Genomic DNA, 72,089 nt, shown 5'->3' on the forward strand with positions numbered 1-72,089 from the left:
CTGAGATACTAGCAAAAATCAGAGAAAGAAAGGATTTTGCAGGAGTAACAAATTGCTTGAAAGCTAACAACCTCACTAAAGCAGATTTCAGAGACATTAGGTGTAGGCTTGATCTGTGTGCAAACCTTGACTCAGCACATATGCAAAGAGGCTCCAAAAATAGATTGTACTTTCCCAATTCACATGTGCTGCATGTGCCTTATTTCTGTGCTGTGCCTTCCAAAAATAGCATTCACATACAATTGGTTGCTCTAAATCTGTGAGTATTTAGCTGCATGCTTTTTCAACACTGGCATCAAAGCACTAGTCTCCACCGCCTTTTCTTAGAGAGATTATTTCACGGGCAACCCCCCTCCTATTCACAAAAATATGGCCCATGTTCCCTCCCATGTACAATTTCATAATATCCCTGTGGCAACTGCACAAACCACTCATATGGAGAAGTGACACTAGGAATAGGCTGAAATTTAGTTTTAGCTTCTTTCCATGCTCTCTAGCAGCTGGAAGAAAAGAGACAACACCTTTCCTAGTAGCTAAGGAATTCCCCCCAAAACACCAGCAAGAGCTCTGTAGAGCAGCAGGCCAGAAACTCCAGTTTCACAAGCAGATTATTTGCACGCAGTTTCAAGCAAAGAGCTTGGACAGAAATTAAATGAAGGGTTTCTTTTCCGGTCTTCAGGAGAGCAAATGAGTTTGGGGGCTATGAACAGATGCCTGCCGAAAAGAAACTGGGAACTGTGACTGAACAGGCAGAGTGCTAGTCTTGTCACAGAGGTCATTTCTTTATAGAATAAGCAATAACTGGGAAACAATGGCTACGCCAATACAGTCTATTACGGATGGATCTAGACCAGCCTTCAATGCTGGGACATCTGCATGGTCCAGCCAGAGACTGTAAAACCCCGGAGCATTATAGATGACTAGAAGCCACACAGGTGTAGACACACACTTCAAACTATATCTCTGATATACACCAGCTACACTACAAGCACAAGAATAGTACATCAAAAGGGGACAGGTCTTATGTAGCAACATTGCAAATCCATCCTTAAGATTCCTCGTGCTAGATCAAAAAAGCCATAGCCACATAACACAAAGCGTATTAACTCACAATGTCCTTTTCAAATGAACTCCAAAGTGTAACAGATTAACTTGGTCCCAACAAGCCTTATGTCAGAGCGGTTGCTCCTGTAACCACCATAAGCACCTTTGTGTGCTATAAGTAGTTCAGCAGAAACATGGTGAGTACCCATACCTGTTCCAGACACAGCTGGTCCCACTGGATGATCTATTACTGCACCAATCCAGTAGCAATGATCCTTAATTGTGCAACCACAGCCTGAGGAAAAAAAGTAAAAAGAGAGGTGAGATATGAGTCATATTGCTTAAGAGAGATGTTCTTCAAATGCCATAGTGATAAGAACAGATCTGCAGCAAGGAATATTTCATTATCTAAATCTTTTCTCCTTCACATAGGGTAGATAACACTGATATGTCCTCCAAGTGTGAGAAAAGAAATTTAACTTGCAGGAAATCTAGTGGCTGAAAAGCATCGTGGGCAAATCTGATTTGTGGGGACCAATAGCGCCAGCTGCCATGTACTTACTGAGGGCATACAGCATCTCCCTTTCTCTTATCTAGATAACTTACTACTAACACTATTTCTCTTATCTGCTCCTACTTTATGCTTATTGAACTCCAGCAGTTTTACTCCTGAATACACCAGCATGCAAATATACCAGCATGGCTCAGAGCTGGTACCATAGATAGTTTTTGTGTTCTTTTGGGGTTTTGGGGTTTTGTTTTGTTTATTTTTTCATGTAGCAAGAATGTTTAAAGCTAAAAAGTAATGCAGATACTCCAGGGCAAAGAAAGAAGCCAAGAAGCTGGCAGCTCACATCGCATTACCTGCTAGTATCTTACTGAGTCATCACTGGCTCTGATCCATCCTTCACATCTGCTCCAGGAGATGCTTAGCTCTCCCAAAAAGATGCTTTACAGAAAGCTGCTTGAGAGTTCTTAGCTTGCCCTCTGTTCAGCCATCTTCATTGCAACATCAGCTTCTAACATTATATTGTTTCCCAGGAAAATAGAGGCATAATTATTCTTGTCCCTCCTCCTCCACCCCTTTGACTCCCGTCAGACTTTGAGCTTTCCACAATCCACTACTTCAGAAAGACAGCACTACAAATTCCTGATACTATTTTGCAGTGGAAGTACAACAGGGATCTAGGACTGCTGGGTGGACATGGGTCATGAAGGATATCTGAAAGGATATGCCCAAGGTCTGCACTGTTTCAGCTCTGTTCTCTTATGAATGCATCAGGTTCATCTGTTCATCAAACACTTCTGCTGCTCAGTAGCGCGGATAGAGCCAACAGGACTGCTGAGCTGGTACAGACTGTGGGGTAAAGCAGCACAGAAGAGTTGGTGTGTGACAGACAGGTCTTCAGTGACCATGTATCACTGGGATGTTAGCGGGCAGATGTGGGTGGGTATGCAAACGTGCTGTTGATTCCCTTTTCTTCAGAGGAAAGACAGTCTGGTTTATACACAGCTCTGAATGAATTACTTGTTAACCTCATAGCCACCTGGCATGGCAGGTGTACCTTCAAAACTAGCTACTCAACTCAGTAGCCAAGAACATTTACCAGTATTAGTGACTTCTGTGAGCGGTTGGTGGAGGGTACAGAGGGCTGATGCCAAAATAAATCAAAGGAGGGCAAAACCAAGAGTTAACATAACATGTTAGGCAGTTCTGCTGGGTGGTTTCCAAATAATTGTTCTTTTCCAGTGGAATTATAAGAAGTCTGTAAGGCATCTTTAATGAAACCCAAACCTAAGCAGAATTCATCTGGTTTAGTTACAGACATGAGTGTCAAGTTAGGTTCACAGGATGGAGGAGGCAACAAATAAAGCAGCAGATTCAAATGAGAGGAGGTGATTTTTCACACAGGGATAGCTGAGCTGTGGGACTCCTTGCTGCAGGACATTGTGGATGACAATAGTTTACAGAGGTTCATCAGGCAACTGGAAAAATTAATGGAAGAGAAATACATTGGCGGTTAATAACTAAAATGAATGCTACCAGCTCATGATGCTCCTAAATGGTTGGTGTTTTGGGGACAGGACACAGAGCTACGTGGACTGTGCAATTATTAGAGCCATTCTTACATACCTTGCTTTATTTCCTTGCCCAGTACCCATAGTAAATACCAAGGCTCAGCTGTGTAAAAGTATTTATGACCTCAAATGCTATTGAAACAAGGAAGATTGGCCTTCTAAAAGCCCTTGTGATTCTGAAGAAGGATGGCTCACCACCTCCCTCAGAGACATTCCCTTGGACTTTCCATGGCATTCACACAAGAAATTGATGCAGAAGGTATTCTGCATTTCAAATTCATACCATGCAACCTGTAAACTGAGGGCTCAAAGGCATAGCTGAGGTATTACAGCTCAAGGAACAACCCAACATGAGCTTAAGAGCAGGAACTGTCCACGTGGGCAGTTTTTGTTTGTGGCAGATAGTATAGAAAGAGGCATTAACTTAAGCATCCATGAAAGAGATTTGTTAGGTGTTCAGAGTGTGACATGGGCAGATACTGTGTTCAGCTGATATGTGGTAGCTTATGTAGCCACAGAAGCCCACTTGTAAATCTGAGCCCAGCTTCCCTTGAAGACAAATGTTCCCCCATATCAACCAATCTGATTGACATCAGTGGAGCAGTGCCGACTTATACCAGCAGTACATCTGCTCCCACATCTTTACATAACTGTTCCTTACTTTTTCCTTTTTTCTCACAGGTAAAAAGCAGTTGTGATTATCCTGGATCCAGCTGAGAATGCCACAGAAAAAGATGATATCATGAAGACTACTATTAATGCTTACCACTCTACATACTTTATTCCCTTTGACCTCTTCCTTATAGAGTTTTCAGAGCAAGGCTATTTAACCATTTCCCAATATAAAAGACAAGAACAAGAGCCTTATAAAAACATTAAACATGCCGCAATACTTGGACTAAATCTGATTTACAGTCACTCTAGATGATCTCTAATAATGTACAGATCAGGTTCATGCAGCCGTGAGCAATTTGACGGTCAAACCAATATTTGTTTCACAAAAGGGGAAAGTCATGAGATGAGCAAAAAGATGCTTTGTGGAAATAAAGCACTTCACACTAGGGCTGTATTTTCAAAAGCATCTTTCACATTTATTAATGTTTTGCTGCTTTAAAGCAATACCCATTTCACATGCTGGACATGTTTAATACAGGCACCATGTTGATCCACCCTAGAGAAAGTAACAATGGTTTGGCAGCCTGCAAAGTCTTTTAAAAATAGACTGTGGAGCCCCTGAGAAAACAGAAAGCTCTAAAAATAGGAGTAGAGCTTGGGGGAAAAAAATGCCTTCCTGATGGTACTGCTCTGGGTCAGCTATAAAACCTGAGGTTCATTCAAGGACACACAAGGAATTATAGTGTTCTGCAATGACTAACAGCTTGCACTGTTTCTCTCCTGTGTTGCAATGGTCCCTCGATGAGGGGAGAAGAGAGAAAATACTGGAATCTTAACATGGAAAAGCTGATGCAATTGGGGGATTACTTCCCTTCCTACCCCTCCCCAGCCCTTGATAAAAGCATCTATCAGAAGTGATGTGGTTTTACCTTTGCTTCTCCCATGGTCCTCACCCCTGCCTCCAACAAACACCTCTTTTATCCGCTGTCAATGTTCCTTCATGCAAAAAGGGATTTTATGAGCACATCCGTGCTATACTGACACAGATATAGCTCTCAGGGGGCTGAGAAAATCACTGTAATCACCTAAATAATTTTGAATCAGTGTCCCAGATTCTTGATTGTTAGTGATACAACAAGATGGACATCAAGCCTACTCTCATCTTGTGTACCCAAGCATTAGGATAAGGCATGAAGCTTTTGCAAGATTTTTGACCCCCTTTTGGCCAGCTACAACTCTAATTTCTTTGCATCGTTCTGTCAAATTTGTGAAACAATACTGGAGCCCTCCAGTGGCCAAAACCATACCAGTAACTTTGCTGGAGGCTAACCAGAGATGGTTTAGCTGACCTGCTTTACCTTGGCACCAGCCAAAGAACATCGTGGAAAGGGCTTGACAACGGAAGCCTGTGGAATATATTTGGGGCAGGAAGCAGTCAGTACAGGCATGCACGTGGTGCCTAGACTCCAAGAGGGTAACGTCCAGGCAGAGCAGTCATTGCTATTTCCCCATAGATTTCTCCAGGGTCAGGTTTTACCACCATCACTAGGTAAAAAGACACCAATAGAAAAGAAGGAACATTTAAATTTGCCATGGTTATTCGTTAGAAATAACAGGATCCATCTCCTGCTTAGAGTGTCACATGGGAGGAACAGCCTAGCCTGACTTCTTGGCAGGATTGTGATAGAAAGGCAAACCATCTGTACAAGTGAAGTCTGACATGTGTCTGGGTTCTGCCTGGGCCTTTTGTGGGCCTTGTTGGAAGTTGTGGAGACTTTCTGGGGACCCCCGAGGAACTAGACGGTGCTTGCTGCTAGCAGGAAGGGAGAGCTGGGCAAGGACTCCTGCAGGGGACCTTGACTTCACTTCTCCTGGGAAGTTCTAGCTAGGTGGGGCTGCTGCTAACGAGCTCTCTGGGCTGCCCTGGTCAGAGGGAGTTGGGGCTTTTGTTTCAGGTGGCTCCTCATTGGGTGGGTCAAGCACCCTTGTGAGTCACTGCTAGGCAGAGGCCTATATAAGAGCCAGGCCTAGAGCGCAGCTCCCAGAGCGCAGCCAACAGAGGCAGCCGTTTGCGCAGAAGGCAAAGAAGGCACCTCTCCATTTTGCACACTTTGCACAGTGGTGTGACCTTCCCCGGGGCATGGTCATGACACGCCGCAGAGCACGTTCCCCAGTGGCTGCGGGAGGTGCTGCATTGGCTGTGTCTGAGGCCTCAACCCAGACAGACCCTCAGACAGCAGATGCAGCTCTGCAGGTGTCAGGCTGCGGGGAGTGCCTGGGGCCTCTCCGCAAGGCCTGGGCTGACAGACAGCTCTCCTGTGTGAGGTGTGCTGTGGTTGACCAGTTGCGTCACCAGATAAAGGAGTTACGGGAGGAGGTTAGTAGGCTGCGTAGCATCCGAGAGGATGAGCGGGAGATTGACAGGGCGTTCTCGGAGACTGTTCAGCTCCGGGAGTCCCCTGTCCCCACTGCAGCGGAGGTGTCAGAGGGCTCAGCACCGTGTGTAAAGGTGCATCATAACGCTGTTGAAGAGGGCTGGAAGCTGGTGACCTCTCGTAGAAGGAGAAAGGCTCTTGCTCCTCCTCAAGACTTACCCTTGAAGAACAAGTTTAGCGCCCTCCAAGCCGAGGAGGAGCTGGGCATGGCTCCAAGGGAGGCAACTGGCCTGGCAGACCCTGTGCTGTGCAGCAACCCCCGGAAGAAGCGGCGAGTGATTGTTGTGGGTGACTGCCTGCTGCAGGGGACAGAGGCACCTCTCTGCCGACCTGATCTCTTGTCCAGAGAGGTTTGCTGCCTGCCAGGGGCTCGAATAAGAGATGTCGTGGAAAGACTGCCAAGGCTTGTCCACGTGTCGGACTACTACCCTCTGCTGCTCTTCCATGTGGGTGCTAATGACACGAAAGGCAAATTGAAAACCATCAAACAGGACTTCAGAGCTCTGGGAATGGTGGTGAAGGGTCTGGGAGCCCAGGTCATTTTCTCCTCAATCTTGCCTGGGAGGGGAAAGGACAGGAGGAGGAGTAGACGAGTTTTCCAAGTTAACAGCTGGCTGCGCCGCTGGTGTTGGCAACAGGGCTTTGGTTTCTATGACCATGGGACCCTGTTTGAAGATCAACAGCTGATGGGGAGTGATGGAATCCACCTTACCAAGCGGGGCACGCGTGTCTTTGCCAACAGATTGGCCAGCCTGGCACGGAGGGCTTTAAACTAGGCAAGATGGGGGAAGGGGAGTGGTATAGAGGCAGGGGAGTCAGTAAAACACCGCTCGAGTCAGGATGCCTCCAGCGGGTGCATACAACCAGGGGAGACAGCATGGGACATGGCTACGGAGGCTCCTCTTGCACCTCTCCCGGGAAGCCTGCGTGCTTGACTGGCTCTCTGAAATGCCTGTATACCAATGCACGCAGCATGGGGAATAAACAGGAAGAGTTAGAGATCTGTGTGCGGTTGCAGGGCCATGATCTCATTGCAGTTACAGAGACATGGTGGGATAGTTCACGGGACTGGGATGCTGTCCTGGATGGCTATGTGCTTTTTAGGAAAGACGGGTCAGGAAGGCGAGGTGGTGGAGTTGCTCTTTATGTGAGGGAGCAACTAGAACGTATGGAGCTCTGCCTCGGGGTGGATGGAGAGCAAGTTGAGAGCCTATGGGTAAGGATTAAAGGGCAGGGTAACATGGGTGACACTGTTGTGAGGGTTTACTACAGGCCACCTGACCAGGAGGAAGTCATCGATGAGGCCTTCTACAGACAGCTGGAAGTAGCCTCACGATCACAGGCCCTGGTTCTCATGGGAGACTTCCCTGACATCTGTTGGGAAGACAGCACAGCTAGGCACAAACAGTCAAAGAGGTTCCTGCAAAGCATTGATGATAATTTCTTGACTCGGGTGGTGGAGACGCCAACGAGGAGAGGTGCAATGCTAGACCTTGTACTAACGAACAAAGAAGGTCTAGTTGGAGATGTGAAGGTTGGGGGCAGCCTTGGCTGCAGTGACCATGAGATGGTGGAGTTCAGGATCCTACGAGGAGGGAGCAGGGCAATGAGTAGGATTGCAACCGTGGACTTCAGGAGAGCTGACTTTGGCCTCTTCAGGGACCTACTTAGAGGAATCTCGTGGGGTAGGGCCCTAGAAGGAAGAGGGGTCCAAGAAAGCTGGTTAATATTCAAGCATCACCTCCTCCAGGCTCAAGAGCAGTGCATCCCTCTGAGTAAGGAGTCAAGCAAAGCGGGCAGGAGACCTGCATGGATGAGCAAGGAGCTCCTGGCCAAACTCCAAGAGAAGAAGGAAGTCTACAGAATGTGGGAAAGGGGACAGGCCACTCGGGAGGAATATAGGAATATATTGTCAGAGTGTGCAGGGATGCGACAAGGAAGGCTAAGGCCCAGTTGGAATTAAATCTGGCAAGAGATGTCAAGGACAACAAGAAGGGCTTCTTCAAATACATCACTAGCAAAAGGAAGACTAAGGAAAATGTGAGCCCGCTCCTGAATGGGGTGGGTGTCTTGGTGGTGAAGGATACAGAGAAGGTAGAGTTGCTGAATGCCTTCTTTGCTTCAGTCTCCACTGCTAAGGCCAGTCCCGAGGAATTCCAGACCCTGTAGACCACAGATGAAGTCTGGAGAAAGGAAGACTCTCCCTTGGTCAAAGAGGATCGGGTTAGAGATCTTTTGTCCAAACTTGACATCCATAAATCCATGGGCCCCGATGGGATGCACCCACGAGTGCTGAGGGAGCTGGCAGATGTTATTGCTAGGCCACTCTCCATCATCTTGGAAAGGTCCTGGAAATCAGGAGAGGTGCCTGAGGACTGGAAGAAAGCCAATGTCACGCCAGTCTTCAAAAAGGGCAAGAAGGAGGACCCAGGAAACTCCAGGCCTGTCAGCCTCACCTCCATCCCGGGAAAGGTGATGCAACAGCTCCTCCTGGAGGTCCTCACTAAGCATGTGGAGGACAAGAAGGTGATCAGGAGGAGTCAGCATGGATTCACCAAAGGGAAATCATGCTTGACCAATCTGATAGCCTTCTCAGATGGAATGACTGGCTGGGTAGATGAGGGCAGAGCAGTGGATGTTGTCTCCCTGGACTTCAGCAAGGCTTTTGACTGTCTCCCATCACATCCTCCTAGGTAAGCTCAGGAAGTGTGGGCTAGATGAGTGGATGGTGAGGTGGCTTGAGAACTGGCTGGATGGCCGAGCTCAGAGGGTTGTGGTGAATGGCGCAGAGTCAAGTTGGAGGCCTGTGGCTAGTGGTGTCCCCCAGGGGTCAGTCCTGGGTCCAGTCTTGTTCAATATATTCATCAATGACCTGGAGGAAGGGACAGAGTGCACCCTCAGCAAGTTTGCTGAGGATACTAAACTGGGGGGAGAGGCTAACACACCAGAAGGCTGTGCTGCCATTCAGAGGGACCTGGACAGGCTGGAGAGCTGGGCGGAGAGGAACCTCATGAAGTTCAACAAAGGCAAGTGCATGATCCTGCACCTAGGCAGGAATGACCCCTGGCACCAGTACAGGCTGGGGGTTGACCTGCTGGAAAGTAGCTCTGCCGAGAAGGACCTGGGAGTCCTGGTGGACAACAAGTTAAACATGAGCCAGCAGTGTGCCCTTGTGGCCAAGAAGGCCAAGGGTATCCAGGGGTGCATTAGGCAGAGTGTTGCCAGCAGGTCGAGGGAGGTGATCCTGCCCCTCTACTCAGCCCTGGGGAGCCTCACCTGGAGTACTGTGTCCAGTGCTGGGCTCCCCAGTCCAAGAGAGACATGGCACTCCTGGAGGGGGTCCAGCGGAGGGCTACCAAGATGATTAGAGGGCTGGAGCACCTTTCCTAGGAAGAAAGACTGCAAGAGCTGGGCCTGTTCAGCCTGGAGAAGAGAAGATTGAGAGGGGATCTCATCAACGTGTACAAGTATCTGCAGGGGGAGTGTCAAGAGGATGAGGCCAGTCTCTTCTCTGTGGTGCCCAGCAACAGGACAAGAGGCAATGGGCACAAACTGAACCACAGGAAGTTCCATCTGAACCTGAGAAAAAAATTCTTGACTGTGAGGGTGACAGAGCACTGAAACAGGTTGCCCAGAGAAGTGGTGGAGTCTCCTTCCCTGGAGATATTCAAAACCCGTCTGGATGTGATCCTGGGCAATATGCTCTAGGTGACCCTGCTTGAACAGGGAGGTTGGACTAGATGATCTCCAGAGGTCCCTTCCAACCTAAACGATTCTGTGATTCTGTGATTCTGTGACATCCCCAGAAACGCCATCCCATCACCTCAGAGGATAATTATGAGCCTTCTGGAAATTATCTTCCTTTAAGGTAGTCACAAAATTCAGCTAAAGGAGGTTGTGCCTGTGTTTTGGCAGCTGCTTTACAAGCAGCTCTTCAGTGTAGACATTTTGTTTACTTTAGCACTTAAATATACTTTTCCTGTCTCAAATGTAGTGCAATATTCTCTGAGGAGTGGACTGAGCAGAAGCTGAGCCTTGCATGTGTGCTGCTCCAGGTCATGGAGTCTCCTAATGGTGGCTCTTTTCAATGCAGCAACAGTTCTTTTATGGAATTTACCTTATTCCTGTGATCCTCCTACTGGATGCTGTCAGCAGAAAAAGAAGGTAAGTTCAACTATTTAGTGTTTTCTTCCCTGAACTTTGATAACAGTAGTATTGAGTTTTGGCCCAGAATAGCAAGAAAATTAAATTACCTCCTGAGCCACAGAAGGAAAGTGACCTGTCATCTGCCTCCCTTGCTCCCACGATCATCAGTATTCCAGTCACAGGGTGGGCAGACTTTGAACACCAGATCCAAAATGCCCCAAACTCTTAAAGCTGCAAAGCACTTAAGGTATTTCGCTATTCAGTTATTTCTCCTTGTTCCCAAGAGATGGCCAGCAGAGTGATCCTTCTTCAGCAGGTCCACGTTCATCTGGAGTTCTCCACATATCTCTTTCCCATTATTTCCCTGACCACCAATAGGTGCGAATATCAAAAGAGCACTCCATTCTGTAGAGCTCCCAGCTATGAGGATGATATTCCCAGAAAGCACAGTGGATTGGCACTCTTGGACTCCAAAGAGAAGATAAACTATGTTGGGGGTCTTTGAAATGAAACTGAATGTATAAATACAAGAACCAAACATAAAACTTATGAGCTAAATTATTTCTCAACAACCCTGCTATAGTTAAAAATTATACGTAACTAAGGGGAAAATAATGGTTCAAGACATGGAGCAAATTCAGAAGATATCTTAGCCCTCTGAACTGAAGAGGAAATATTTCCCTGATGCAGAAAAACCTGAAAGAAAGGATTACTCTTGTTAATGTTAAGCAATCTGCAAAATTCTGCAGCTCCAAGAACTTTAGGAACTCTATGCATTGAGCAGAATAAAGTTGGGGAGGGTTGTTCATTTTTTTATTTATTATTTTTCCCCAGACAGCCATGGCCACGAATAGGATTACAATTATTCTCGCCATTCAGTGAGGGCCAGCTTTCCACATAGGCCCTTTGACAAGGGAAAAATCTTCTTTCACTCTGTCCTGAGCAAACAGAAGAATGAAAGTGGAGTCTGCATTTGGAAGAACTCAAGGCAGTGTTTGGCACAGTTTGTAAGAGCAAAGGAGATTAAACAGGTGGGAAAGAGGAAGGAAAGACGGAAGAAATGTTGGAATTTACAAAAGCACAGCTGGAGAAACTTCCTGTGAGTGAGAAAGCACCCCAAGTGGCCAGGAAAACTGTTCAGATGTGTTATATCCTGCTTTGAGGTCAAGAAGGCAATGAGGAGAAATGAATATAGTTCAACCAAGAGAACAATTAAGCTGTCTTTAAATACCTTAAAACAAACTGCCTCACTACAAACTGGAGTTACTCCTGTTCTATAGTGCAGTATTTACTACAATCTAAGATATTAAATCACTGTTTAAAAAGAACAGCTTGTTCACCAAGCATGGAGCCAAAGTCACTCCAGTTTAATGACTTCTTGTACACAAGCTCTGGAGACTCCTGACTGCATTATTCAACATTGATATACAGCCCTTGGAAGAGCAGTAGCAATTCTTCATGTCAGCAGCATACAGATAATATTCAGGTAGGCAGATACTATGATGCTGAGAAACAGACAAGCAATCACTCAGGAAACCCGTGTCAGCAGGAACAAGCAAAAAAGAACAACTGTCTGACCTTGCTTGATTGGGAAGAAAGGTCACGTTAATGTATTATCCATCCCGCTGCACAGCCTGTCAGCATGGAACCTCCTAGCTGCATCCCCAGTCAGCTCCTGTGAAAAAGTTCTCCATGATCTCTAGAGGAAATTGTTTGCAGACTCTTTTTTTAGCTTATATTCCATTCACATCATTGCAGTCTTTAAAAGGAAGGTATAGACCGAAAAGACACCCCCGGAATGAATCCTGTGCATAAATCCTGCATATGCTGGATGAAGCCAACCTTACCAAGATAAAGCTCTACCATGAGTCTTAGGAGGAGGTGTTTCATGTGCCCTTAAAGAACCGCCTTGATTTATGTCAAATAAATTTGAGTTGTTCAAAGTGCCAGCTTAGCAGCCACTGCACAGCTTATACATCCCCAAAAGATGCCATTCAGGCATTAACAGGATAATTATCCTCATCACAGTCTTCCTGGTACAACTTTAACACTGCCCTGCAGAGAGGAAATTGTTTCCTGCATCTACTCAGATTGTGGGATTTGTGGTGAGACTGGCAGATTTAGCAGCAGCATTGCTCGTTCATTTGGTACAAATTAGTTCAGGCAAGGTTAGAGAAACACTTTGCTCCCTACTTGGCATGACTTTTGAAGGAATGGGCAGGGATTCCTTATCAGCTGCTGAAGAGCTCTATCACATCATTAGATTCTTCTCCACCTGAAATGATTTGCTTTCTCTGGAGAGGTAAAACAACCCCTGTATCACTGCATAAGGCCACAGTTTTTATTAGATATCTCCAATATAACTTCTTAGGTCTGGGTGGGGCAAGAAGCGAGCTCCTCAGTGACCTTTGCTAGGCTTGTTCTGCTCTCTCTAACTCCTACCACAGAGAGTTTAGCTGGGATCAAGTCTACCTATCTAGCTTGCACCAGATCACAGCTGTCCCACCAGCAGAAATTCTACAGAAGTACCACCTCAGAGTCTCTAGATGAGTCCTTCTCCCTCCCATATCATCTTAGCCTTGACCAGCCTCTCACAATAAGGTGTGCGTGCTCCATCAGTGAGGGGTTAGTCCTACCTTACAGGAAACAGCCACCTTTTGACACTGAGAAAACTACAGCTTTTAGATACAGGAAGTTTATCAGCTCCGTTAGCTGTCACTTGCTGCCTTGATTTGCATGCACATGATTCTACTCATTCAGCCCCTATTGTAACATAAAGGAGAGATTTTAGATGTGCTTAAATATCTATTTCTTATTCTTCTAAAGACATTTTCCTCCCCTAGTAATTGATTTCCAAGGAAGCTAAGCCTGAGTAGCTGTTTCTTACAAATAGGAAATAGTTTAGATATCCTCTAGTGGCACTAAATAGAATTCCAGGCATTAAAACCTGGATATCTGCAATATTTTACATCCTTCCCTGACTATTCATTACCTAAATTGTTGTGGTCCCTAGGATCCACAGCCAGGGACCACAGTACCAAGCGCTGACTAACTCTGTCTGTGGCTGCCACCAGGTAAGGTAAGGCTGCCATAGGGTAAGAAGGAAAGTCTCTCTTGATGCCAGATATATTAAGACAAAAAGGGTCTTGTTACTATGTGCACGCTTGTCTAATATAAGCCTTTGGAACCTGGTAGACCACACTTGTGCTGGTGGCTTTTAAGCAAGAATGTTTTTCTTCATATAGCTGTGTCACAGTGGGATCACAGGGTCAAATAGGGGAAGGGATGGCCAAATCACAAAGACATCTGCTGCCACTGCCCTGGAAGAAAGGTGTAGGCCCACCAGAGTGGTTGACATCAGACCAAGGAGTTGTTCCATAGAGCCATTGTCCACAGTTAAGAGGAGTATAGGCTTCAGTGTCAAAAAAGCAGGAGGAGACCACCTGCTGCAAAATCTGTAGGCCATGGGTCTGTCTGTAAGATGGCATAATATTTAATCTTAAAAATAATGGTTGACTGTATTATTGTTATTTCATAAGTGTTAATAAAATTCATTATGATTAATTTTTAAAAAATCTAAAGTGCAGTGTGATAGAAATAATATTTCTGGTTTGGAAAAAAACCAAAAAACTGATTTTCCTCAGAGAGGCTTTAAGTGCCACCACACTGGTGTCAAATCTTTATGACACAGTTCTCAGCTCTCTCCAGCATGGCTCCAGCTCTGTTTGCTTCACAACAAGGAGTGGGTAACACTCCTGCCTTTCTTTGTTCATAGAGAGCTTCCCCTCAGTCATTTAAGAAACATACGCTTTAGTGTTGGCAAGGTCAGCTCTATAATTACTCAAGTTCCAGAGGCTGAGTGGAAAAGGATAACCTTTCTTTAGCTTTTTTGCGTCATCCTCTAACCTTTAAATTGGAACAGTACCCCTGCTATCAAATTTGACAGGAGGTTTCATATAATTTTATATGAGACTCATGATCAAGGGAATACATCTGTTATCAGTTTTAAAGCCAAAATGGATTGCTATGATCATGGAATCTAATTAAAAAAAAAAAGGAAGGGAACTATGCAAACTCTACCTGCTGGCAAAGCAGCCCCATAATGCAACTAGATCTTCTGCTGTTGTGCTCCCACCTCTACTGTCCTCACAGTAACCTACCTTGAAAAGATTACCTCAGCAGGCAGAGACCCCACTCTTCAATCAGCAAAGGCTTGGTACTTCACGCTAGCGAGTCAGAGGATCTGTCTTCTAGTACTAAAATATAATTAATAAAAGAGAAAGGAACTCAGCGCAAAAGCAAGGTCACCAATACTGTCACCTCAACTTACTTGTCCAACCTGAGGAGTTCTACAAAAGCTGTTCCCCATTATGAAAGATGCCTAGGCAGTTGCATAGATACCTCCTAATTCACGAGCAGCGGCAAAAAAAGCAGATAGTTACTTAGACTGTGCTAAAAAGGGGGAGAAAGCAAAATCCAGGGAGCATCCTAGAGGCAGAGTCTGTAAGGAGAAGAACTTACAGATCTGAAACAGCGCTGGGAAAACTCTCTCTCTCACCTACACACACATACACAGCCCACACGCGCACACATTTTCTCAGACAGGCAAACTTTCTTTAGTTCACATCTAAATGTATCCTGCGCCCTCTCCTGGACCACTGTGTTTATTCCAGCCTGGCCAGAGGAGGTGAAAAGGGGAAATAGAGGTGTGAAGGATTAGAGCTAGGAAAAGGTAGGGGCCGTTTAGAGAGGAGAAAGCTCAAGGGCCATGAAGCTGAGGGAAAAATGAAGCACTATGCAACTGCTGAAGTTGTTGAACTCCCTCCCTGCAGGATGCATACAGAGGAAGGACAAGACAAAAGAAACTGGGGCTATCTTAGTTTGCCCCCCAGAAGAATTAAAGAAGCAGGCTACAAAATCTGGATATTACAGTGGACCAGGAAAGCAGGAGGATGTTCAGAAGTGCAAATGTACCAATAAATTTGAGCAGAAGTCTCAAGCATCAACCAGAATTGTGCCAATCAATTTTCCAAGCACAGGTCAAATTAGTTGTACCACAAAAGCCTATGAAGGGAAAAGATTATGCTCAACTAGCTCCTCAGATATACTTCATGCAGCAGCAGTGATTTATTCAGACATAGGCAGGAGGAAGCAGCAAGACAAAGAGGAAGAGACAGAATCTCTCTTTAGTGCCTCTTACAAGCTGAGGCATAAATCTCGGTTGTGCTAGGCTTAAATGTGATCTAGCTGCATGCAGCTCTGCCTGGGAACAGCTGAGGGGTTAGCTGAGAGCTTGTGGGTCACGATTAGCTGGCAGACCAACATGAGTGACATTGTAATGGGTGTCTGCTACAGACCACCTGATCAGGAAGAAGTAGATCAGAACTCCTTCAGAAAACTGAAAGAAGCCTCATGTTTGCAGGCCCTGGCCCTCATGGTGGACTTGAACCACCATTATATCTGCTGAAGGGATGACATAGCAGGGTACAAGGAATCCTGAAGGTTTCTGGAGTGCATAGATGACAACTTGCTAATACCTGTTATCAAGGAGCCAATGAGGAGAGGTGCTCTGCTAGACCTCATACTCACAAACAAAGAAGAACTGGTCAGAGCTGTGAAAGCTGGGGGCAGCCTTGGCTGCAGTGATCACAAGAGGTGTAGTTTAGGATCCTGCAAGGAGGGAGCAGGGCAAAGAGCAGGACCACAGCCCTGGACTTCAGGAAAGCTGACTGTGGCCTGTTCTGGGACCTGCTTGGAAGAATCACATGGGATAGGGTCCTAGAGGGAAGAGGTGTCAAAGATAGACGGCTGATATTCAAGGATCACCTCCTCAAAGCTCAAAAACGTCCAGCCCAATTAGCAGGAAATCTAGCAAAAGCAGGAGAAGGCCTTTATGGAGGAACAAGGAGCTCCTGGCCTCGATCTGGTCCTAAGCAACCTGCTCCAGCTGACACTGCTTCAGCAGGGAGGGTTGGATCAGATGATTTCTAAAGTTCCCTTCCTACCTCAACAATTTTGCATTTCTATATAACCGTGATTCCATCCAATCACTTCTACAGTCTCAAAGAAGCTACCCCCACAAAGCACTTGGCATACTGACGATTAGGTGGTGTGCTACATGTACTTGCACATTTTATCCTCTCCCATTCCAAACTAGAGGGGTAGTTGCAGTATCAACTCTGTGCCTCCACAACTCTCCTCTGTGTTCAATGAATGCTTGAGCTTACATGTGGCAGCAGTTTCTGGGATACATGAGATGAGAACCCAGATCCTGACACACAGAGCCCACTTTACTATTCAGTCTTGGTGCAAACATAAAGTTACCCTGCTGTCATCAGTGGAGTGCCAAGGAATCACATCAGAGAAGGAAAGAGTTGAGTCTCAGAAATAAACATCAAGAGGAAGATATGGCAGTTTGCACCAAAATATATAGACTTAGATTCATCATTTACTCCCTTAATGTAATTCAGGATTGACTTTACTAAGACTGACATCCAAGTGCTGCTGTTTTTTTTTCCACTTAAGAATAAAAGGGACTTTAAGACTTCAATTAAAGAAAAAAAAACAGCTATGAAGGGAGGGAAGCAGAAGACTTACCCAATTTAAGAATGAGAGAATAACAGCAGAGATATGAGGTGCGAGGCTATGACCTGACACAAACATAGAGCTGAAACAAACAGGAAAGGAGTTTTTGGGCTAACCATCTGCCCAGACGCTCAACGATAGCAGCAAATACCATTTTATTTCAGATGCACAGAGGTACATAATGGCAGTAGTGACATCTTGACGCTCCTAGCACCCCCAGTACAGCCTTCTCCCAGGCATCCTCCAGAGTGTGACACAAGATGTCACTACAGGCAGCATGCGAGTGTATCAGTACCACATTCTTTGTTGCAAGATTGACTCATGCACCCTGCTAGTGAGGTTCTGTTCCTATCATTCTTGCTTGCCTAAGTAGCCCTTTGATTTCAGTGAAATTATTCATGTTATGAGAGGAAAAGAAAAAGCTCTTCAGATGACAAGTTTTAACCTAGACTTCCTCCTGTTTCAGTAGTCCCCATACCATGAGTGGGCTTCTGTTATCAGTTTGAGATGTTCAGAGGAACCAGAGGTAGTTTCCCAGTGAGAAAGAAGTGTTAAACTCCCTTAAAGTCCTTGGGAAAAGCCTTGGATCAAGACTTCCTCTTAGTTCTTTATTCTTCCAAAAAGCTTACTCTTTGACTATGGACTCTGAGTGGACCCATACTAAGGGCTTGAGGTCTCTGGTTTCATTGATCCTCAGATTCACACCCAGAGTAGATGAACTGAGAGGGTAATGAAGGAGCTATACAGCACTACCACTTCTCCCAGTCATTTGATAAGGCATACATATCCATCTGGGTGGTAGTAAGGGGCATGGGAGAGTTTTCCAACCAACCCACATCTGAGGTTACACTTCTGCTTGCCATTCAAGCATGGTAAGACAACGCTCCATGCACTCTTTCATGCGGAAGAGGGTGTTGTTTCCTCTTCCTTATTATTATCCAGGTGGCAGTAATTTAAATTTATTTAGGGTCAGAAAAATAGCTGGCATTCATCACCATCCTGATGACAGCACAACAGCTAGCCTCTGAGGAGCCTGAGGAAAGTTCCTGAGGGGTGTAAACCAGATTTCCTCACCTTACTCCAGAAATTCTTGCTACTAGGCTCCATGGCCTCCTCTGATGTCCCAGCAGTAGCAAGGTATAATAGGCATGAGACAAGCTAACCAGTCTCTTGTAGATTTCTACAGGCCACTGACCTCATGGACAGTCAAAAGAGGAGAACAAAGACCAGATCAGTAATTCAAAATGCACATTCCTGGAGTGTTCCTTCCTGCAACTCATTTGTGTGTAAGTGTGTAGGGCACTCTCTCAGCAGCTGGGGTTTGCCTGGGAAATATCAATAACGCTACAGGTATCACCAGCCCTTTTCCTTGCAGCCTTGCTGTACATTTCTAGAGACTCCAGAGGACACTTGTGATTAATGTGTGCTGGGCATTTGGAAACATGGAATTTCTCATGCTTCTTGTTGCTTTACCTACAAGCTAATCACATCTTCAGCCTTTCTTTCAAAAGGTGAGAACAGGACAATCTTCCTTGGAAATCATGCTTCTCCAGAGGTTTCTTCTTAATGAAATTCAAGGTAGTAAGCTCCAAAGGCATTGGTTTACTGCAAGAAGTTCTCATTGAGTTTTATGAAGCCCCAAGTGCCATTACATTTCAGCTGGTTGGCATATATTTACTTCTGAAGCATCATAAACAATAAGATGGTTTATGCTAGGTACGTGTCCTAAAATACACCAAAACACAGTAACCCAACTGACTATTGGGATTGATCACTGCCCAGCCTAACTTCCAAAATTATTAGGGAGAATGCTAGCTGTAACATGCCGAATGCACATGAGGGACCATGGAAATGAGTTAGTTCCAGTGTGCAGGACTAGTCAGTTTAATTTAGTAGCACAGATGAATTTTGTGGAAATGAGCCTCAGAATTCACCTTTAAGAGATGATTTATAGATGATGAAGTCAATTGGAGTGCTGTACATTACACCATGAAAGTGTCTCTTCATGTCACATATGGAACAATGCAGAGCAGATGAAGACTTGTCTGAGCCATGCATCCAGCCCTAAAGTTGAGTCTCTGCTGTCTTCGGCTTTGAACAGTCATTAATGCTGGTGCAGAAAGGTGGAAGGATTCCTGCTGCAATCACCTCTACAGGAAAAAGGAACTAAACAGGAATCAAACCAGCAGAAAATTAAATGGCGGCAGGCCACAGCAGACAAAGTCAAGAAAAGGTAAGAAGGTATCAGCTCATTCCCTTCCCTTTGAAACACTCTCATGCTGCTCTTGCTAGCACTACTGCAGTGTGAAAGATTCAACTGAACTCAGCAGTGTTACTTCAGCTGCACACACCAATACAGTCACAAGCAGAACCTGTACGTGTGTATTATAGTTCTCCTTCTAACGTCTGTATTTCTTCCTGCTGCAGCTTCCCTGCTCCATCCTATCAGTGTTTAAACTAGACCAGACTGACTAGTCTAGTATGACTGGAATCCAATGTATTTTGGAGTATGATATGCAATAGTTTGCATTCACATACATTCACCAGCAACCCTCCTTTATACTTATACATTATACTTTAGAGTGCCCTCTCACACTGCTATTCTAAAGACCTATCATCGTAGCCTAAAAAGAGTTCATCAGAATTTGGCAGATGATGTGTAGAGCATTTCCTTCATTGTCTATGACAATAAAATGTTTCTTGGAAACCTGAGTGCTTACCTAAGCTTCATTTCCTCATCTGGGCCACCAAAGATTAGTGCTTTGGGCTGCATGATTATCACCACACATCAGCCAAAGAAAATGTATTTTGATAGTTTGATGAGCTTGCCCTGTTTCAAATGCAGTTGAGATCAATAAAATCCCCCTCCCTCAAATAAATGAGTCATGGCAGAGCTCATAATGAGCACATCTTAGGCAAGTTCCTCAGGTGATATAAACCAAAGTTAACTACTGCTGTCAATGAAACCAAATCCATTTACAGCTGGTGATGGCTTAGCTCTCAGGGTCTGCTAGGGCAAGGTCCTCAAGGGAGAACTGTTCTCATTTTAGGCAGTTACCCAATGTCCAACTCAGACCTGAGTCCAGAAATGTTCCCAAGGGAGAAGCCCCTCATAATTTAACAGATGATGGATCTAGTGCTGTTGAATTACCTAAGCTGTGCCGTGGTTTTACAGCAGAGAATTCTCCTTTCATATTTTAGAGAGTGGCTTTAAAATCCAAAGTTCTCCAATAATCTCTCTAAATTCTCAAGCTATTTTTCTTAAACTACATTAATATCAATTCTATTAAGTGTTATTTTCTATAAAAGGATGTTCTTTTTCCAGAGCATCTCACTACTTCTCTCTGCCAGACAGGCAGATGAAGACCTGCTCAGTCCATGCGGGAGCTGTTATATCACTAAAGCCAATGAGTTTCCAATGAGTTTCTCATTAGGAGCAGCCATCCAAAGATCCACCGCATGGATGGTCTCGCGGGTGGTGATGCATAATTATAAACAGAGCATATTGCCTGTGCTTTAGCTCAAGGCTTAAATTGGGTATTTGGAGCCACTGCCTCTTTAAATAAAAGGTTGAGAGCAGTACGGCAAGGAACACTGCAAAACTATCTAGTGATCGACTGTCTCCTACTGCGGCATAACCACAGATGTCATGACTTCACCGGTATGTGCTGTTTTAACATCACTGATGAATCAGTGTTTATTAAGAAGGCTATCAGCCACTTACAAGATATTATCCAACATATCCAGCAGAACAACAGGGATCTGGGCTGGCTAATTCATTTGGCTCCCTAATGGGATAGTTGGGCCACCTTATACCAGGAGGGCTTTTGTTTATTTTTTCTTTGTATTATGCTATGTTTTGATTTCATTGCTTTGTAAATTCTGTTGCCCTCATACTCCACATCTTTCTGAAGACTGGGATGGCCTGTAACTAGGTTTCCATCGTGCAGGGGGAGTGTATGGGAAGAATGTCAAGGAGATAGGTGATGGAAGCTAGCCAGATCGTTCCGTGGGAAAAGGAGCATCAGCAGGGCATGTTGACTTATAGTGATGTGGCTGAGCCTGTGCCAGCGTGGCGCTGCACCTGGGCTTTGAATTGGAAGCAGTTATGAGCTCAATATGCTTGCTGCGCACGTGTAGTCCATAAAAATCTCACATAGTGCCCCCCCACCGGCGTTCCTCGCCCTCGACCGATGCTCAGCGGTGCCAGGGACTCTCCTGCTCCATTATTGCCTCGACTGGGAAATCGCTGGGGAACCCCCACTCAGATGCAGAGGTAATAAACGCTCAGTATCGACCCTAGCGTGCCTTGTGTTTGTGTATCTGTCCCTGCTGGGAGTCCAGGCGGTGCCCCCGCCTTACCCTTACAGATGGGTTACTCATTCTGACTCCTGAGCTTTGTTCCCAAATAGCTAAAAGGCAGAGTTGCCCACCAATGATAGGCTAGCGAGGTTTTCATCCCCACAGAAAACACAGAATCTATGCTTCTCCCTTTATACTCTTAAGAATCCATCTCAATGTCATCTGTGTCGACTATGGTAATGGATGATACAATCTGGATCTGTCACAACACTGATACCAAATAGTTTCACGGCACCACCAAGTATCACGAAGAGTGGTACCTCTCTCTCTCTCCCGTCACCAATCCACTGCTCCCTGTCAGTTTCACCTCAAGGATAGAGTGGTACCCCAAAGAGAGGTAAAAGTCATCCCTACTTCTGGGGGACTTTACCCATAATGAAAGATGGTCCCTTCACTCCATCTATCCCTGCAGCCTATGAGATCCAAGTTGCTATCACAGGGTGCTGTTTTCCTGGCCACATCTTACCAAGATCTGGTGTCCTCCAATGCATGTTCTAGTTCTCTGCTGGGAGAAAGGGGATTTCTGTCAGCAGTGGGAAAGGATAAGTCCCTTGACTCCCGCCCTTCCCCACTGTCACAGTGAGGACATGCAGCACCACATTGTGTCTCCAGAAGGAATTCCAGGAGGTACAGAGGCTGAATAGAATCATATGGAACAAAACAGGTCCTCACAAGGCAGCACAGATTTGGGCCCCAAACTAACATTACAGATACTACAGCGAATCTGTGCCTCTCCTGCTTGGTGGTGCCTCCTTTGCGAATCACAGTACTCGTAGCACTGTTATCAGCAGGAGTGCATGGTATGGAGGACAATGCTAGAGGTCTTCCTCCCTGCTTATGCGACGGCTAGGTTTGATTCCCACATGGCATATAAAGAAACAAAAGGATTATATTGGCAGTATAGACTAACCAGAAAGCAGGAAGTAAGCAGCTGCAAAAGGTAACTAGGACCTCACTGATTAGGAGGAAGGTACAACTACACATTTCTATATAGCAAAGCAATTTAGGAAAGAAAGTGGCTTCCTGAAATACAGTTTCTCTTTAAGATGTCCCTCAGATCATCCCTAAACCTTCCCCCAAGTCAGGGATGCTCCTATGCTACCCCCAACGCCTGCTGGACACATATGTACTCACCAAGCCTCCACAGACACCTCCAGCTCCCAAAGAGCATTCAGGTGCAAATCTGAAGGCCTGTTTTGTTCTGCTGATCACTTAGGCCTGGGTTTTGACTGTCTCAAAGGTACTTCCTATAAACCACTGAGGAATATCCCCTGCTTTTCATAGCCCCCTACAATTGCATGCTACGGAACAAAGACCAAATGTTCACAGCAAAGCAAGTTTTATCTGAGCATTTGCTTCTCCCATAGGGCTGGTCCTTTTCTAGTCAGCATCAAAACTTACTGTAAAAGGTGATTTTTTTATATTAATAAACAACAAAATGGTTCTCCCTTGAGTATGCAAATCACTACGCAGGAAATGACCTGGACTATTAAGAGACATTAATGTGCACAAGATGAATTCACAGGTAGATTGCCTGCTCCATTCAGAGGCAAACACTCCAGTCACACTGGCTTAGCTGGGTCTGGGGGATGGAATATGATTTTTTTCCCTTTTAGAAAGCAAGTAAATGCTACACAGACCTTGTGTTAGCTGATAAAGTTGCCAGGAACACCATCATTTCAATTCATTTATTTGGGTTTGATCATTAATGATGACAAATTTGGCCAAGTCACAAAGACAATTAGCTGTAGAGCTCCAATCTTTCTCTGGGGAACATTCCTAATCTTCCTTCTTGACATTAATGACACTGATTGTTGTGTTTACTGATGTGCTAGCTCCCCGGGATTGGGTTTTTGCTGTTTACAATAAATCTGAAAAGTAAGGACGGCCTCTACATAGTAATATCAGTCTAGCCAGTGTCTGTCAAGCTATTGTTCAAGGATCTCTGACTAGTTCTGAGACTGTCTGAAAACTAGTTCTGAGAAGTCCACAAAGTCCACTAAGAAATCGGCCAGTTGTCAATAAGCTGGTATTTACTGCACTGCTATTCTCACCTTCACAGGCGATATTTAGAAGATCTGCAAATCCAAAAAGGCTGAAAAACAATTGTCAACTACATCTGAATTTGGGAAAGGTCAGATCTAGATTTCTCCAAAGAGCTAAAGCTATAGAATCCCCTTTACATCTTTTTAAATATTATTGACTCTTGAAGGTGATCTAATTTTGGTCTAGATCTAGTTTTTCTGATTCTGCCCATCTTTTGAATAAATATTAGAACCTCTGAAGAGTAAGTAGTTTGCAATAAGTATCAGAGAGGTGGGGCTGATTCTCACTTTATCTCTTCTTAGGCCTATTGCATGTTAATGGGGTTAATTTATTCCAGCAGAAGTTCTGAACCCATTCTCAATGACCTTGCTGTTGTACTGTGTGAAATGTTTTGCCGATGTAACGCACACAGTTAGAATAACTGTGATTTATTTGTTTGTTTGTTTGTTTTTCCAATGTACACTAGACCATTGATTTTCTCCTAATTTGCACCAGCCCTGAAGAACTGACGTGCTATGTGATTATGAGACATACAAATAAGGCACAGCCTTTTTTGAATGAAGCCTAAGAATACCTGTACTGGTTCAGATCAAGGGGCCAGCTGGCTCCACATCTGGCTCCAGCAATGGCTACAAGCAGACACCTAAAGAAAAATAAAAACAAACATACATGACACTTTCCTCCACTCTCTTAAAGCCTTTAACCATTTTTAGCTCTCAAGATCTCCTGAATCTGATGATTTTTGTCTCTTTGGTGCTCTACAATGTACGTTACTAGTGCTTGTCCAGTCTCCTTTTATTTCCCTATAAATGTCTTGCATCCACCCCATCCTCTGTCAAAAAACTCTCCAGTTGTGCTTCTTTTTGCATGAGGGCTACATCCTTCTCTGTGATTTGAATCTGAATCCCACCAACCTCATTTGTTTACTCCTAGTCTAGTTACCCCAGAAGAGGCAGTGAGCCGCTAATCCCTGCCTATTCTCTCCACACCACTCATGATTAGACCTCTGTCATACCCACCACCACCACCCATAGTCTCTTTTCCAGGCTGAAGAGTGCCAGTCCACTTAGCCACTCCTCACACAGAGTTGTCCCTTACCTTTGACCATCCTCCTTGGCCTTCACTGAATCTTCTCCAGTTCTGCTTTGAAGAGAGGGGACCAGAACTGCACATGGTATTCAGGCTCCACAGTGACATTCTCTGCATGCATCCTTGCCTTTACTAAGTTTTGATTTGCTGTTTATATGGCTACTGAGCACTGAGGTGATTTTTGATGGAACTACCTATTATAACCCTGAAGTCTTATTCTGACTGGGAAGGACTCAGTGCCCATCACTGTGAAGCTCAAATTATTTTTCCTCATACTCATCACTTTACATTTATCTACACAGAATTTCATCTGCCTTTCATTGCCAAGTCACTCAGTCTTGTAAGGTACTTCTGTGATTCTTTACAGTCACTCCTATTCCTTACTGCCCTGAATAACTTGGTATCACCAGCGAAGTTCATCATCTCATTATTTATCCCCTCTGCTAGGCCATTTATGAAAGTGTTGGATGGCACAGGCCTCAGAACAGATTTCACTGGTAACTCCTCTCCATTCTATGAACTGGCCAGAAACTCTACCCTCTGTTTCCCATTTTTAACCATGTATAATTCACTCTAAAACCTTCTGGAAATCTAATCTTACCTAATTTAATCACCATTATCACTGTGCTTGTTTACCCCTTCAAAGAAATAAAGTAAGTCCTCCCTTAATAGAAACCATGCTGACTTTTACCAAGGAAATTTTTCATATTTACCAGGCATTTTTTGATTGAATTCCCTATTATAGTGTTTGTTAATTTACCTTGTTCAGATGTCACACTTACCAGACCACGGTTCCTTAGATGCTCCTGTGGAAATTGTTTTAAAGAGAGGCATCACGTTTGCTATCCTCCAGACATTAGACACCATGGAAGTTTAAGTGAATTACATCAGTGCCATAAGTAATTTCACTATTTATCATGAAATTCATGGGTGAATACCTCTCATTTCTGCTGATTTGTTGGCATGCATTCTGGATGTCTGAAACACAATCTCTGCCACAGTAATTTAACAGCAGAGATAATAGTCTTTCTCTGATTTCATTTCTTCTGGTTCAATGACTCTCCAAATTGTATTCTCTACTGGGAAGAATTCACATCTAGAAAAATCATTATAATAGGCCAATTACAATTGCAAATATAAATGCTGTATTTAAAATTAATAAATTCATACTCTTGTGAGTAATATATTATAAATTTATACTCACAGGAGTATATCAAATACTCAGTATCAAGTGTATATAAATTTATCACTGCTCCTGTGAGCAGTGATAACTTATATCACTGCTCCTTCTTTCTGCTCTTTCTGTATTACCTATATTACCCATGAATGCAGTTATGATCTCATAATCTATAGGGCCTATGGGCCTTTACAGCAGATGTAGCTCAAAAGATCAGATCTTGAGTTAGCATAACTCATGCCTTTAATATACTTAAGACAGAATAAATAATCTTCAAAATTCTATGTATTTGGGAAGTTATTTACATGCCAATGATATGAACCAAAAAGCAATGTAAAATAACAAATTTAAGTAGAGACTCATTTACTCAAAATATTATCAACTGAATTTATGCTGTCCAGAAAATCTATGTTTACTGAAGTGTGGATTATAGAAGTCTAGAAACAATAGTTCCAATCTGCAGTTCTGAAACAAGCAAAATACCCATTGACTTGACTCAGCAAATCTTGTATGCTTCTATTGCGTGGGCTGAAATACAAAAGTCACAAGATTTCAAGGTTTTCAGATTTGATCCTTCCTTCAGATCCAAACTCTCAAATTTACCCTAAACCTCACCTGAATCCAAAGACTCTTTGGCTTATCAGTCACACAACAGTTACGCTACAGCAAGTCAGACTATGAGGGAGGTTTATCAGGCATGTCGCACTTACCTTTATGTTTCAGAAAATGTAGGAAGGCAGATTTCTAGGGTCTCAGACCCAGTCCTGGAGTAGTTACATCTTTTGCCAGAAGTTCCCAAGTCCTGGATTTCAGGAGGAAGCCATGTAACAATTTGTTTTGCCCTTGACCCACTGAAAATTAAAATGTGTCTTTCCCTTTGCTTGCTTTTGCACAACTAGCCTGGATTTATGGCTGCATTCCTCATCAGAGTAGCGAAAATCATATTGTGCACATGAGTCTGGTTCCATTTCCAGTGTCCTGTTAAAAGAAGGCAGCTTGTACACATAGATAAAGCTGTAGAACTAGGGGTGGTGTTTCTACATAGGGGTAAAATAGCTAAGGGTTACGTAGTCATGTATGTGAAGCATGCGTGCATTTGTGTTTGTTGATAATACAGCATCATCACCATACATCAGTGCATTATGATTCTGTGCAAAATTATGTGTTTCTATGGGGTGACATTTTTATTCTGTATTTATAGCACTGGAGAGGGTCAGAGCTGAGCTTATCGCCTGACTGGAAATGCTTTTATCTCTCTTATCATTTACAGTTTTGATGAGTGACTATCTGCATGCGGCCTGAGAATGACCATTCCTCCCTTAGTAGTACTTGGATCTCTTCTACCTACTGGATAAGATTAGCATTTTCGCAGGTATTTTTTTTTCCCTCGGACCATTTTTAATTTTAGTTAGGAAATAAAAATGGAGGAGAGCTGATGCATGGGGGTGAAGGAGATGGTGCTTTTATCATCATTGGACAACATGACTAGATCCACTGTAAACATAAAGTGATTAATTTTAATCCAAATTTTTGGCAGAAAGAAAGCTCATTTACCTGCCACTATTGCCTACAATATACCTGGACATTATATACCCAAATGCAAAATGCTTTGGCAGTTGGCAGCCATCTTGTTTCTATATGTTGAAACAGATTTCGACCGCTGTTGATGTAGAGTTTACAGTGACAGTGTGCATAATGATGGCAACTAATGTTGATACTCTGGTTCCTCAATGGCACTTGTGCTGCTCACTTTAGTATGTGTATTTTGGGGTGGGTAAGTTTGTAATATCCTTGCTTTCCTCCAAAAAAAGAGGTATGTGAGGATTATCTGGACTGTGAGAAGGAGGGAGAGAGATGAAGCAAGTAGGCAAGTGAGGTCAGATTAAGCCTGTGGTTTAAAATAAGGTGACTGAGAGAACAAAGGAGAAATAAAAGATGGGCATGAACCCAAATGTGAAAATGAGAAACAGCGGTCAGAGTTCAGTCAACTACAGAGATGGCCAAGGACCTTACACAGTGATGTGTGAAGCCTGGATTAGAGATAGTCAGAAGTCTTTAAATGAGAGATGGGGATTTGGGAGCAGATGAGCACATGCACCCACTGGCAACAGTGCTGCCACAGTGTCAAGCCAGAAGAAAACAAATGCTATGTTTCGAATCATTGCCCTTCCTTCATTCAGCAAGATAAAAAACACTGCATCTAGTGAGAGGAAGGGGGCCTTTTCGCTGACTGCTGTCTCATCACTTGCTTTCAGTGGGACTGTATAGCAGACAGAATGCCTCCTCAGTGCAAAATTCTGCCTACAGGGACTTTCCTTTGCAGCTGCCAAATCAAGGAGCAAGAGATGTGAGGAGTAATTTGGAGATCAGCATAGAACATTTGCAGCTGCAGTGAGCCTGATGAAGCAAGCTAGCTCTCCCAGGGGATGGCATCACTTAGAGAAGTGTCTAACTCAGCTTTGAGTTTGCCTAGGTTTCCAACAAGACCCAGAATATTTGAGATGCAAAGGCACTTTAGAGGTACCTTTGAAAACATTTTCTCACGGACTTCTCAGGAGAGGGCTGCAATGGAGTGAGACATTGAACAGAAAAGGAGATAGTCCTTTAAAACGCATCCATCCTCTGCAGAACCATGAGGTGAGAAGAGTAAGAAAACATGCTACAGCAGAAAGTGTGATCAGATACCTTCCCTTCCTCCCCTCATTTCTCCATCACTATACTGATTTCTAGCCAAGGTATCACTTTGGTTTGATATAAATTTGAGTGGCCTTGGGCTGCTCTGTCACAGAATAAAGCCTCTGCAGGACTAGGAGAAGGAAACATCTAGTTACCTTCACCTCTTTCCTTGAGGCAGGTGTTCAGTGCAGTACTGCAGCAATGACCTCTGAAGAAGAAAAAGTATCTCCTGCAAGTGGCTGTGAACTGTCCTAAGAAAGCTGCAGAGTTGTGTTAATTCCATGTCAAATATTTCATATGAACATAACTAAGTCCAAGAGTGCAACCACTCTTTTGACAAAGGAAAAAAAAAACACATTACACTTTAAAAAATATTAGTTTTATTCACATGTCCAGCCTACTTAACAGTGGACACACCAGTACGAACAACCACAAATATCTATTTACGTGGGTTCTTCAGGATCTGGCCTGTGCAAAGTTGTATTTGAGTCAAGCACGTATTATGGCATCACCAATAGGGACAACTACTGCTGAGTCCCATCCCCTTGGTCAAGTAACTCAAAATGCTCTTCTCCCACTACACGTGGGATTCTCTACAAAAACTCACATTTCCAGAATTTTAATCCAGAATACAGCCTGAAGTGTTGCACTTTCAATGGTCCATGTACAAATCCTGTTTACCTCACACACACATATTTGAAAGGCTTCAGCTTTTCAATGCAACAAACAAATAAACAAACAAAAAACTGTCATCCACAATTTCTCAGAAATGTTGGGCCAGACTTGTGGAAATCAGCCTAGCTCTAATAAGAGAGTTGGAATTAGTTATATCATCACATGATCTGGTCTTCAAATCCCAACTGCTTTCCTTGAAACAATGAATACAAGCAAAGTTTCACCTCAAAAGCAAAGGGCTCTGTAACTAATATCCCTGCTGTTTGTACCGGCACACAGCACAGTCTGACCTGTGTATCCTGCATCTGAAGGGTACTCACACACTGCCGCAGCATTTTCAAGCCTTTCTAAAGGCATCCTGCGCTTAGGTTGGCTCTGAATACTACCCACCCTTGCAGAAAAGGTCCATGATAGCTCTAACTGCCCCATGTCAGCCACATGGCCTTGCCACACAGATCAAGACACGCAGAATCAGGAGGACTCAGATCATGAGAGGATCAGACCGTCAGCCAGCAGTCGTGGGGAAGTATTACAGCCCTAGACTCTTACAGGCACCAAGAGTTGTCACTTTAAAGTAAGCCACCCTCTGCCTCTTTTCCCTCACATATGAACAGTGATGACCGTTAGACAGGCTAGAAGTCCCTCAGGAAAATGTAGAGGGTGTTATTGACAAAGTGTCCTAGGGAAATCAGATGGCCAGAATCCATCAGAGCACCCACTGAAGATCCCAGCCATGATGCCTAGAATCCCCTTTACTTAACTATTCCATCTAGTCTCCCCTCCCACAATCAATACTCTTTTATCCACTCCCACCCACCTAGGTGGAGAGCTGACAACACACTCAGTTGGTCATTAACCTTTGGATGCACAGGTGACTTGCCACTGTCAAAGGCGGGGGAATCTAGGTCAGAGGATCTGTCTCTACCCCTCACTGTTCAGTAATAACTGAGTTTTCTATCAAATTCAGCACAGCACACAGCACACACTCATGGAGCTCGAAGAGCGATAAAAGTTTTTATCACAATGGGAGAAGACTTCAGAGCATTTCCCATGAACGCTGCATATAATTATATCACACTTTCAGAACTATCTGGCTAATGTGCCTTCTAAATCACACAAAAGGCAATCAGTAACACTATTTCAGTGAAACTCTCTGCAGCTACTGAAACTAAATTGCTGCCTCCTCTAAAACAGGCAATGGATTCACATGTTCACAACAAGAATTGGCTATACATACGTTAAAGCAACACGCTTCACAGAGAAAACAGAAATACCTCTAGTTTGGGCCCACCCCTTAGATATTACAGATATTAAGCATGAATAGGATGGTTATTACTTGTAGGGTTCTGTTAAACTCCTACCATTTATCTGAGTTACGAAAACACAGTTTATAAAAGCACAGCAATCCAGAGCAGAGAGAGAGGAAGACAGACGGACAGACTTTGGCCAATTGTTCAGTTCTCTAGAGAAAGTCATTTGCTCTTCTAAGGGCTGATGTTTTGCATTTGCCAGGCCTGGATCTTCCACTTGAAAGAAGGTTTAAAATAGATGCCACTAACAATGTCTTTTGGAGGTGCCCTGTGTTCATTTGCAGCTTACCATAGGACTCCAAGGCTTAACTGGAGCTTTTGATGAACTTGCTGCTATTTAATCACTGGAAACTATTTAGTTTAATTTTTTCAGACACCATACACACTTAAATCTCCCTCCGTCCTCCCTCTAACCCCTGTTCAAATCTAGTTTGAGTTTCCTGGAAATAAGAGTGTTAACCCACTTAAAAACTGTAACAAGAAAACCACTAAGCAAGGAAAATAGTTTCCTGTTCGTAACTGCTGCATTCCCTGCACAGAGGGAAACTTCAACAACTCTACAACAAGTAGATGCAGCAATGCCTTTTGCAGCATCCCAACATGACAGCCTTGCAGGATCCAGATTCCAGCCTAGGGAGAAAAAAAAAAACAGTGGTACATATTTAAAAAAAATACACAAGAAAAAGTCTTATTTTGCATGGACCACAGATAACACATGTCAACCTAAGGGTTAATTTTTTAATGAAAATGTTTGCAAAGTGTTGATTTGGGATTTCCTGCTAATATAACTGCAGCTGGCTACACTAGAAAGTGCTACCTTTCTTTGTTCACCTCAACACCTAACGGGATTTGGTTTGGGAGGATAGGGAAAGATCTTCCTTTATAGCTGCTGAGAATTATACACACCTCTTCTTGTGAAAGATGAATTATACATGTCTGAAGGCTACACAGTATAGTAGGATGCTTTTTAGTGTTGTGCAGCTCCAAGGAAGAAGACTCAAATCTGACCACTACCATAACTGGGAGTTTACTGTCTATCCATAGCCATTTTCTTGGTGTCTGAATTTAAGTCCTGCTAAGGCAGCTTTATTCCTAGCAAGGTGCCTTATAAGCCTCTTCCCCTTGTCAAGGTCAGGAAAGTCTATCAGACCAAGAGAGAGATTTGTTTTTAAATCAGAACTGAAACCATTTATTGAGGCAAAGAAGAGAAAAGGTGTTTGGCCTACAAGGTCTTTTATTCACTTACAGATTTCTCTATTGTCACACTTTGATGCAGTCACTTCTAATGGCACAGACCCATATGTCCTGGTGACACAGGAAACTTAAAGGGTTATTCATAAGGTATTAAAAGTTTATACAGTCTTCCATAGCAAAAGAGAGAGAAAGGGAAGACATAAAAGTGACTGGAATAAATATGACATTTGTACCTTCCTAAGTTAGTCAAAGTCAATGACAATCTTAGAAGTCACATTCAAGTTTCTCGTGAGAGCAATACTGTTTCATTTCTCTCTGCATGTCAGTAGTGTAAAGCCTCAATTCTGCTAGTCTAACCTGCACCTAAAAATTAACTTACTGCCCTTTTCCTGACTCTCTGTTTTCCAAAAATTCAGAGTAAAAGTAACTGGACCCAAGGGATTTCTTGGGGGTTGACGAGTCAGAGACTTCAGGAGACAATTCAAAGGAAGAGACAGATAGCAAGAGCTACAGTAGGCGAACCTACAAGAAAGCACTGTATTTTACTGTGCACAGTACTTTACCGAGCCATCACAGTGGAGCTTATTGGTCAGATTCTGCTCTTAGTTTTATACTGATGTACATCATGTGTTTCTTCTTTAGTTGGGATGCTTCACTGAAAAAGTGTGGAGGATCAGAATCTACATATTTGATATTTGATACCTAGGATGCCCTTTTTCCACAGTGCACATTAATAATCCAACAAACACTTAGAAATTGTAAAACATTCTTCATTTTAACCCTCTGATCTACAAGAAAAAAATCTATGCTCCATGCTCCTCTTTGGATTCTAAATTTATTTAGTAAGACTCCTCAACGGCCAAGGAATTGCACTCACTGTATTGCATGGTTAAGGTATATAACATAACTTACATGTCCAAAGTGAGAATTATGCAAAATCTAAAATCAATAGCAATAGAAATGGCCCCAGTAACTAAAAGCAAACTTGTCATAAACAGGTTTTTGAACTCATCATGAAATATTTTCTTGAAATATTTGCAAATCAAAAACCTCAAAAGTAAATATTTCTGGTCCACCTTTCATCAAATGCTCTCTCCTCATACAAAGCACTACAGGGACCAAACACTATGGCACTAGCAAATGTGTGAAAATAACTGGTTACTGCACAGTCCTTCAATATTGAACATATTGTGAAAAAACTAAACAGTATGACCACAGAAAATCAAAACAGTCATTTTAAATCTTTCAAATAAGTAAGAGATTAGCTGGTATAATACAGCAGTGAAGGACTGGTATGAAACTAAGGGTCAGATCCAAATTTATAATGGTGTTTGAAAGCAACATTTAAAAAAATGATTACTATCACTCACACAGAGAAAGCAAAAGAAAAGATGTTGACTGTGCCAGCAGAATGACAACAAACCTAAGATGATTTTTCAATGTCTCTAATTCTGCAAATGTAAAAGAAAGAAAATATCAAAAGTGAGTTGACATGTAAGAACGTAATTCCTGAAGCATAAGATGCATGAAATATTAAAGTACTCCTTATCAGGTATGGCTTACTCATTACTTAGTCATTATTTACTTTTAAATACTATTTTAATATATAGTAGAAAATGAGACCAAAAATTTCCAAAGTGGCCAGTGACATTGAATGCTCAGGTTCACATTCTAAAGGGACTGAATTTTAGAAGGTAGAAAGCAGGTCTACCTTTGTTTCTGTAATGGGCATACAGGAACAAAAATTACCATGTCTCTGCCATTTTTGAAAAGGTGGCCTAAAATTAAAAAAAAAAAAAAAAGGAAAAAGTGGAGATAATTTCTCAGTCATGGCCAAACTATGTCTCGAAGAGTCTATGTGAGATGAGGAATTACATTGTTTTGGATCTATAATTTTTCTGCATCAAGGAATTAAAAAGCAAAACATAATTCTGATGTCAGAATATGTATTTGCATAATGTTATATAGCTACATCTGCACTCAGAGTCATAATGTTCAGGAAAACAAAGGAAGAGAAATGTGGCTCCATATTAGAACAGGTCAGAAGATGCTCATTTCAGATGTGTGTGGGTTGTTGGAAGGGCACATGTGGTTGGTGTGGAGGGAGGCAAAGGGTTAATTTTGGGGAGCCATTTATCCCTTATTATTATCCCCATTTATTCCTTAATTTTAGGAATCTGATATTGACCCCATTAGCTCCTAACTCCTCCATGAGGTTTTCTGAAATCAGTGACATAAAAAATTGGGCCATGTTCTGGAACTGGATCTAAGCTGCCCTGCGCAATTATGTGACTAAGGTTCAGATGCTTCTTACGTTTAGATTTTGAACGGCTATGGTATTCCTCAGCGTTTAAAAAAACCTCCAGCTTCCTACCACCATGAAAGACCTTTGAATCCTTCTGACCAATCATGGATGCAGTCTAATTCAAACTGTATGTATAAGTAAGAGGGAATTCTACACACATGAACAATTTCTTGGAAGTTAAGAGAGCAGAATTTAATGCCTTGAGTTGTTCTGTCATAGCTGGGGATAGTAAAAACACTGGGAAAGTTATTTTTAGTGGATATATCTTCACTGAAACAAATTTTACTGTCTCCTGTTATGCTAAAGTGATACAAATGTGACAGCCAGCCTATTATACCATGCAAGGATAAGGGAAAGATGATTAAACAGATGAGATTCAATACACTTATATTGCCCATTTCAAAACAGGACTGACCAATGAAATCTTCTGAAGCAAAAAGGAGCAATGCAATTGCAAAGTGACCAACTCTGATGAGAGGATGAAGCTACAAAATCCTTCCAGTGTTTTGCTATAACAAAGGAAAACAAAGGCAATAGGAATGTAAAATCATCAGTTCAAGGGAAAAGATGCAGTATTGTCTCACATGAGATTTAACCTGACTGAGTGAATCAAAATGTTCGCGGCAAGTCCCTTTGCTCTATCTTCCTTCCTCCATTAAATCTCCAGTTTAACCCCACGCAGCACTGAGAATATGTAACTCTCATTTCTCTCCATGGGAGCCATGTGGAATTCCCATGAGGAATCTCAACCTTCAAGCAAATGTTCTATTTAATTCTGACATTAACAGTTACAATAATAGTTTTGGATTCAATGTCCTTTTATGAGTGCCAAGACTATATTGACCTGTTCCAGAAAACAGTTCATGTAGCCAAGTCCTACTTCCATTCCTTTTTACATGTCTAAATCTAACACAGCTAGCCCAAGTGCTTGTGCTCAGCCACCACCAAACCCTGGAGACACTCAAAAGACAGAAGATACTGAATTCCTCTGCGTGTCTATGGTAAATGACAGTGCCACCCAGATTGTCTCATGTTTCAGGCCTCCCCAGAACATATTAGTAATCTCTATCTCACTAGGTATATTGCTTAAAACCTAAAGCAAGAAGCATAGCTCTGAGCATGCCTGACAGGCCTGCTCCATATCTAACTTGCTAGCCACTGCCACTGTCTTTCAAATTACACCAGAAGAGTCTTTGGGGGCCAGTTGCCTCCTTTCATAAAACACCTCAGAGGTGAGAGCATTCATCCAGGACATTGGATACCTTGTTTCTGTCCTCTTCTATTGCAGCTGCCTCCCGGGAGAGCTTCAAAACTCCAAGCAATTTGGGCACAAGGTGCTCTCAGAGCTTTCCTTTTCTTTGCAAAGTGTTACAATTTCAAGACCCACTGGAAAAATGATTAAAACAAGGCAAATTCTCTAGGCTGGTGGCAGAAAAACTCACTGAGGAAAGGAAAAAGGGCTTGTCTGAGAACTGGAAGAAAGCTAATGTCACCCCAGCCTTCCCAAAGGGCAAGAAGGAGGACCAAGAGAACTACAGGCTTGTCAGCCTCCCCTCCATCCCCGGAAAGGTGATGGAACAGCTCATCCTGGAGGTCATCTCTAAGCATATGGAGGACAAGAAGGTGACCAGGAGTAGTCAGCATGGATTCACCAAAGGGGAAATATCGTGCTTAACCAGCCTGATAAGCCTTCTGTGAGGGAATGACTGGCTGGGTAGGTGAAGGGAGAGCAGTGGATGTTGTCTGCCTGGACTTCAGCAAGCCTTTCGACACTGTCTCCCATCACATCCTCATAGGCAAGCTCATGATGTACGGCTAGATGAACGGAGAGTGAGGTGGATTGAGAACTGGCTGGATGGCCGAGCTCAGAGGGTTGTGGTCAGTGGCACAAAGTCTAGTTGGAGGCCTGTAGCTAGCGGTGTCCCCCAGGGGTCAGTACTGGCTCCAGTCTTCTTCAATGTATTCCTCGATGACCTGGAGGAAGGCACAGAGCGCACCCTCAGCAAGTTGGCTGCCGATACTAAACTGGGGGGAGTGGCTGACCCACCAGAAGACTGTGCTGCCATTCAGAGAGACCTGGACAGGCTGGAGAGCTGGGCAGAGGGGAACCTCCTGAAGTTCAACAAAGGCAAGTGCATGATCCTGCACCTAGGCAGGAATAACCCCAGGCACCAGGACAGGCTGGGGGCTGACCTGCTGGAAAGCAGCTCTGCCGAGAAGGACCTGGGAGTGCTGGTGGACAACAAGTTAAACATGAGTCAGCAATGTGCCCTTGTGGCCAAGAAGGCCAATGGTATCCCGGGCTGCTTTAGGCAGAGTGTTACCAGCAGGTCGAGGGAGGTGATCCTGTGCCTCTACTCAGCCCTGGGGAGGCCACATCTGGAGTGCTGTGTCCAGTTCTGGGCTCCCCAGTCCAAGAGAGACATGGCACTACTGGAGGGAGTCCAGCGGAGGGCTACAAAGATGGTGAGGGGACTGGAGCACCTGTCATATGAGGAGAAAGGCTGCGAGAGCTGGGCCTGTTCAGCCTGGAGAAGAGAAGACTGAGGGGGGATCTTATCAGTGCATTTAAATATCTGAAGGGAAGGTTGTTAAAGAAGATGGGGACAGACTCTTCTCAGTGGTGCCCAGGCAACAGGCACAAACTGAAACACAGGAAGTTCCATCTGAACCTGAGGAAAAACTTCTTCACTGTGAGGGTGAGTGAGCACTGGAACAGGTTGCCCAGAGAGGCTGTGGAGTCTCCTTCGCTGGAGATGTTCAAAAGCTGGCTGAACACAATCCTAGCTGATCTGCTGTAGGTGACCCTACTCAAGCAGGCAGGTTGGACTAGATGATCTGCAGAGGTCCCTTCCATCATCAACCGTTCTGTGATTTTGTGAGAAAGTGGCAAAGAGTGGGAGGTAGCATTCCCTGCTCCAAGGAACGCTCAAGAGTTATACTTCCTCTTCTGCTTTATTAATACTTTGTGCCATGAAACTTCAGTAGCAAAGAGAACATCCTTCTGCACCCCTAAACCAGCCTTCTCTGTTGTGCGGTGGCCAGGAGGCTCTCCTAGAAATGTGGGTGCTCTTCTCTGCAGGAAAATAAGCTACCCTTGTCCTTGCTCTGCTTGGAAAAAAAGGGCTATGTTTCTGTCATGTGCCTTGTGAGGTCTGCATGGAAGATGTACTTCTGCACAGCCAGGTAAAAGCCTAGATAAAGCTGTGGAGGGTTCATGAAACACTTCAGCGCTGACTACTCTAGACAGCTCTCCAACAGCAAAAGGAACTCCTTTAAAAACGTCAATACCGACACAGAGAGCTGTCCTCATGCAAATAGAGCCTACATAACTAAGCTTACCTCCGCCACAAGCCGCCTACCACCTATTCAAATGTTTGTCATGCATCTAAGAGTTGTTTGTTAAATACCTCCACGGCCCACAGGATGGCACTGTGCCACCCCACAAACTCGTCCCTGACTATTGGTGGAATTTCCCAACTGCACAGTCAGTATAAGGCAAATTTTGTCATATCACAGATTTTCCTTTGAATTTCCAGGTTTTCCAAAACTCAGCTTTATTCTGCAAATTCTTCCGTACAGACCTGCCTGCTGAGCCTCCACATCTTTGCTCAGAAAAATCACCAGCTGCTCTCTGTGGATATTTTGCTTGACTAAATAATAGTACACTTTACCCCCAAAGGGTTAATTAGCCTAGTAGCTGCTCAGCAGCCTCCAGAACAACTGCTTTTTTTTGCTGCTGAGAAATTGTCTTTGACAAGTCTGAAACTAGTTAATAGCAATTACTGCTTAGAACATGCTTTATATGTCCAAAGTACTATATAAAGCCAAATTCAGTTAACAGTCTTGCTAATTAGCACTTAATTTCCATTCTACTTAAGATCACCACAAAAGCTCGAGGTAGATTTAGCCTAAAGCCATCAAACCTGGATTGAAGGGGGCTCTATGCTTTACATGCCCAAGCATGGACACGCTAGGCACACACACTCCAGCTATGCTGACGCAGCATCCACAAAGCAACTCGATCCACTCTCCTCTATGGTTCAAAGGTGGAGCTAACCCACAGACATTTAAATTTGGACTGTGCACCAGATTTCAAAACCTTCTCAAATGTTTGAGGATCCAGGGATGCGAGGCTTAGATTTCTTCCCTAACTCACAATGAAAATATTCCCAGATAACTGGAGAGTCAATGACATTTAAACTAAAATTGAATAAGATATGCCTGTCCCCATTAAAATTTGTTAAAAGGATCATTAGAATCAATTATTTCCACTTAAATTATCAGAGAAGTAACTTCAGTTTTACTGGGATTGGTAACTTGAGTCTAACCTTCTTTAAAAGCTTTGATTTCAACTGCTTGCCCCTATTAAAGTTGAATCTGTTTTATCTTCATTGCTGTTTTAAATGGTTTTTTGCAAGATGACTATGCCCAGGGAACCAGCATACAAAAACACAACAAAATATTAGGACTGGCTCTACAGTCACAGGCAAAGACAAGAGTTGCTAATGGCAACAGACTACAGGGGACAGCAAAATAGCCATGGTCCTGCTGTCTGCTTTGCTTATACCAGAGCCCTGGGAAGCTGACAAGAAGGGTGGAAAAAGGCATGGGGAAGAGGAAACGGCTGCCATGGTTGTGGCAGCAGTAGTATCAGTCACTGCTCCTTACCCCTCCCCTCCTCCTAAGCAACTGCAACCAAGGCTTTCCAGGACCCCTCTGGCTCAGCTGTCCTTTCTTTCCCTTTCTCACTTTTTCTTTCAAAGGCTTAACTCAGGTCCCAAATATACAGCAATATTAAATTTTGCCCTCACAGCTGGGACACATCAGGTTGGCACAGTAAAACATTAATACACTGAAAACAGCCACATTCATTTATAGGAAAGTTGCCATGCCTTGATGAAGTTGTGGAATTAAAAGAAAACACCTTTAGGAAAGGCATTGTTGTAGTGGACTCCACCTGTGGCGATGTGGATGGAAGTGGGATGCTGCAGGCTGTAAAAGCCATACACTCAAGGGATCACCAGAGCAACTCTTACTTGGAGATGAGGAGTGTGATCAAAAATAGCAATAAGAAAATAAATAGCCAGTTAATTTAGAGCTCACCAGCCCCAAAGTAGTGGGTGATTTTGGATCAAAGGAACCTTTTCTCTTGTTGCTCTTTCACTGTCAAGTAACAAACCAGCTCAGAGCAAGAGGTAGGATTTGTCAAATGTTTGCTGCTGCTCTGACTCTGCTTCACTAAAGTCACTAGAAATATTCCCATTGAACACAGTGGCAGTGGTGCAGTTAGGCTTTAACATGCATTTTTTTTAAACCCATCTTTTATAAATCCACACCAAACTCCTGGGAGTAAGGTTTATGGTGAGTGCATTTTTGGCATGTCTGACTGGTTAACTCATCTACCCACCACAGCTGCCTGACGACCCAGTAGCCAGGTTTATGACTACTGATGAGAAGCATGGAAAGGGGGGTGTGGATGTAGGGAAACATCAGCTGTGAAAATGAGGATGCCCCTTAAAGAAGTTGCAATCATGTAAAATCAGGACAGGCCTATAGAGAGGCTGGCTGAACATCAGAGCAGCGAACCCAAGTCCTGCATCCCAGCCCGGCCTCACGCTTCTCTGCTTGTGATTCACTATAGCAAAAAAGTAGTTTGAATTATCCGGAGAAAAATGAGCTTACACATCCATTGTTCCTATAGATCCTTTTCAGTGATAAACAGTCAAGTGCATGCTGAGAAAAGAAATAAATTACTTCAATTCTATAGCTGGGAAAATTGAGGCATGAAGAAATGAAGAGAAATGAGTAAGTTCAGTTGTCAGTCCCACAATATCTTACAGAATGTACTTGTGATCCTCCATCTATTCACAGACAGACTGATATTGCCTGACAGTGCATACTCAAAAACATTCAAAAGGGAACTTAGTTATGCTTCAGGACACAAAATTTTCAAGACAGCAGGTCTCACTTCCTTACTGTTTGGAAAGCTGACCAGCTGAAAAGCTAGAGATTTCAAAAACAGCATTGTACCACCCTATAGAGTTGGCATCAGAAAAAATACACTGATGTACAAATACCAGCTGAGAATCTGGCTCCACTTGCCTGAAATCAATTGTCTGCATCAGTTATAAAATATTTCAGCCATTGAGAAAACTCTTGATGGATCACGATGGGCACAAAGACCTGCCAATGGCCCCCACCAAAAATGTTAACTGACTCAGGTGCTGAAATATGTCTTACAGGATGGTAAGGAATTTCTAAGAGGTTTCATCTGGTCCCTTTCACGTATGTTTGCTGCTGAATCACCAATATATGACTAAATGTAAAACATGACAAGTCATAATTGCCATTCTGTGCATCCCTGCATTCCTTTGAAAAGCCATAAAGGAAAGAAAACTAGCAAAGCATTGAGGAGGATTAGATGCTAAGTTGTTACTAAAATAATATAAGGAAATAAGATCTGGCCACATTCAAAGTGCTGATTTGACTGCTTAGGACCAGAGAGCTGCTAACATCCAGATCACATTAGTGCTTAGAGAGCTAATACAAATTTATGTGGCAGATGTTACTGGTGACCTCCTCCCACAACCATCATATTTTCTTCTTCTTACTTTAATACCTTGGGACCATATAGCAACATAAAGGGGGAAAAAAGCATAAATTTACTTCCTCTGGACTATCTGTGAAGAGTTAATCTCAGTTTCTTATCTCCATAGTGCATTCAACTGGCTTTCAATTTACCTTGCACTAAGTCAGCTCTGGCCTTTGTCAGCTTGAAATATTTTGCAGACCTTTAACCATACAAGATCTTGCAAGGGAACAGAAAGTCATGAGTAAGGAGGGCTGGCTTTAATATTTTGTGCCTGAGCCTGAAAAACAGAAATCAGATCAGCATGGCCAAAGCACCGGCCCATAGCCAACATAAAGCTAGCTAGCAGCAGGACTGGTTAGCATTTGGATGCTCCACAGGTCTCATGCACAGGACCAAATGTTTCTCTGTGTTTGTTTGATCTTCGCTGTCCATATGTTAATTATTATTGTTAAGACAGTAATATACACAGTACCTTAGGGAGTAGGGGTCCTCAACTGTGTCTTACATTATAGAGGTATAAGTAACAGCTGTCTGGGGCTTACTCAAAAGGATCTTACTGTTTAAATGGTTTAGGGAAAAGATGCAACTAAACAGGATAGTATTGTCCCATTTTATAGCTGAGACACTGAAAAATGTGGGACTTACAAAGGTCATGTGATAGAGCCGGGAACTGTACCCATGGCTCAAAGTGAAGTATTTAACTACAAGACTTTCTTTCTTAAGTGGTCCCTTACCTTAATGAAAAATCTTACACTAAACCTTATACTAAAATGCCAGGGACAGAGGTGTGTGGGTAATTTTCTGCTGCTTAAGGAATATGACTGGGGGAAGCAGAACAGAGAGAAAAGCTGCATCAGTCTCCAAAATCCACCACATCTACATCACAGCTGCAGCTGGGTTGATCAGTATGTATTCAGCCATCTTCTATGGAAATGTTGATTAATGGTTACTATGCAAAGAAGAGCTCACTACTCATCTTCTCTAAAATCCACTTATCTCAGTGTTACTGGGACTGCAGAAACCTGTCCAGATTTTTTTCTAAAGAACCAAAGAAAAAACTTACAAGGTAAATAACGAGGCAAGCTGAAGTACCCTGCAGATAGCACCTTATCCTACTGTCCTTCTTTCTCCCACTGCAGCCAAAAAAATTACTAGGATTGTATTCTGTTTTTCCTGGGGTTTTTTTATTTGTTTGGGGTTTTTTTGTTTTGTTATTTTTGTTTGGTTTTTATATGGCATAATGTCTGCCTAAAGGGATTCTAAAAGCTTACCTTCCGAGTGAAAGCAGGTAGAGTTTGGAATTCATAAGAATGATATGTTCCACTAAGTCACACTGTGCTGCAAAAACATTAAACAACTTTTTTACCTGTGCTTTTTTTACAGTTGCAGAAAAGCACAGTTGGCTTGCCTCAACAACAGTTAAAGCACTGGAACATCCTTTTTGTCACTCTGAATACATGTTCCAGTATATATGTCATTTGGCCTGTCATTTCATTTGGTTTGGAGCATTCAAATATCATCTAATTGAATGGAAAGAAGTACTGGAGCTGACACTGGAGCCACACTGCTCCAATGGCTGCCAGTAAATCTGCTTGGAAAAAAATTAAAAAAAAAAAAAAACACCTGTCCTAAATCAAGGACAATCTCAGAAAAAGCCCAGCAAACAAAAACTCATTATATCTTTCATTATAGGTCAGAGTAAAAAGTCATAAATTAAAAATTTTTGTATTTTACATTGTTTTACACATATTTCCTTAAAAATCATTTTCAAAAAATAAAAAAATCAAAACATTACAAAAACCATGATATGCATTACAGACTTTACCAAATATTAGTTCTAAAAAGAATATCAAAATGAACCAAAACTAAGCTGCTCCTGTAGACATTGCTGATTTTGAAGAAGACACATCCTTTGATGGAAATATGTCCCACAGAAAAGTTTGCAGTCCACTGTGGAAAACTCTAACAGATGATCAGATAACAGAGTAATGGCTGAGCAGTAGTGAATACCCTCCACAGTACTTCTGAAAGTCACTGTGCCATCTCCAAGGGCAGACTACAAAAATCAATAGTTTTGTGGTATGAAAACCTATATTCTACCCTATTAGGAGGAATGTACCTGACAGTACTATCTCTGATACATTACAATTGCAGCATAATTCATATCTTCAGAAACATTTGTGAGATTTAGCTAAAGAAAAAGATGACTGATAAAGTAGACGTTCTAGCTTTGGCCATCTAATAACCATATCCGAAAAGGGTCTGGTAGATAAATACCTACCCTGTACCTTTCCATTTTATGTGCTGACAATGAAGTGGGATTTAAATGCTGATCAGGTCTATCCTTCTGTCACTGACAGGGGAGCTTTTGCATGGAATGCCTTGCTGTTGAATGGCAGCACTACCCTTAAAAATATAGGCCTGTTAATAAGAATACAGCTCTTGACTGAGGAACATTTAGAACAGAAAGGGCAAATAAGGAAGCCACTGATCTCAAGTTCAGAGCATGCCAAAAAACAATATGGGTAAATACTATTTACCAGGATGCATAAACAAATCAGACTGGCATAAAGAATTGCCATAAATGCATCGCCCATGCCTCCTACATATCCTCATGAATCAAGATCATATCTCTGCAGGATTTGCCCCTGCGCTCTTTATCTGTACTCCCTTGCAAAATCAACACCTACTTGCTAGAAGACATGGTTGCAAGGGTCAAGGAGATGAAGATTTCTTCCAAAGCACCAAACCAGAAGTCACAGGTTTTGCTCTTTTTGACTTCTGCTTTTCTACCACTCTCGATAGCTCTTCAAACCTCATGCCATCCCTACTGTAAAACTGGAACATAACAATGCTCCCTCACCATTGGAAAGTTACCTGAGCTCCAAAAAGTTGCGTACAACCTTAACCATAGAAGCTGTTTGCTTTTTGCTCTCTGTATGTATAGTGCTGACTGCAGTAGGACCTTGACCATCAATATGCTGCTCTCCTCAAGACTGGGCCTCCTATGCATCTGCAGTGCAATAACAGTAAATTAAGAAGTACATAAATATTTAATGATAGTGTCTGTTTCCATCAATGTCAAAGTGAGGTGAGTGCAGAAACAGAAATACCCTGCTCATGGTACAAAAAGCACTTTTTTGGCTGCCTCTATAGAAGTTACACAATAATTCCTTTTTAAGTTTGCTTACTGTTCTGGCTAAAGAAATGATGCCTATTTTAGAAAACACTTGGGATAAGACCTTAAGACAACATATGCACATCTGGATTTGTGCGCACCATCATGCTAATGTCATTAATCCAGTTCAGAGGGTGTTCATATTCTTCTGCTTTCATAATGTGCAGGGTTATTGGTAAGTCTTTCTTTTGATCTCTCTTTTTTATCTAAGGGGGAAAAAATGAGGCTCTACCTCAAAGTTTAAAAACAAAATATGCAGGCCAAAACATAGAAACAAATCACAAGATGATGGCTTCATCACAGAAGTGAACAACGAGCAGCAATAAGCTAGAAGGTGAAATGTAAGGACTGGACTCTTCTTGGTGCCTCCATGGCACACACAGCTGGTTGGATGGATGAAGAAGCTCCCACCTTGGTCAAACTTTGTTCTAGCTCTGAGCTCAAAGGGATACTTAGTCACTTGCCCACAGGTTGAAATGAACTTAAAGACAGGAGAAAGGAAACGGATGGAGCCACAGCTTTATTCTCTCTCTGCCAGAACAGTGCCTATTCTCCTAACCTCTTCAGGCCAGTGTGACTATCATTATCACCTGCTCTGACCTTCAGTTCACAGAATGTTGTTGAAGGTTATTCACCACTGCATCCAAACCAGAAATCCTGGTTGAGTTGCAGCAGAGCTGGCTCAAGGCTTTTCTCAAAAACACGCAAAATTCATTATTCCAGTGACGTCAGGGAGCTGAGGGACTAGTAGAAGCCCCCAAAAAAGAGGTAAGTCAGCTTTTAGAGAGAGATCAACGGAGAGCTGGAGGGGTCTTGGTAGAGAAGGGGCAGGTCCTGGGAAAGGACAGCAGAGGTTCCAGGTTGAGGGGAAAAGCAGTAGATAGAGACTGGTGGTTTTTAGAGGGCAATAGATGAGAAGCATTTAAGGCATGGGTTCTATGTCTGCCTCTACACTAACTGCGAGATTGATCTAGTACCCCCTACCTGATCCTACCCCACTTTTAGGACCTCTTTCTCTTCCCTCAGTCACACGGAGACTGAAAGTGCTCCTTCTGAGACCTTCAAGGACTACATCTGCAACTCTGATAGCTGTATGACTTCGGTGACTCAGGATGTGACACTTGCACTCTGGCTGATCTTAGTTCCACCAGTCTTTCTTGTTGTCTGTCTTCCCCTACCAATAAGCTTGCAGCTTACCACCAAAATTCCTATGACAGCTTTAACCTTTTTTAACTGTTTAAGGAATGATAATTCCTTTTCTTTAAGTCCAGTATTCAAACTCACCTAGTTCAGTGTCCTAATTCATAGCCTTGATGATGATGTTCGGGCTGAATCACTGATAAATTTTGTAAGCTCAGCCATACTATTAATATTTTAAACAATCCCAGAATTAATCCTTACGAAATTCCCTTAAGAACTCTCTCCAGTCTCACACTGCTTATTTCAAGAGCACTTACTGCTATTTTCCTTTCTTCTGCTCCTTATTGACTCCATATGAATGAATGTTTGTGCTTTAGGAATGCAAAACCCACACCAATCATGATTAGGCACTTCCCAAAGTTTTAAACTACCCTGTAATATTCAATATGACTCTATAGTTCTTCTATCAATGTTTATCTGCCTCATCTCAACTGGTATTTTTCCACATAGCATTCTAATGGCTTTTATGTGAAGCTTTTTGTCTAGTTTCAGGAAAGACATCATTTAAATCAGCAGAGTTAGAACAGGAAAGAAGCTGACCAGTATGCTCAATCTTGGTATTCCCTGAAAATGGAGATTCTAGACCCAAGAGATCTATAATCAACCTTTAGGACTGCAAAAATCTTCATAGATGACAACAACAGCAAAAAGTGTAGGTGAGGTAGAGTTCGTCTCCATGTCTATCTCTGCTACCCTTCTGTTATATTATTTCAAGACTTCCAATCATATTTCCTTAGCTTAGAAACCTTCTTCTCCTTGGAAATCATATTAAAGCAAGAGAAAGTTTGTGGAAATTAGAATAGGAAACAGGCCGAGAATCTAGGCCTGGCATCTGCTCCATTCTACAACAGAAAAGAGCCTGGTGACCCTGTGCACCTCACTCAGCCTGAATTCTGCTCCAGTCAGGTCCATGTCTGTGATGTCAAGGGCACAAGACAGCCAAGCATGGCACAGCTGATAGGTACTCACTTTCCCTTTATGGTATAGTGATGGTGTGCCTTCCTCAGAGCACGGTACCAGATAAGCACACAAAAAGATTGTGATCCACTTCTGCTTTCACCAGGGATAAATTTGGAGTCACTTCACTGACGTCAGTAGAGTTATTCCAGAATTACACCAGTGTAAAGGAGGGCAGCATCTGCTTCCTGAAAATGGATGCCATCAAGCTAATTGAAAACAACAGATGCATCAACAAGCAGCAAGAGGAGACAGTAATGTTCCAGTTTTCTTGTAAAATGCCCTTTCAGTTCTCTCTAGAGAACGTAAGGGAATAAACCAATCTCTACTCTAAAAGCTAAATCTTTTGTTGGTGTAAAATGGCATACAACTTTTTAAGTGAGTGGACCTGTACAGATTCACACCACCTCAAGAGATCTATTCTAGATAGCTGCATTTACAGCCCTCCTCACATCTACAGAAAGTATAGGTAAATCTACAGTGACTTTGGACCTGATTCTTCTTTCACCATTACTTAAACTAGAAACAACATCTTTCATATGCTTGAGGATACATCTGTCTAACCTTAGGCAGAGGTCAGTATCCGGACCCTAGTTTTCTTTAAACCTACAATGGCTATTATACAAGTTCAGTACTTTGTGATTTATAGAACTTTTTGACTAATGGTCCTCCAAAACTTTATACCACTGAGTAAAATAGCTTTATATTCATTTAGTGCAAGGAAAGGCAAAGAAGAAATTGCTCAGCTTTCAGTGATACTTTGTGCTAAGACAAAGGATTTCCATGAGTCTTGTCTTCTAATGAGTAGGTAAAACAGCAACAGTATTTAGGGTGACTGTGGAAATCGATGAGTAAACACTTTCCCCAAAATTTTCCTCCTGCAAATCCTTTCCTTTCTTTCAGCAAGAAAAAGGTGTACACTGGAAAGTTCAATCTATTGCTTCAACCACTTTAAATCTGCATGAGAGAGAACATGGAAATTTCCTGTAATGAATGTTTATCAATTATTGCTTCTGCTTTAGGAATGCAAAACCCACCTGATCCTGGTTACATGTTTCCCAAAGTTTAAAACTACCCTATAGTATTCAAGCCCTCGTGCCAGATAACGAGCCCCAGACAGGCTTCCCTGGAAAAAGTGAAAACTCAGCCAGCTAAGCAAGGTGTACATCACTGACACGCATACTAACAATATAAGCTACCCTGCAAATCAGTGTTACTGCAGTTCCTGTCTGCTTTCCCTCATCAACATTTTCCTGATTTGCTCTCTCTGACCAGGGTCTTGTCTTATGTGGGACCTGATCCTTCACATCACTGAGCTCCTTCTTGCAATTAGTAGGCAATTTCATCACCAACTGCTGTCTTGTAGCAGCTAAGGATACACAGCATTCACTGGCAATTGCTCATTTTATCAGAGGATTAAGTCTTTACAGCCTGCAAACACCTGCTTCCCTTCTTAACTTTATGTATATAGCAGATGACTGTAAGTCAGGTATTCTACTATCTGCCTGCTGGTGAGTAAGGATACAAATATCTTCAGAACAAGGTTTCTCTGGAGTATAAGCTCCACAGAGCAAAGATGAAGAGCTCAGACTGTGATCTCTGTTATAGCAATGTAAAGAGACATTTCTGTATTTACATAGCTGCAACTGAGGGCAGAATCTCATTTAGTCTTCTCTATAAAGCCTCTTTAGTCTTCTCTATGAATTGCTCTGCCTATTTCCAGCATTGCATAAATAAAGACGCTGATGCTCTTATTCTTGCCAATATAAACCTAAAGAGAAACCTAACTCCATTCAGCAGACTTACTTGGACTCATCTCAGATGAGAGCTTTTGGGAAAGCTGTGGTTAACTCTTGCTGTAATCTGCAGATGTTTCCCTGATGTTAACAGGACCTGAAGAGAAGAATAAACAAAAATAAGCATTTTAACAAACAGCATGTGTTTTGACTTGATGCAGAAGACTGAAGTTGGAGCCCAATATATTACCAAGGTAGTTTTACTAAATGGAGTTCTGGCAATTTATATCAGCAGATGGGGAGGATCTGGCCCATACTGCAGTTTTGTAATTTATAATTATCTTTCTCTCCTTCTTCACCTAGAACTAGACTCTTCCTCCAGGCTGCAAATCTTAATTAGGAAATCCTTTTTCATTAACTGCAAGAAACCCTTAGTTGTTAAGTTTTACAGATGAAAAAGAAACCTTACCTACTTCTGCTACAGCAGCAGATGCTGGAGCTGTCTGTTCCTTTGCTTTTAGGGATGACGTTGCTCTTTCCACCACAGTATGGAAGACACTTAAATTCTTATCATGCCTCTTGCTGCCCTGAATTTCCTTTATACTCACTCTTCTTTATCTCCATAGGGGTATTCATACACTGAATGGATGGTCCTTGCAGAGAACATTAAGTCCAGTCACCTTCACCTCCACAGCTGATATAGCAATGAAACTTTATTCATGGAAGCTGGAGCAAAAGGAGCAGAGCCAAACAGCATATTGCTCAAGAATCCCAAATGTCAACATTTTCCAAACAGTAACAGACTAGAAATTCCATCTTGGAGGTAAGTGCAGGGACCCATCAGTAATGTAGACTTCAAAAGATCACAAAACAATTCTTCATGCTTTTCACACTTACAGTCCTTTATGTGGGTGATGAGCTGTGGATAAAAAAAGTCATCCTCAATAAAATTCTTCCTTTCCTTCCTTCCCCACCTCCTGCAAGAAGATTTCTGCCCTGTCCTAATTTGGTGCATAACATTCTGCAGGGAAACAATCTGGGGAACTGATGGTCACAAAACAACAGCAAGGGGTTCAGGAAACAACTCTTCCACAGCAAGACTTTATTTCCTAATGAGATTGTTGAAAAAAGAGTTTCTGTTTTTTGGTTTTTTTTAAATGAGATGCTTTAGCTCATGTTCGTGGTCACTGGGCACCCAGATGACTCCAAATTCAGAGGCCTGTTGTCCCCTCAGCTCCTTGACTGTGAGTGCTCAGAAGTCCTTCACACACTCCCCACCTGTCTCTGTGCAAGGACATGCAGATAAAATCCTTTCCCATCTCCTGGTTTGCATGTCTGTTTTCCAATGCTGGTAATAGTCTGTCAGTCTTGAGCTGGACAGGGCAGTTGTACGTGATACAAGGTGATGGGATCTTCTTCAGTAAGCAAAGAAAACAGCTACGGACTACTCGTATCTGAGAACTGGAAATATTCAGTGAGTGCTTTTGCTTGTAGCCAAAGTCACAAGGTACAGAGAAACAGTCTGGGAGGTTGTTATGGAAACAAGTCCCAAGAGATGCCTACTTTGCTTCACAAAGACTTGATCTGCCTTAAGGAGGAAATAGCTTGACAGATAGACAGTTCTGTATTTCAAACATCCAGAAGTGAGTGCTAAGAGCTGATAATGTGAGGTGAGATTTTTGAAAGCACCTGTGTGATTTGAGGACACCATTCCTATGTAAAGTCAATGACGTGTGCTCCTAGATCACCTCAGCCATTAAAAAAAAAAAAACTGAAGTCTCCCCAATAAAAATGCCAAATTCCAGAACTGCAGTAGTCTCCAGTATTATTGAAGACCATGGGACTTCACTCTCCTGCTTTTCAGGAAATGTTTAGAGAGGGATTTACATGTCTAAATGGAAGGTTAGCATTTCTAAGCTTCTGTTTGCTTTTTGTATTTCTCTTAGCTCTAACACAGAAACCCCAAGGAACAAACTTTTACTCCTGTTTTACACATTCTCAATTCAGTGCTGAAAAATGTGGATTGAAAAAACTGCACAAATCTGCCTGTTTGTAATAAAGTTCCTTCACACCAGTATTGTGTGTGTGCATGTGTATGTGTAGAGACTCTTAAAAGCCACAAACACTCCAGCTAGAATCCTACTGCTGAATTCACCTGAGAGCAGGAGATCTCTTTACAAGAGCATCTTTACAAGAGATGCTGTGATTATGCTACCAATAAGTTATCTCACATCTTTCGTCGTTTGTCATGCTGGTCAGGAGAACAACCTTTTCTTAGAAAGGAAGGATTCTGCCTGGCAGGGGTAATGGGGTCAGGCCCAAGGGAAAAAACAAGCACAGGAATTTTCTGACGTAGGTTCAGTGTGCCTCATGCCCCCTCCTGAACTTGTGCTTAACCTGAGTTTTTTATATCTTACTTTAGGGAAACTTTTATCAGCTGATATGCTCAAGAATAAAATAACCCAAACATGGGCATTCTGCTAGGAGATAGCAGGAGTCTTGACATACCTCTAGGAAGAGAATATCTTAAACAGCAGGTTCTTTTGCTACAACCACATAAAATTTGAAGAAAATTCACTCTCTTGCACATAAAAAGATTTTGTTACCGTGAACCTGAAACACATCTAAAAGCAATAGCTTTTTATCAAATTAACTGAGAGACCAAGACAACTTTTTACACAAAATCACCAGACATCCCACTTTGCAGATCCTTCCTGAGACCCACTGATTTACTAGGATTACTTACCCAGAGGTTGGTTACATGCTTTAAGGGCTGCAGAATGAATCCCGAGGTTCGGACTCTCCCAGACATTTGCCTCAGTCCCAATGAACCAAAGAGGAATTGGGCCCTTATGTACCTCTGCGGAGATGGCCCTGGAAGTTACATTCTGCTGGTCTTTATTCAGGTAAACTCCTGCCAGTTCAGAGCCCTCACCACATCCCACTTGTGGGTCTCCCAGACTGTCCTCCAGTAACTAAGACAAATGGGATTTTGCTACTGACTTCAGCGAGACAGAAAATAAAGGTTTCAAAATAATGGTTTTGCACTGACCCCAAGGGAAATCCCCGTGCATCCAAAAGCCTTTGAGAAGACAATGGGACTCTGGAGAAATGCAGCAGTTAGGATCTGCACAAACAACTTCTACCATATGATCAGGGCCCAGATGAGGAGAGCCACAGTAAAAGCACTCAAGGCTTAGAGCCAGATCTCAAAGCAACAAAAAACAAGCAGGGTAACAAAGATGCAAAGAGATCTCATCTCATAACCCTGCCAGTTCTGACTATATGAAATGACATGCCTTTAGTATTCTTAGCCGTATGGTTGAAAGGCATAACATATACATATACATAAAACATATTCTATATATTTTGCATCTTGACATTGTGTCTATTTTATGTATTACATGTGTCACATGCAATATGTAATACAATCTAATACACATATATAGTACGATGCAAGGCATTAATGGCTGCCTTTGCTTTTATACACATGCACGTATGTGAATGCAGAAAATACATTTAGATAAAGAACAAAAAAAGGCATTTCCTTGCAGTAAAATTTATCAACGGAATCTGAAAGCATCTGTTTCCCCTTCTCACCCACTGGCAGAATCTGAGACATCTTACATTCAGGAATAAGGCAAAGCTGATTAAAGAATGGAATGATCTGGGAAGCAGAATATGCATCTTAAGATGCATATCTCTGGCCGCTTGACAAGCCCCACACTTCAGGCCAGGGTATGCATTTTGCATTGCTAGCATAAGTTGTTCCCATAAAGATCTACTGTATGCAAAAGACATTGTTGTGCCTTTTGTTTAAGAAATATACAGAACTGGCTAGATCAAACAAAAGCATCTCATCAAGGTTAGCTCTTTTCTCCTCTCATTTGAAAGATCTGGGATATGCTGTTAGGCTTGTGCAGATGGCTTTGGAAAGTTTGTTCAGTGCTGATCTATATCTCTAATGCTTACGTGCTTATCCTGGGGCAATTTATGCCTGCAGCCAGTTACCCCAGTGCAATCTTCAGTTAGCGCAGGTGCAGCTGTCTACAGTTGAGGTGTTTCAGCAACAGAATTACACCAACATGCAAACTTCCCTCAGCTATATAAACCTTCCAGTAAAAACCCAGTGGAGTCAATTGCTCTCACACATCTGAATACAGAACTGGATACTTGAAGCATTAAGTACATCACATTAAACACTATTGTGTGGAGATAAACTATGGCGATAACAAATGATTTTTCTCAAATGTGTCTTGCATCAGAAGCCACTTACCACTATGAAGATTAAGTTGGTATTATAAAAGCCAATTAACTTCAGGGCTCTGGCATAAATAAGGCTGAAATAAGCTTAAAACACAGAGAATCATCATGAAGTCTGTTGATTTTTTTTAAGCCTGCTTTTGAAATCTGATCACAAGTAGCTAAGAAATTTTAGATCTATGCACCTTTTTCAAAACAAACTCACATGATTTTTAGCATGCCAAGGGTTGCAAAGGAAGAAGGCCTTTGCTGACTTTCCCCTATAGCTGCAGAATTCACTGTGAGGCTGGCTACAGCGTTTCCATTATTCAAAGGCAATGGCATGACAGGCGTGACTGATCCTGCAGCCAAGGGCACTGCACTGGCACAGGAACTAAGGTCAGAGCTTGAGCCAGATGCTTGTAGCCCTTTTAACTGTTTATTCTGTGCCTAATCCTTCAGCTGAAGTTGTGTCAAGGGCTTCTTCTTTGCCAGTGGACTAGAAAGGCTAGCCTTCGGAGTTAATATTTGATTAAAGCAGTCTTCAGAAAAAGAGAAATCCATGAGGAAGTGGGAGATGACAGCTAGCGCTCCACAGAATAAAGCAAGAACATTTCCGATTGCACAAGGTAATAAGAAACAGCAAATCAGGACAGGAGAGCCCGTTATCACAATCATTCTGTTTACGGTATCACAATTCACAGTCTGGCATGTAAATGCTGAATAGATCCAGCTGCTAGTGGGAAGACGGCTGTGCAGCAGCTTGCCGCTCTGTGTCTGGACCCCAGAAAACAAAACTAATCACACCTCTGTCAGCATTTTCTTCTCTTTATAACCCTGGTTGTTGGGAGGAATGAAGTTGGAATATTTCATGGACTCCAGGTCTTCTGCTTCCAGGAATTCAGATTTGCTGAGAGACTGATTACTATCCCCCTTCCTGGGCTCAGAGAAGGGGGACTGCTGCTGACCACAGGTGACATGGGTGTACTGGCACTGCTCTTCATGATCAGTCTCTCGGTGGTAGAAGTAGTTGAAGTTGGACACGATGACAGGGACAGGTAGGGCAATAGTGAGCACGCCGGCAATGGCACACAAGGAACCCACGATCTTGCCACCAATTGTCATGGGATACATATCTCCATAGCCCACAGTGGTCATGGACACCACCGCCCACCAAAAAGCATCAGGGATGCTGGTGAACAGGGAGTCAGGGTCATCAGTCTCTGCAAAGTAGACAGCGCTGGAGAAGAGGATGACCCCAATGAAGAGGAAGAAAATGAGGAGGCCCAGCTCCCTCATGCTGGCCTGGAGAGTCTTCCCCAAGATCTGCAGCCCCTTGGAGTGCCTGGAGAGCTTGAAGATCCTGAAGACCCTGACCAGGCGGATGACCCTGAGGATGGCCAAGGACATGGCTTGTTGCTGGCCCCCGTTGCTGCTGCTTCCAGGCTGCTGCTTCTGCTGCTGCTGTTGGGCCAGCTCAGTACCCAGGGTGATGAAGTAGGGGATGATGGCCACAATGTCGATGATGTTCATGATGTTGCGGGAGAACTCAGGCTTGCTGGGGCAGGCAAAGAAGCGGACAAGGAGCTCAAAGGAGAACCAAATGATGCACAGGGTCTCAATGAGGAAGAAGGGGTCGGTGAAGAAGGGGCCGGCACCAGCAGCAGGGTGCAGGGGTGGCGGGGTCCCACTTGGTGGCGGCAGTGGTGGCAGGATCAGCGCATCACCGCCTGGCAGCGCTGCCTCCCCAAAGCCAGGCTGGGTTCCCTTGGGTTCCTGGCGAAACTCAGGCAGGGTCTCCAGGCAGAAGATGACAATGGAAATGAGGATCACCAGCACAGAGACGATGGCAATGGCCCGGGCTGGCCCCGAGCTCTCAGGGTACTCAAAGAGAAGCCAGACCTGGCGCTGGAAGTGATGCTGCGGCAGAGGCTTCTCCTCCTCTTGGATGAAGCCCTCGTCCTCCCGGAAGGTCTCGATGGCCTCCTGGCCCAGCTGGTAGAAGCGGATCTCCTCCAGGAAGATGTCCAGGGGCACATGGACTGGCCGGCGGAGCCGCCCTCCAGACTGGTAGTAGTAGAGGATGGCATCGAAGCTAGGCCGGTTCCGGTCAAAGAAGTATTCGTTGCGGAGGGGGTCGAAGTAGCGCACCCGGCGGCTGGGGTCACCCAGCAGCGTGTCGGGGAAGATGGAGAGGGTCCGCAGCTGGGTCTCAAACCGCAATCCCGATATGTTGATCACCAGCCGCTCGCTGCTGCAGCAGCTGTCGCCGCTCCGCTCCTCACCCGCCGTGTCCGCCTCCACCTCGCCGCCGCCCGCCCGCGGAGCCGCCAGCGCCAGCGGCTCCTCCGCCCGCATGCCGCCCCGCGCTGCCCCCGCCGCCGGCGGGGGAGCCCGGCCCGGCGCGCCTCTGCCTCAGGAGGCGGCAGTGCCGTGCGCGGCCATCCGACCGGCGGCAGCCGCCGCCGAGCCGCCCCGCGCCCGCGCCCCGCGCTCCGCGCCCCGCCTGTTGCGTCCGCGCCGGCCCGGCGGCTCAGCGCTGCTGCCGGCCCCGGGCGGCTCCCGCTCGGCTCCGGCTCCGGCTCCGGCTCGCTCTGCTCTGGGCTGGGGCACCGCGCTGCTGCTCGGCGCGTCTGGCTCTGCCTCCCCAGCCGCGCACACACACACGAGAAGGGGGCGGGGGGAGAGAGGGAGAGACACGAGCGCGCACACAAACACACGCAGAGAGAGATGGAGAGACACACAGAGTCAAGGATATACACACGCACGCGCGAGCGCAGACACCGTCAGCTACAGACAGACACAGACACAGACACAGACACAGACACACACACACACACACACACACACACACACACACACACACACACACACACACACACACACACCCACCCACCCCGAGACACCGCCGACATGCGCTGAGGCTGGTGCTCCCCCGGCTCCGGCCCCCGAGCGAACTGCAGCTCGCCGGCCAGGAGCCTTGTAATAGCTCGCCCAGGAGGCGGCACCCCTCGGGCCCTTCTCTCCCCCCAACCCCTCCCTTTCACTCAACCCCCGAGAAGGGATTTCAAACGCCACCAGCTCTGGTAACTCCTCGGAGCTAAGATGTTGGACTCAGGATACCTCCCTGTTGTTCCTGTCCGTGCTGTGGGCTCTAGTTGACCTTGAGCAAGTCGCTCCATCCCTGTGTCTCACACGCCTCCATTTATGAGTGTTATTGTCATACTCTGAGCTTGGTGGTGGTGTCTGACCATCCATAGATGGAGACAACTTATTTCACAGTGAACAATGAAGCTGGGGAAAGACACAGGTAAATATCATTTCTCTCTTCTCGTTTAGGTGGGTAGAGTTTGCTTCTGCTCCTAGCTACCAAGCAGGTGAGATTACCCTTTTTTTTTTTGTTTACTGTCACACAGTCAGCACCCAATCTCCCTGAAATGCAACACTGCATTTCACAGGCAATCAAACTTCCAATCCTTTTGCCTTGGGAAACCTGTAGCTTGCTCCATCTGTATCATGCTAGGCATCTGAAAGCATGCATAAATTCCTGGCAGTCTACTTTCTCCCTCTGCAAATAGGGCTAATGGGTGATGCTGCTTCCCTCATTCTCAGGGCAAAAATCCATCTTTCCCTTGAAAGTCCTATGTCAGTGCTAAATATTATTAACTAGACTTTTATTATCATAGTATCTGATGCCTTTGCTGGCTGCAAGCCATATGCTTTGCCCACACCATCTCTTAGAGGCGCAGATCTGAAAGCAAAACATTCTCCTCTCTGCCCCTCCTCCTGATTCCTATCTAACTAAGCTGGCAATATTCGATTACTTCAGGCTTAGGACATTTTGACCAGCTGACTAGGGCTGCCTTCTTTGGCTCTGTCCTCAGGAAAGAGGTGAATATAATTCGAATGATGCTTAGTCCTTTTCTCCTTCCTCAATCATTAGCATTAAAGATAGCTGTTGTACAAGGAAATACATTTTTCAGTCATGTAAAGATGGCTCTTGCACAAGGAAGCGTATTTTTTCTTCTCTATTATACATAATTAGGGAATGGTAACCACGTGAAAAAGACTTTTTATGGACAATATACCTTTTCATTAAAAAATACATCAATATTTGTCTTTGTAATAGTAAAATGCATTTTGCCAAGACTCCTTTTTCAATTATTATGATGAATTATTCATTCACAGGATTATTTGAACCATTATTATGATTTATTCATTCACGTGGTTAACTATTGAGAAATTCTTTTAAAAACAGCTTTTGAGAGGGATAGAAAGACTCATGAGGTTTATAAGAGGATGTAGGACCTGTCTACATTGCAATCACTGCTGTGATTCAGCTCATCCTGCACTACATTTGAACTAACAAGCTTTTAGTACTGCTAACAGCATAGCAGAGGCAGCAGGGAGCTCCACAAGGGCTCGCAGGATGATTTTCTAGCCCACACAGAAGCTCCACATGACCACAGCTCTGCTGTTTACAGGACCTGAGCTGGCAGTGTTGAAGCTAGCTCAGGTGCGTCACGTGAGCTGCATCCCCATCCAGCCATGCCTGCCCACTCTGCTCAGCTGCTACCACAGGCCATCTCAGAGTAGGCACTCCAGCTGCTATGTGCTATCTGCAGTTGCTCTTGAAAGACATTAGGAAATTCCTGTATATCCCTTTGTGTATTTATGCTGCACCTCAGACTTGGTATCAGTCCCATAAGCCTTTGCAACATATAAATAAAACCTTTTTAGCGCACAGCCTGCTCCCAAACCGATCCGCACCATAGTCCTCATGCTGCCGCACCCTTCACTTCTACATTAAGAGGCTATGCCTGCTGCCACCTTTCAGCCTCCATGCTGATCTTGCTGGACCAGCCTCTCACAATGGTATGTAACTTGCAAAGCTGGAGAGGAAAGGCGAGAAGAATCCGGAGATGCCAGGGAGGGACAAGGCGTGAATAGCAAAGCAGTATTCCAGAAAGCAACACCACAGTATCACAATACTTTCTGCAGAGTGACTTGGCTGCTACATCTGAGACCAAAACCACATGACCAGTGCCAGCTAAAGGTGCTGCTAAGCTTCTCTCTGAAGTGGTGGCTTTGTTCACACCTCCAGGCTCAGGTCTGGCATGTTGCTGTGGTTCGAGAGTTAAGGATGACCATGTCCTCCCCCAGGCCATATTGGTCACTGATTCCGAGGTGCATAAAACCGCCTTCATAGATCCATGGCAAAAATTGTTGCTGGCTCTAGCACAGCAGAACACCTGATTCTGGGCTCTTATCCTGGTCCAAAAGCTGGAGGGGTATTACTCCCGGGAGCCTGGCCTTGCCAGAAACTTTCCAATTTGTGGCACAGAAGTTCAGCTTCAACAGTCCAAACAGTTCCCTGGATGTGTTGCAGACAACGGTGTCTGAGACCTTGTGCTGTCCAGTATTCTAAATATGTATGCCTTTCAGGCAACCCATCTACTCTCTGCATTCCTTTTAGATACCTTTTGCTGGGTTTGATGTGCTCAGAACTGCAGTTGCCACAAAATTATGGATATGCAGCATTTTCTCAGAAAATCCAAACCCACGGCATCTCAAAATAAGCACTCTAAAACTGAGATAACCCAAAATGGTCTCTAGATTTGTCTACCATATGCAGAACTTCTTATCCATTTCCTGATTTTCTGGATTTCCTGTTCACTCCATCTTCTCCCGAACTTTCCAGTTCTCTCCCCCATGACTCCTGTGTTGCCCTCATGTCCCCCTTCCCACCTTTCAAGAGTGATGCCTCTTCCTATATTCAAGTACTTTTTCCAGTTATGGAGCATCTCCCTCCCTCTGACCCCACTAGTTTCTTCTCTTACTTGCAGGCCAGTGGCCCTCAGTATCAAAGCCAGTGCAATTTTCATATCCCATCAGCAAAATTCCTGCTGGAACTGGACCCTGCTTAATAAAGCACTGAAGGCTGGAGCTGACTGCCTGGCTCGCTCACTAGAAGAGGCACTGAGTGGCCAGAAGAACAGCAACCTTCTTCTAGAAAGGCTGCAACAGACCTCAAGACGAGCTCTATACTAGAAAACTACATGGTGACCCATGCTGTTTAGTTTGCTCCCTGGCATGGTTTTGGCCTGGGACATCTAAAATGCTCCAGACAATGCCTGGGGGGCAGGTTGGCAATTAGCATGGGCCAGGGACCTTTCCCAGGAGGCAGTTCAAATGCACCCATGCTGTCCGGAGGTGGGAAGGTTAACAGGGGTTGGGCTGTGGACATGAACAAGGGTGAGAGAAGGAGCTCTGGCATGAAGAACACATAAAGCCCAAAAAGCCCTGCAAGAAGTATTGCTCCCAAGGCCTGTCCTGGTCAGGCGAGGACAGCTGGCAGGTTTTTATAAGTCACAAGCTAGAACTTCTTTGTTTATGTGACTTTTGTAATACTCACCCATATCAAAAGAAGGAACCGTAAGGAAAACAATCCCTCACATCTGCAATAATTTTAATACACTATGGACCTCTGAAATCATGCATCAACATCTTAACGTGCAGCCTAATAGGTACAAGGTAACCTTCCACAGGCTTGAGGCCCTAAGGTAGCATTCACCTGCCAGGAGCCAAAATATTTCACACACAAAGCAAATCCAGATAGTCTAAGAACAGCAATAGCAAGGAAAAAAAAAAAAGTACCAGTTGACAGAGCAGCCACATTTGCAATGTTCAGTCATTTACATTTATGCATATAACCAGTTACAGACACTTTTTCTCCCCACTTCCTCAGAGCCATAAATATGTACATGAAAGTGCAGAACAAGGGAGGGAAGCAAAATTAGTTTATGCCCTGAAGCTGTTAGCCATATCACTCAGAAACAAAAGTTCTCCAGTTTGTTCTCTTACCAGACTCCAGGAAAAAACCTACCTGCTTATGAACAGTCCTCCAGACATCACAGCAGCCAATTGACATGGTATCAAATATTACTGACCAAATTCTTCAGTGCTTTCAGCCTCCTTATCCTAGGCAGAGTGACTGCATAGGTCTGAAAGGCTACTCTTTCCATCTGTCTGTATGCTAGATAGAAAAATGTTTTGAAACGTGAGTGCCTTTCCTGAATACGGGAAGTGAAACACTGGCTTTTGTTTCCACATTACACTGTAAGAAACAAGAAAATATCATATCAGGAATTCTCTGTCTGTGTAACTGCAGAGCTTAAAGCAGCAGGGGGCAACAGGGTCAATAGGGTTCAGGTATTTAATGATTCCCTCTTCCTGCTTCAGTCATACTGCAGTTTCCATCATTGTCACAATAGTCAGTGATAAGGTTTTCAAGTTTTCCCAAGAAGCTACCCTGATTATTATCTGATAGGCACACAGCCATCCCAATTCCCCTCCGAGATGCTGACACCCTTCATTCTTCCATACAAAGTTCCCTCCTTTCCCCATTTATTACACATTTGAAGAAGAGCTGGCAAACTCAGTGGAGATGTTATTACACAGATTATAAAAGCAGCCATAATACAGTGAGTACACATGCATGCACATACACATAAGAACTGTGTCCCTGTAACATTAAGATTACAGTTATTATTTCATAACAAGACGGTAACAGCTATAGCTCAGGCCCTTGCTTTCATGCTTACCGCACAGGCTGTGACTATACTATGCTTTGCATAGGATGTCTGTGCCACTATTAACTAATGATTGAAGAATGACAGCTCCATGATAAGCTGCAGGTGACAGTACCATTCACTATATTACCCTGGAATATGCCTGGAGCACTATCTGTTCTGTGCTTTGAACAAGGAGAGATTCTTGTATTGACAAAAATATACCATTGTGTAACTAAAAATTGTGTCATAATGCTTGAATACAATGAGAAGGGGAAGGAAAATAAGATTGTAGCAGCAACTTTCATGCTAGCATTTCCTAGCTTTCAAGTACTTAGCTCTGTAACCTTAAAGTGCTTTTAATGCTGTATTTGTGTTGGGCTTTCAAAAAACTAAAATTGCAAATAAAATTGCCAAACTTGAATCCTACAGATGAGTAACTTTTCAACCTCTTATATTTCCAAAACTTTTAAGTATTTTGCAGTGGAAATGCAGACATTTTTTTTTCTTAGCTGCCTTGTAGAGACCCCTTAGAAGTAGTCCAGGAACCCCCAGACTCCATTTACCACGGGATGAAAAACATCCTGACCTGCCATACGGTCACAGTTTTTAGGCTTACAACACAACCCTATGCCATGTGAGCAAATGAATGAGTGGGACTGAAGATAATAGCGGTATGCAGACCCATCACCAGGGAAAGATGGAGGTATGCATCTTACCAGAGAATTTCAAAACTATTTCCTAGACGATTCAAAATTATTGAGATTTACTTATGAACATTAGGTTTAAATGCAGGTTCTTAGAGACATAAATTCTTATGAGAATGCAGAATTCTTATGCAGAGTGCTGTCCACTCTGCAGCTCAATTTTCTACACTTTTGATTCTATTCAACCTCCTTTGCTCCCGTACTCCATAATGCAATTTCCATCCCTTAACTTATTTCTATCCTACAGTCCCCAAGTCAGTCCCTAATGTTTATCCTGCCATTCTATGCCTTGGCTCCTGCCCATATCTCCTCCTCCTGTTCCCATCTTTTATCCCCTCCCAGCCTTTTCAGTTCACTGTTCTCATCTTACCTCTCTTTCTACTTCCTTCTGCTCCTAATCCTTTTACCTAAGTATTGACTCAGTCCCTCACATTCAAAATATATCAGCAGAGACCCCTTCCATGCAAAATAATGAAATTATATCCAAAATGACAAGCATTGCTTTAAAATCATGCTGTGCCGTTTGGTATCTCTCTTGTAGCTGTGTGTAAGTGACATTTTCAGCACTGCTAGTTCCCAATTGTATAGCGAGGAAGGTGATTTTGGTCTGGGCTACAGAATCTCTCAATAAGAGTCCCAGCTAAACTCAGACTACACATCCTGCCAATGGCAGCTCTAATGCTTTCTAGCTGGTATTATCATCCTCCTACCCATGTAAATACTGTGTTCCACAGCCTCACATCTGCCTGCCCTGACCTATAGAATTGTCCTCTGTCTGGTGGACAGCCTCTATAAAGGACATCTTTCCATTTTCCTCATAAAGCATTGATGAGGAGGAGCAAGAGGTAGACTGATCAGCTGCTCACAGAAAGGAGACAGGGAATACAGCTTCCTAGAGCCACATGGCTCTTTCTGCTCCCTCTCCCTATCATTCCCAACTGCATCTGTGGAGGGGAAGGGAAAAATTGGCCAGCTTTCTGCAAGAGCTCTGATTAGCTATTCTTCCCAGAGATTTCTCTACACTCTAGGAATGAAAATAGTCAGATTTCTAGAGGTCCTCTAGCTAAAAAGGGTCATATCAGTACCCATGAAGCCAAAACTGACAATCCTGCATTGCTTCTCTTCTCTCATCTCAGGCTCCTTCTCCCTTCATCCCACTCCACAGTCTACATTTGAAATAAGCAACTTCCTACTTCTGTGTCCTGTATGCAGGCACTGAGACCATCAGAGAGACTCAGTTCTTGCACCTGTTAACATATTATTCCTGGAAAGGCGGGAACAGCAAAATCTTGGTTAGCCAGTACAGCTGCTGTCACTGAAATGGAAACAATTGGTGTTCTCAGCGTGATTAAGTCCTCAGGGGTTTTGGTGGCAAATCTCTGACAAGTCTCTAAATGTTTTAAGGGAATACATTTCAGTAGATTTCTTCAAGGGTGGCAAGATGCATATCATTACAACAGAACAATCTCCCTGCCAAATTTTCCATCTCTGCTCAAAAAGAAGTAGTGCAAAATGAGTGTAATAATTTATGATAGGCAAAACAAAACATTTTTCTCCAACTTCATTTCAGAGGCAGCCAGATCAAGTCTTGATTTGTTTTTGCAGAAGCTTTCCAAAGAAAAACAAAAGAACAAATCAACCCTGAGGTTGGCAATCAGCATGAAAAATGCAATCTGAACAGTCTTAAGATCATCAAGAAGCCCTCTAGCAGGAACAGGGAGGAATAGACTAATCTAAGATAACAGTAGCATCCTCATGGTGCTTAGTGACAATATTTCATGACTTTTTTTTCATTGACTTTAAGCCAAGCAGACAGTAAACCCAGTTAAAACCCAGCAGAAGAACTGAATGTACAAAGAATAGTACATACACTAAATCCATTCACATATTCCTCCCATCTGAATATCTGAATTGATATACAGAAAAGAAATCAAGTCCTCTCCTCTTGACCATTGGAACAATAAGACGTTCTTTGAATATGAAGCAAATAATAAGAAGAAACAGATGTAAGCTCCAGCCTTGCAGCATGAACCATCTCTTTCCTTGGATGAAAACTGCTGAAAGTCAGAGGGGCATTGCAGAGGAGCTGGATAAAAGCCATAAGGATTACTGGTAAAGTGAAGATGAAATGTCTGGTAGGAATTGATCCAAAATAAACATCTCCATTCACTCCTGGGTTTTTTGAAACTACTGGAGAACGACAAGTTTTCAGTCTATTTCAGATCTCAGGGCAATAGGAATGGGTTCTGTAAGTATATTGATAGCAAAAGGAAGGCTAGTAAATATATGATCGCATTGCTCAGTGAGACAGGGGACCTAGAGACAAAGGACAAGAATAAGACGGAGGTACTCATTGTTTTGGGGTTTTTTGTTGTTGTTCTTGTTGGGTTTTTTCTGCCTTGGTTGCTACTGGTAAAGTTTGACCTAAGGCCTCTCAAGACACTGAACCTAGTTTCAGAGTACATGGGAATGAAGCATTACTCACAGTAGAGGGAGATGGAGTAAAGGAGCACTTAAACCAACTGGACATACACAAGTCAATGAGACCAGACAGGACACATTTGATGGTATTGACAAAGGCAGCCAATGCTACTACAAGGTCACTTTCTATCACCTTCAAAGGTCATGGTGATCAGGGAGAGGTTCCTGATGACCGAAAGGCAAACATATCACCCATTTGCAAGAATGGAGATTCAGATAACTGTAGGCCAGTCAGCCTCATCTAAGTCCCTGGGAAGGTTATGAAACAAATCCTGCCTGGAGCCATTTCTAGCCACACGAAGAACAAAGCAATTAGTAGCAGCTAAAGCAACTCTTGTCTGACCAACCTTACTGTCTTTTATGATGAAAAAAATGACTCGACTGGAGGAGGAGAGAACAGTGGATATCGTTTACCTTGATTTTATCAGCAGTACTTTCTCCCCTAATCTCCTTACAGAAAAATTGATGAGATAAGGACTGGATGATAAGATGGGATCATCAGGCTTAGACAGTGGTCATCAGAAGTACAAAATTCAGCTGGCAGCCAGTTGCTAGAGGTGTTCCACACGTATCTATACTAGGACCAATAGTGTTTTGTGTCTTTATTCATAACCTGTAAGATGGAAAGGAATGTACCCTCGGGAAGGCTATGAATGACAACTATCTGAAGAAAGCACCTGAGATGCGGAAAGGAAGGGTTGCTACTCAGAGGAACCTTGACAATATGGAGAAATGAGCCAACAGGAATCTTATTAAATTCAACAAAGGCAAGGTGCAGAGTCCTGCATCTGGGATGGAATGAATCCATGCAGCAGTATAGCTTGGGTATGGACTGGATAGAAAGCAGCTTTGCAGAAGAAGACCTGGAGTTCTCATGGGACACAAATTGAACACCACACAGCAGTATGCCCTTGCAGCAAAGAAGGCCAGCCACATCCCAGGATGTATTAGCAAGAGAGAGCAGGGTGAGGGGAGTAGTTTTTCCTCTCCCTTTGACAATTATGAAACCACAACTGGAGTACTGCATCCAGTCTGGCTCTCCCCAGTACAAGAAACACATTGACACACTGGACTGAGTTCAAAGAACGGCCACTAAGATGGTGAGAGGACTGGAGCATATAACATACAAGGAGAGGCTGAGGGAGTTGTGGTTGTTCAACCTGCAGAGGAGAAGACTCAAGAGAGATCTTAACGCTGACTTCAACTAATTGAAGAGTACAAAGAGAAAGAAGATGGCCTCTTCTTGGATGTGCACAGTGGAAGGATAAGAGGTAATAGATGTAGGCTGGAACATGGGGAATTCCAACTTGAAATCAGGGAGACAAAAAAAAATCACTGTGAGGGCAGTCAAACAGTGGAACAGGTGCCCAGAGAGGCTGTGGAATCTCCATCCTTGGAGATTTTTTGTCCTTTGATAAGGACAAAACTGGACTGGGTTTCAGCACGAAGCTGGAATACTTGACCTCTGGAAGTCACTTTCCACATACATTTGTGATTCTGTGATTTAGCAATAAATAAATATATGCAGAAAAAGAAATGTGTCCATCTCCACAATAAAACTCCATAGTAGCCTCATCTTATAAAACAGCCACTGGTGCTTAAATGTGCAATGCAGAGAAAAGAAAAACCGCCACCCTTTCCTTACTCTGCATACCACCACTATCCTACAGTTTATTGAATCCTGAAAAGTATGTTAAACAGCATTGGAAATAGAGGGCTACACCACAGATCTTTCTGATATATGTCTTCCAATTTTAGGGTTTTTCAAGACTTGGAGGTTGGCAGAATCACAAATTTAAGCATTAGGTGTAATAATGCCATATCAGTAATCAGTGAAGCTGATCTGAGATAACTTTGTTATGAAAATTCCTAGAGAAAAAGGAGTTCCAAGGGAAGGATATATTTTCTAAGCTACAACACCTCCTTACAGACCATGTCTACAGCACTGGTAGCTGATTATCTGACTGGAGTATGATCAATCTGAGGCATTCAGCAAAGGCTACTCAAAAGTAGAGGAAGTGTTTCAGGATTAACAAGAGTAAAGGAAAAAAAAAATCTCTCATAGTGCTGGTGTCAAACTATAGAGATGTAGTTTGGCACTTAACACCAAATTTAAAAAGTGTTTGAGCTCTGTAATGCTTAAAGCAATGAATCACACTATTTCCATGACATCTTTCCTGTTGGAGCTGTCCTATTCACTTATATCCAACAGTTTCCTAATGTCTGCCAAACCAAGACTCAGCTCCACAGACACATTCTTAAGTGAGGAGGAATAACAGCAGCACCATGCTTAAAAAAAAAAAACCACACACACACACACGCAAAATACTGGACAGGCAAAAGCTGCCTGCAAATAAAATATGGATCTTCTTAAATCATCCTTCTGAGTTTAATGAGATATACATACAGATAACCTTGTATATCCTTGCCGGATCAGAGCTCGCTGTGAATATGTCAACGCTCAATTCATTATTGTTGTAACAAGCAAATATTATGCAGTCTTGTACTCATGAGAAGCCTTATATAGTAACTTAGGTACTATCCTAGGAAGAGCCATGTAAGTAACTTTACTTGGTTTGTGGAATCCTGGTAACCTCTTTGGGATTACTCAAAGGGAATAAAGCTATTCGAGGATATCACTGCCCGAGGAGTTGGGCCCTAACTTTCACGAAGCTTTTTCTGATGAGCAACCTTGACAAGTGCTATTCCAGCACAAGGAATGTGTCCGTAAAGGTGTCAAACAAACTCCTGATGCTGATTCCTGTTTCTGTAAAAGACAGGAAAAAGAAAGGATGTTACATCTTCTTATAGCCCCTATTCTCTCTCCCAGGACTGAATAGATATTAATTTTTGTAGTCTAATAACCAGTATTAAAAAAGTCTTTTTTTCCTCTAGAAAATATCGAACGTCTTTTTAATAACATGTAATGAAGAGTCTGTGGTTAAATAATGCAGTTCTTTTGCCCCAATTCTGATAATTTTTATAGTACTCATCTAAGGCACTAAAAGGAATAAATAATTTATTGCTTTCTATGAAAAATGCATAAAGTCTCTCTCATAGCTTTTTAGCAATGTTTTAAACTATAGTCACTCTAGCTCATAAGGTAATTTCTTCCATTCCAGATTTTGCTCTTACTGGAGTCAACAAGCCCCTGTGGGAAAATCTCTGAATTATTTGTTAAAAAAAATTAAGAGGATCCTTAAATTTGTCATGGAAACTGTTTTCAACTTGTATCATGAAGAAATTGCCATAAATATATGCCATATATACATAGCCCTAAAAAATACACATTTCAATTTCTATTTGTTCATACCATGACACATTTACTTTTTCTAAAACTCTGGATTCAGTAGCCCCTGGTTTTTAGGAAGTAGGGTTTCTTTACAAAAATATAATCTCCTAAACTTCTTCTGTTAGATCCTATCTGTACAGTAGATCTACTGATCAGCTAAACCCTGAGAACTAAGTATTTGCAAACATGACTCCATCAGTCTAACAGTGCAAATTAAGAAAACATAGCTGAACTGACAGGTCTGTGTAATTAAAACTATTGTTGACATCTTGACGTTGGATGACAAATAAGCAAACTCACTTTATTATACAAAAAGCTGAAGCATCCTTAAAGCAGCTAGATTAATTGCCAGACATCTAAAAATAAATAAAGTATTCCAGGCTTTTAAAAACAAACAAAATCCCTCTCATTTCCAGTAGTTTCCCAGGAGTAGATTCTCTAAGATTTTTCCCAAGGGAACCATTCCACATAACAGTAATCCTGCAGTTTTTACTCATCTGAGAAGCTCCTCTTTAGTCACATTAGCATAAATGGCATCCAATGTGAAGAACACTTTGACTAAACCATTGGTAGAAGCTGAATTCTGAATTTCAGATCTTTTGTAGAGACATTGCTATTAATATTTAAGAATAGAAAAAAAATAGATTAGCTCAGGACAGAAATAGCACTAACTGTGTTTCATTTGTAAAGCATTTTGAGCTGTCGTCAGAGTTGAGTATTGGAATGGAGTCTTAATCTATTTTTGTGAGCCCAAAGTGAACAATAATTCTGTGGACAAAGATGCCGAGATAATTGCAACACTTGATGCCCAGGCTGCAGGGGACCCTTGTAGTCTAGTAAAATATACAGTGAACGCTCCTCAAACCATGTAAAAGGAAGGTTAAACAAGAAAAAGATCCCCAGGGCTTTCTAAGGAGGGCTCCTGCCCAGATTTTTTTTACAGCCAACCAGTGCGCTCTGCCAAGCAGGAATATCCACATCCTAGTTGAACACTGTATAGATCAGATTACTCTCTACTCAGGAGGGACCCCTTAGCAGATGTTTCTACAAGGTAATGCTTCTACACATTCTGAAACAGGACTGCTTTCTCTCCAATTTCATTGACATCTACTATGGGCAATACTAACCTGAGACTCATTCCTCTGCCTGTATTACTAGAGGACGTCAGTGCTACTGAAAACCCATTAAATGGATTTGCTTCCAGCGTTCCTTCAATTATGTGTAAGCCTATCCAGCTTATGCTGATAGATTTAGAGAGATCAGTTGCTATGCCTCATAGTGCTATAAGGAGATGTCTCATCTGCTGTTTATTCCCAAGTTATGCAGAAAATTGCAGATGGGACTAGCTGAGGGAGAGCACTGCAGCAACAGGCAATATCAAGCTGCACAAGACTGCTCCTGCCTTATGCCAGATGAACTCACCTGATCTCTTAGATGCAGCCAAATCATAACTCCAAAAACACCATGAGTCTGACCTCCACTTTTTCTTAGTTCTCTACTTTAGAAATACACTGGAGGAAATTTTGCATTACTGTATGTCAGTAAGAAGTTTGGGTCCTTTTCTTTTTTCCTTCTTCTCCAATTTTCCCTGGTTGCTTCTAGGGAGAAAGAGAATTTCACAGCAGTCCTCTGTGCCTCTCTGCTTCTCTCCCTTCCCAGTCCCTGGCTGCTGGAGTGGCTACTGAAAGGGGCAGGTGGACAGGTAGCTGTTGCGCATCCCTGCCAGTCACTTGAAAAGTGCTTTTGAAAGTCACTCTTCCTCTGAAGCTGGAACCTTCTGAGCAGACGATGAAGGATCCCTCACTTCAGTCATCCTGCAGGAGGGTGGTAGAAAATAAAAAAGCTTTCTGCCTATAGAATGTCAGCATTTGGCAAAATGAATTTGTCAGTGTAAAATTATTCTGACAGAAGTTTCCCGATCAAGTCTGGTTAAAATGTAATTCCCACTCCTCAGGGTTATCTGATCACCATTTTTGATGTACAGGAAGCAAGCGAAGGGGGCTCCAGTAAAGAATCAGTTAGTTTCTTAATAAGTGTTATTGATTATCCTTGGGTAAACAGGCAGTGTAGCCATCAGGAATATTGTGAGTCAGCATTAGGATAACTGAGATCAAAGAGGTGCACAGAGCACTGGGAAAACTCTGTTCAGTCACTGGCAGGATGATAACCTGTGTGGAGATTTTGATCCTGCATCAGAAATGAAAAGGAATGGACTAGGCACTTTTAGCAGACACAAATTTGAACAAAAAATATAACTTAGATGCACAGTTGTTTAAAGCCCCCTGACTAGCAGAGGGCTCTCTCCAGAGCCTGGCCACAGCAGCTGTTGTTTTCAAGGGTGTTTTGACAGGGAGCATTCATGGTAAGGTTACTGAACACCTAAACACTTCTGAGGGACAGAATTAGTGTGCGCCAAGATCATAATGATGGATGCATTGCACAAAAAAAAAAAAAAAAAGAGGCATAGACTAACACTGCAATTCAGATAAATGGGTAAGGAAGAAAAATTAGGTATTGCTTTCTCTGCTGTTCCTAAGTGATCAGCATTAACTGCAAAAGCAGAACCATACCAGGGCATTCCTTAAGAGCTTCAAAGCACTACATGTTGCCAAAACGTTTCATTGATTTTTCAGGAAGCATACTAATGTCTTCCCAGGAAAAAACAAACGAAGGGACTTGTTTTTTCCTTCTATACTTACTACAGAAACACAACACTCAGAGTTTCAAGTTCAAGTTCTTGTCCCAGACATAAAGAACACTGTTTCCTAAGAAGACTGAAGAACTTATACAGGAGCTCATTAGTACATCTCCACAAACAACTGCTGCTTTTCTTTACTTTGCTGTCTTGATACAAGCTGGAAAAGGAGGTCTGATTTTCAAAACAGGTTCTTGCCACTTCTGAGGACCACAGTCCTTAAAGGCATCTTACTTTAAGCATTCAAAATGAATGTGCTTCTGAATCATTAATCATTTTTCGAAACTGAAATGACAAATCATCCAAAACTGACTGACATTAAAGGGAACATTCTGCTAAGTACAAAGATCTTTTGATCAAGTTCTAAAGAAGGTAAAACATTTTACCAGTAAAGTGACAGGAGGTGAATATGTCAGGATTCATGTAAAATAAAAGGTGTATTGAGTTTGAATGCTTCAAATGAAAGGATCCTTTCATTCAGGCATAGTTCAGGTGCAAATTAAGTGAGTAGGCTCTTTTTCAGAACATAACCATCTTCTCTTTCTATGTTATATTCAGTCAGCTCAGATTTAGCACTGACTTTGCTAGAACTGTCAGCAAGTCCCTATTTCTGAAGGTCTTTTAAGAAATAGTTATTCCATGTTTCAGTAATGTTTTTCATTTAAACTTTTGGAATTACCTTTAGAAATGTTGGATTCATCTCTACGCTGTCCAGATAATCAGGTAGTTATTAAGGCCAAATGACTGTAAGATCTGTAAACATCTTTAGGTGTATGCATGCATGTTGGCATGCACATATTTGGTTCCAGACCTGCATTTATTTGTAAGTTTATTCCCTGGTCATAGAAATATGCACCCTTTTAAATTTATGTATGAAAATGTTTTTGAAACATTTAAGGAGTCTGTGTACAATGTACCTGAAACATGTTAAAAAGTGATGTATTTTCTGTTCTTTCTTCATTAATTACTTTCCTGCTTTAGCAGTTTCAGACATTGGAGAGCAAAAATAATCGCATGTGAGCAACACACAGCAACAACAGTGAAGGGTACATGACTTACCTTAAAGTAAGCAGCTCACAGATCTCTTGAATAACATGAGTTCACATCTGCTATTCAGTGCAAGGTTTCAAATAATTATGTCAAAAGAAACCAGGACTGCATGGCTCCAGAGTCTGAGGTATATTCTTTTTTATTATTTACTCAAAAAGAACAGCTCAGTGAGCTTTAAACCAAGGCTTTGGAGATGACCAGTCATATTGCAAAGAAGGGATACTCAGCATTATCTGTAAGTCAGTCCCATTGGTATCTTCTCCAGATTAACTACCAAAAACATGTTCCTCCAAAAATCACACTGCTTTGGAACAGGCGAGTCTTAGTGAACGTCCCCATTTTATAGGTGGGGAAAAGACCTAGCAAGCTGAGTGACTTCCCAAGGACACACAGCAAGTCAGCAGTAGAGCAAACAACAGAGCTGAGGTTACCTTTGTCTCAGTCCAATGCTCTAAACAAACCTACACCCATGTGCAGCAAGCAGTGAGGCATCACTCTGTACCCATAGCAGACACCTGCTCAGCTGGCCATTCTCAAAAGCAGTGTTGAATTGAGAGACCTCTAGCTGGAGAGCAGAAAAGCGATAGAGAGTTGTAGCTTCAAAACGGATTTGTTCCAGACAAGACCCTATGCAAAAAAAGCTCTCCTAGATTCCCCAAAGACTACCTTATTATCTTGGAGACCCTAACTTGCATGTGTCTTACAGGCAGGGAGAATGGTAAAATACTATAAAAAAAAAAACTTTTAAAATTATAGAGATTTTTCCCATCCGTTAACATAATCAGAGGAAAAGTCAAACTATTGGATATTAAAAGCAAGGCTCTGCTTTCAGAGAAAAAGGTAGTTTTTCACATCCAACAAAGGAGAGCTGGTCTCCATCCCGCTCACACTTAACAGATTTAATTCACCTGAAGTGGACAGAGCAACATAAGTGCTGAACTGCGTGAAAACAGAATCAGGTCTGCAAGCTCTCTTTAAAGGACAAAAGGCAATAATATATTCTGAGACCTATCTCCCATTTCACAACAACTGAATAGAAGTGAAGCCTCCAAGTCTGCCACCCTTCTCAGAACTTCAGAGACAAAAAAAGAGAGTGTGAGAATACCAAGTATAGGTTTGTAATTTAATTTATGTTTATTTTTATCCAAGGTTGAGGTCAATGCACAATAAGGAGGTTATCAGATGACTCACATTAGCCTGAGCACTATGCTGGGATAAAGTTAGTACTGTGCCTACTGGGAAGATACAAGATTGTCAAATGGCCAGGATATAGCCTTATATAATTCATTTCTATTCCTGAAGTAATTTTCTTGACCAAGTCTGAGAAGGGAAGGAACATTGTGTTATAATGGTGATGAGGGAAAAAAATGGGCTTTATACCTAATATGCTCAGCTGAAGTGACAGGAATGCTCATGTAATTGTATTAATAATGTAAATAGCTTACACTGTTTAACACTTACAGTGATGATATGACATGCATAGCAGTATCCAGATTATTTTTCTACCTGACAAAATACAGACGTAGATTTCTAAGCAGCAGCCCTTTGCTGTTTTGCCTATTTAATAAAACGAGCAGTAGGAGTAGACAAAAACTTAAGAACTCTATTTTGGGTCTCATTTAAGTCTAAAGCAAAAACTTTATGTTTTCTCCATAGGAACAGAATAGGACTGCTAGGTGTTATGGGGCAGGTACAAAAATAAAAAGATGACCCAAATGGGAGGCTAAGGAAATCTGAACCTGATTCTGTGCTCACACATTTGAGCACATCCTATAGGAAATCCAGTCAAAATGTTTTAGCTATGAGTATCCATTCTTTTAGATAAAACCTTTATATATATATAAATATACATAAAATGCATATTTTATATTCATATATATATACACATACATACATATATATATATAAAAGCAGAAATAGCTATTTCAAGGAACCTTCAGAAAAATCGATTAATGTTCAACAGCAAGCAATATCTGTACCTATCATTTTATATCAGTTGACCAGACAGTGTGTTGCGCTACTGCACTGTAGCGTAGGTCATACTATCATACAGACTGCATTTTGCCAACAGGTATTATGCAAGATTCATGGAGCATGTGATTGAAATCTGCAACATGGATTGTACTCTTTTTACTCTGGTCAGAAACTCCCCAGCTGGGACTGGTCTTCAGTCCTGGGACTGGTCTGATAGTTACAGGGAGAGACCTGTCACTGGGCTGGGCGGGCCTTGTATGATCCAAAACCAGGGAGACCCTCCAGCATCCTACCTGCAGTGAACACTGATAGCACTATGTGTCCCTGCTGATTTAAAATACCTCCGAAACAAGATTTCACCAAGTTCCTGAGGGGCTAGGATGAAATGGAAATGAAATACTATCTGGCAGCCCACTTTGCGCTCTGGGAGTGGAATCATTTCTACACTCAAGTCACTGCTTCCATTAGCCATTGTGGAAGAAGATGCATCTTACCCACCTCTGGCCTAAGGGGTCCCAAGTCTCCACCCTTTTTGATCTTATCAAGATAGATTTATTGCTTCCAACACAATGATGCTGACCACAACATGGACAATATAACACTGAGAATGTTTTCAGAGTTAGAAAGGAAAGTACGGCTATAGACAATATCCAGTGTCTGGGCAGTATACTGT

General features: G+C 43.0%; 1 protein-coding gene and 1 long non-coding RNA gene across 4 annotated transcripts; both read right to left on the bottom strand.

Annotated features, from left to right (window-relative positions):
- Positions 1–11,924: 11,924 nt before the first annotated feature.
- Positions 11,925–28,521, bottom strand: LOC138068126 (uncharacterized). The gene is made up of 4 exons (XR_011142770.1): positions 23,887–28,521; positions 18,839–19,070; positions 14,480–14,575; positions 11,925–11,994 (listed from the first exon to the last, which is right to left on the bottom strand). It is a non-coding gene; the product is annotated as an uncharacterized lncRNA (long non-coding RNA).
- A 90-nt stretch (positions 28,522–28,611) lies between these two features.
- On the bottom strand, positions 28,612–54,004 carry LOC104144422 (potassium voltage-gated channel subfamily A member 6). 3 transcript variants are annotated; one of them, XM_068953932.1, is made up of 4 exons: positions 47,874–54,004; positions 47,475–47,561; positions 45,681–45,856; positions 28,612–30,869 (listed from the first exon to the last, which is right to left on the bottom strand). In XM_068953932.1, exon 1 carries the CDS (start codon positions 54,002–54,004, stop codon positions 52,448–52,450), a length of 1,557 nt encoding a protein of 518 aa, XP_068810033.1. In that variant the 3' UTR covers positions 28,612–30,869; positions 45,681–45,856; positions 47,475–47,561; positions 47,874–52,447. The 3 variants fall into 3 exon arrangements, with proteins under 3 accessions (XP_068810033.1, XP_009673731.2, XP_068810051.1); XM_009675436.2 differs by having other exon boundaries at positions 45,681–45,877; XM_068953950.1 differs by lacking the exon at positions 45,681–45,856.
- Between the last annotated feature and the right edge of the window lie 18,085 nt (positions 54,005–72,089).

This window comes from Struthio camelus, chromosome 1 (assembly GCF_040807025.1).
Source record: "Struthio camelus isolate bStrCam1 chromosome 1, bStrCam1.hap1, whole genome shotgun sequence".
Lineage (NCBI taxonomy): Eukaryota > Metazoa > Chordata > Aves > Struthioniformes > Struthionidae > Struthio > Struthio camelus.

What these genes read in the sequence shown, in the direction of transcription:
- LOC104144422 (XM_068953950.1), bottom strand. Translation starts at nt 54,004, where the DNA reads ATGCGGGCGGAGGAGCCGCTGGCGCTGGCGGCTCCGCGGGCGGGCGGC.